The sequence below is a fragment of the Triticum aestivum genome, chromosome 4D, assembly GCF_018294505.1.
Source record: "Triticum aestivum cultivar Chinese Spring chromosome 4D, IWGSC CS RefSeq v2.1, whole genome shotgun sequence".
In the NCBI taxonomy this organism is placed as follows: domain Eukaryota; kingdom Viridiplantae; phylum Streptophyta; class Magnoliopsida; order Poales; family Poaceae; genus Triticum; species Triticum aestivum.
Window position 1 is genome coordinate 315,247,417 of NC_057805.1, and position 72,089 is coordinate 315,319,505.

General features: G+C 47.0%; 1 protein-coding gene across 5 annotated transcripts; it reads right to left on the reverse strand.

The window, feature by feature from the left end:
• Window positions 1–18,512: 18,512 nt before the first annotated feature.
• LOC123097641 (light-mediated development protein DET1) lies at window positions 18,513–31,199 on the reverse strand. 5 transcript variants are annotated; one of them, XR_006447397.1, is made up of 12 exons: window positions 30,965–31,199; window positions 28,687–29,111; window positions 28,343–28,571; window positions 26,054–26,149; window positions 25,643–25,711; window positions 25,182–25,238; window positions 25,014–25,094; window positions 24,766–24,930; window positions 23,864–23,959; window positions 22,793–22,983; window positions 22,201–22,300; window positions 18,823–18,972 (listed from the first exon to the last, which is right to left on the reverse strand). XR_006447397.1 is itself a non-coding variant. In XM_044519434.1 (11 exons), exons 1-11 carry the CDS (start codon window positions 31,043–31,045, stop codon window positions 18,839–18,841), a joined length of 1,533 nt encoding a protein of 510 aa, XP_044375369.1. In that variant the 5' UTR covers window positions 31,046–31,198; the 3' UTR covers window positions 18,513–18,838. The 5 variants fall into 5 exon arrangements, 4 of the variants coding, with proteins under 4 accessions (XP_044375369.1, XP_044375370.1, XP_044375371.1 ...); XM_044519434.1 differs by lacking the exon at window positions 22,793–22,983 and having other exon boundaries at window positions 18,513–18,972; window positions 30,965–31,198; XM_044519436.1 differs by lacking the exons at window positions 18,823–18,972; window positions 22,793–22,983 and adding an exon at window positions 19,017–21,966.
• Between the last annotated feature and the right edge of the window lie 40,890 nt (window positions 31,200–72,089).

Genomic DNA, 72,089 nt, shown 5'->3' on the forward strand with positions numbered 1-72,089 from the left:
CTCGTATTTCTCGTATCGTATGTCATAACTTAATAAAATGTATGGGAGAGCACATTTTTGAGTAATCATAATGTCAAATATGACAAAATATAGGCTTAAATAGTAGTGGTGATAATTTGCAAAGCAGTAGATCTACACATTACCTTGTGATCCCAATACATCTATTCGAAGATATCACTTTGAATTATGCGTCCATATTTGCAAAAAATTGAAATTTTCAATTGCAAATAGACATAATTAATCTCGACATGTGGCAAACATGGAAATATATTACATCATAGATAGATTCTGGAATACTTATGGTACTCAACAGAAAAATATTACTAATGTAATGAATAATAATGATGTTGCAAACTTGATCCTCAAGTGAAAAACTTGAATTGTATAGATCTCAAATTAAATTAGATCTTGTATCAAATTGCAAGATAATTCAGTGAAGTGAATTAATATTTTGTGAGATAAAATTGATGTGTGAGAAAACTTAATTTCAATCGCAATGCGAAACATGTTATAGGAATTGCTAGAGAGCAAATATGTTGAACATGTCCCATTTTCACAGAGTATATCTGAAATCATCATTTACATATTGTAAATGTGATATGGAGAGATCAAACTCCAATGTAAATTTCTAGTACAGCGGGTGGCCTGATGTGGTAGTCAACGGAAATACATAGGCACTTGTGCGGGATTAGTGCATAACCGGAGGACTACAATGAAAAACCTTCAAAAGAGATAAGAAGAGATCACTGTGCTCTGGAGTAAAATGCATCGGAAGTCACTGTTTTTGCGCCGTGTGCTCACTTCGGCCACCGTACTCAGGGATACATGCAATACGGTCACTATATACGACAAGACGTGATTATACGGTCACTGTAGCGCGTATTGAGCTCGTACACCGCCCCGCTTGACCAGTCCACATGTTCCACATCATATGGCGTACTTTGCATGGGGGGTGTGCAAAAACGCCAGGTCTTTTATCCCCACCCCGCTCTCTGTTCCCCTCCCCTTCTCCACCCCACTCTCCAAATCCCTAGTTCCCTTGCTCTCTTTCCCCCTCCCCTTCTCCAGCCTCCACTGCCGCGTTAGTTACCCCACCGCCGCCGCCATCACCATGTCCGTGAGCTCAGCGAGGTCATCTCTCGGCGGCCTGGTTGTGGCGGTCCCTCTCATCCGATGCCCTCATTGCTGCACGTGTGTGAAGTTCTACCTGTCGAACACAGACAAGCATGAGGGTTGGGTGTTCTACAAGTGCATCAATGTAAGATCTTCATCTTCATCTTTTCTTCATCAAGTGTTTTTGTTGGATCTGTTGGTGTGCTTAAGTTTTTCCTCTTTTGTGGTGTATTTTGTGTACATAGGGTCCTTGTGGGTTCTGGCACTGAGAGTTGGAGTACATTGTGTATCTTGTTAACAATCATTCCCTCAATGGGAATGAAGCAGTGGATGCAATTGGCGCTGCAGGGGATAGGAGGGAACATCTCATTCGAGAAAGGGAAGAAAGGGCTAGGCTTGCAGGCATTGGAGCTGGGATAGATGACAGGAGGCCTTCATGCAGTCCCCTGACCAAGTTGCAGGCAGATGCTCTTTTAGGTTTAGGTAGAGAGATGCTTCTGGTTTTGAAGGCAATGATGGGATCAGTCATAGTGTTGTGTGTTATGTTTGGTATCTCCCTTCTAAAGAAATGATATCAACTCAGCTTGGTCAGGATGTAATGTTTGTTTGTTTAGGTTAAGACTAATATAGTTGTTATGCAGGTTGCAAAACTCTTCTGGTCAGGATGTAATGGTTGGTCAGTATGTAATGCTTGGTCAGGATGTAAACCTCTTTTGGGGATGATGTAATGGCTTTGAAAGGAAGCTGGTAATGATATGTGACTTGTTAAGCTAAATGTTAACCATTCTCTTAACTGATGGTTGTTCATTTACTAGTTAACTAATGGTTGTTCATATGCTAGTTAAGATTCAGTTTTGTTGGCTAAAATTGTTGTTGCATCCAGCATTGATGTTGTTGATTTCATGTTGTGCTTCATGACCATGCACTGGTGACCAAGAAAGATGTAAAAGTGTGGCTGAAACAAGCTCAGTGAATAATAGGTTGATAGAAGTGGTGGTGACCAACAAATAAGAATTCTTTTAGTAGCAAACAAACTCATTGCAAAATATTTTGATACTAGTTGAAAGAAGCTCAGTGCATAATGGTTCTAGTCATTGAAGGGTAATTCATGATCAACAATTGATCCAAACTCAAAAACTAGCATCGGTATGGATCAATTGTTACATAACCCAACATTGCAAGTTTGAGAGTCTTACATAAAGATAGAACTACATCCTGAGTGAACAAAAGACACCATATCATTCTAACACAGCCAAGCATTGGTATGTTCACCTAAATACATCAAACATAGATTTTATCTTGGCTTTGTTAGGCAGCACTTGGTCTTCCTGAACCTTTCTCTTACCAGCAGCAACAATTTTCCTTCTCACATCCTCCTTCTTTGCAGCTTCTCTTTCTGCAGTAGCAGCTTGTCTATCTGCCTCTCTCTATGCAGCAGCAGCAGCAGCTTGTCCATCAGCCTCTCTCTGTGCAGTAGTAGCCTGCCTCTCTACAAGTTTCTTTGCAGCTGTTGCTTCTCTCTCAGCCTTCTTTTTAGCTTCCTGTTTTGCTTTGTTCTCAGCTGATAAGGCCTTTATTGTCTCTGCAATTATCTTCTTTGTCTCTTGTGTTGCCTTCTTATTTAGTTCAGCTTCTTCTCTCCTCCTCTCCCTGTCTTGAGTTGCTGCCTGCCTCTTCCTTCCTGCAATTGCTGCCTTCTTCTCAGCTTGCTCATGCCTTTTCCTGGCAATATCTTCTACTTTCTTCTATTTTTCTTCTCTCCTTGCTGCAAGTAGAGCTTGGTTTTTCTCCTCCACTTCTTTGTCTCTCTGCTTCTTCAATGCTAGCAACTTCTTAGCTAATTCTCCTTGTTGAATGGTGGTTGTGCTAGAGCTTGGCTGTGATTGGTTCATCAAAACTTGTACATCTGAGATGAATGTGGACTCTAGAACAGGCCTTGCTTGAGTCACTCTTTGAACTGTCCTCTGCATGAAGTTAAAAAAACAACATTGGAGACTAGTGAATGAATGAATGCAATATCAATGAATGCCACTGGGCACTAGTGAGCCTTACCTGCTGCATGAAGAGATCCACCATAAGATCTTCAATAACTGCATTGCTTTCTGTAGAGTTCCCATCCTGTTAATACAAAAGTAAGATATCCAAGTTAGCTTGTTTTGACAACTGACATTCTCACAAGAAATACATAAGAGTAACCAGGAAATAAAAGTAAGACGTGGTTATTTGGTTGTTGAGTTGGATTTGCTTGTTGACTTGGAATTCCTTCTTGAGTGGGATTTGCTTCTTGAGTTGCATTTGCTTCTTGAGTTGGATTTGCTTGTTGACTACTCTCCCCATGATTTGCTTGCACACTTCCAGCAACTTGCATGTGTGGAGGAGGCAGTCTTGCCTTCAAGTGTGGGCAACCCTTCTTGTTGTGACCTGCCTCACCACAATACTTGCAATGGATGATCACACCATGCCTAGACAACTTCTTTTCACCAGTGCTGCAAACCACTTCTCCTGGAGCTTTCCTTCTACTTGTGCATGGTATGCCTACTTGTTTTTCATAAAGTGGGAGCTCAAGTGGGGGGCCATTCCTCTTCTCCCACTCTGTCCTGTCTTTGCAACGGTATATGATGTTGTTGTAGGCTTTCTTGAACATCTCCATAGTGTAACAGCCATTTACTAGTTGTAAAGGATCAACTCTTTCATGTCTTGCACAAGCTATGGCATGTACACAGGGGACCCCACTCTTCTCCCATCTCTTGCAGTTGCGTTCACTGTTATGCCAGTCCACAATGTTGTATGTTCCTCTGTCTCCAACCTGAAACACTCCATCTCCTACCCCATGCACATAGCATGTACTTGCCCACTCTATCATCTTCTCCACCTGTTTCTTGATCTTGGGGCAGATGTGCCCTGTCATCTTCTCAACCTCTTGCAGTTTGGTATAGTGCCTTGTCATCAATTGACCTTTGATCCTTTCTAACATGGATAACATAGGAAGCTCCCTTGCCTCTATGATATATCTATGGAGAAGTAAGAAGTTCACATTAGTTAAATATTCACATGAGTAAGAAATTCACTTAAGTATGATATTCACATGAGTAAGAAGTTCCCATACTTGTAGAAGACCTCACAGATGTTATTCAGTAGGATATCACACTTTGGTAAATCACTTTGAAAAGTTCTGACCCATGTGTCTGGCTCCAGTTCATGCAACCATTTGTATGCATCCATACTCAACTCCTTCATCTCATTCATATATTGCTCATATTTAGTTGATGTGTTGCTTCTAGCAATCTTCCACAACTGATTCTTTAGTGCATCACCTTTGTGTAGCTGCTGAAAGTTCTACCACATGTGTCTCACACAGAATCTATGTTCTGATTTTGGGAACACCTCATCCACAAAATTGATTAGTCCCTGTAATGGTTAAACAGAAGCAATCAGAGAAAAAGTGCCACAAAGAGGACATCAGACAAAAAGTCACAGAGAAACAAATATTGTACCTTCTGTTTGTCACTCATAATTGACCATGTGAAGGAAATAAGCCCTAGAGGAAATAATAAAGTTGTTATTTATATTTCCTTATATCATGATAAATGTTTATTACTCATGCTAGAATTGTATTAAACGGAAACTTAGTACATGTGTGAATACATAGACAAATAGAGTGTCCCTAGTATGCCTCTACTTGACTAGCTCGTTAATCAAAGATGGTTAAGTTTCCTAACCATAGACATATGTTGTCATTTGATGAACGGGATCACATCATTAGAGAATGATGTGATGGACAAGACCCATCTGTTAGCTTAGCATTATGATCGTTTAGTTTTATTGCTATTGCTTTCTTCATGACTTATACATATTCCTCTGACTATAAGATTGTGCAACTCCCGAATACCGGAGGAACACCTTGTGCGCTATCAAATGTCACAATGTAACTGGGTGATTATAAAGATGCTCTACATGTGTCTCCGAAGGTGTTTGTTCAGTTGGCATAGATCAAGATTAGGATTTGTCACTCCATGTATCGGAGAGGTATCTATGGGCCCTCTCGGTAATGCACATCACTATAAGCCTTGCAAGCAATGTGACTAATGAGTTAGTTGCAGGATGATGCATTACGGAACGAGTAAAGATACTTGCTGGTAACAAGATTGAACCACGTATGATGATACCGATGATCGAATCTCGGGCAAGTAACATACCGATGACAAAGGGAATAACGTATGTTGTTATGTGGTTTGACCGATAAAGATCTTTGTAGAATATGTAGGAACCAATATGAGCATCCAAGTTCCGCTATTGGTTATTGACCGGAGATGTGTCTCAGTCATGTCTACATAGTTCTCGAACCCGTAGGGTCCGCACGCTTAACGTTCAATGACGATTTGTATTATGAGTTATGTGTTTTGGTGACCGAAGTTTGTTTGGAGTCCCGGATGAGATCACAGACAAGACAAGGAGTCTCGAAATGGTCGAGAGGTAAAGATTGATATATTGGGAGGTTATATACGGACACCAGAATGGTTCCGATAAGGTTCGGGGATTTATCGGAGTAACGGGAGGATGCCACAACCCCCCGGGAAAGGTAATGGGCATATTGGGCCATAGTGGAGAGAGGGAGGCTGCCACAGGAGGTGGCGCCTCCCCCACAAGCCCAAACCGAATTGGACAAGGGGTGGGGGTGCGGCCCCCCTTTCCTTCTCCCTCTCCCCCCCTTTCCCCTTTCCTCTCTCCATTGGAAGGAAGGGGCCGAATCCTACTTGGACTGGGAGTCCAAGTAGGACTCCCCCCTTGGCGCGCCGCCCCTTGGGCCGGCCTCCTCCTCCCCCCTCCTTTATATACGTGGGCAGGGGGGCACCCCAAAGACACAACAGTTGTTTCTCAGCCGTGTGCGGTGCCCCCCTCCATGGTTTACTCCTCCGTTCATAGCGTCGTAGTGCTTAGGCGAAGCCCTGCGAGGATCACATCACCAACACCGTCGCCACACCGTCGTGCTGACAGAACTCTCCCTCGACCCTCTACTGGATCAAGAGTTCAAGGGACGTCATCGAGCTAAACGTGTGCTGAACACGGAGGTGTCGTACGTTCGGTACTTGGATCGGTTGGATCGTGAAGATGCTCAACTACACCAACCGCATTAACATAACGCTTCCGCTTTCAGTCTACGAGGGTACGTGGATACACTCTCCCCATCTCATTGCTATGCATCTCCTAGATAGATCTTGCGTGATCGTAGGAAAATTTTTGAAATTGCATGCTACGTTCCCCAACAGTCGCATCCGAGCCAGGTCTATGCGTAGATGATATGCACGAGTAGAACACAAAGAGTTGTGGGCGATAATAGTCATACTGCTTACCACCAACATCTTACTTTGATTCGGCGGTATTGTTGGATGAAGCGGCCCGGACCGACATTACATGGCCGCGTTCATGAGACTGGTTTTACCGACGTGCTTCGCGCACAGGTGACTAGCGGGTGTCTGTTTCTTCAACTTTAGTTGAATCGAGTTTGACTATGGCCGGTCCTTGTTGAAGGTTAAAACAACACACTTGACGAAAAATCGTTGTGGTTTTGATGCGTAGGTAAGAACGGTTCTTGCTAGAAGCCCGTAGCAGCCACGTAACACTTGCAACAACAAAGTAGAGGACGTCTAACTTGTTTTTGCAGGGCATGTTCTGATGTGATATGGTTAAGACGTGATGAGATATAAATTGTTGTATGAGATGATCATGTTTTGTAAAAGTTATCGGCAACTGGCAGGAGCCTTATGGTTGTCGCTTTATTGTATGAAATGCAATCGCCATGTAATTGCTTTACTTTATCACTAAGCGGTAGCGATAGTCGTAGAAGCAATAGTTGGCGAGACGACAACGACGCTACGATGGAGATCAAGGTGTCAAGCCGGTGACGATGGAGATCATGACGGTGCTTTGGAGATGGAGATCAAAGGCACAAGATGATGATGGCCATATCATGTCACATATTTTGATTGCATGTGATGTTTATCCTTTATGCATCTTATTTTGCTTAGTACGGCGGTAGCATTATAAGATGATCCCTCACTAAATTTCAAGGTATAAGTGTTCTCCCTGAGTATGCACCGTTGCTACAGTTCGTCGTGCCGAGACACCACGTGATGATCGGGTGTGATAAGCTCTACGTTCACATACAACGGGTGCAAGCCAGTTTTGCACGTGCAGAATACTCGGGTTAAACTTGACAAGCCTAGCATATGCAGATATGGCCTCGGAACACTGAGACCGAAAGGTCGAACGTAAATCATATAGTAGATATGATCAACATACTGATGTTCACCATTGAAAACTACTCCATCTCACGTGATGATCGGACATGGTTTAGTTGATATGGATCATGTGATCATTTAGATGACTACAGGGATGTCTATCTAAGTGGGAGTTCTTAAGTAATATGATTAATTGAACTTTAATTTATCATGAACTTAGTACATGATAGTTTTTTGCATATCTATGTTGTTGTAGATCAATGGCCCGTGCTACCGTTCCCTTGAATTTTAATGCGTTCCTAGAGAAAGCTAAGTTCAAAGACGATGGTAGCAACTACACGGACTGGGTCCGTAACTTGAGGATTATCCTCATTGCTGCACAGAAGAATTATGTCCTGGAAGCACCGCTAGGTGCAAGACCCGCTGCAGGAGCAACTCCGGACGTTATGAATGTCTGGCAGAGCAAAGATGATGACTACTCGATAGTTCAATGTGCCATGCTTTACGGCTTAGAATCGGGACTTCAAAGAGGTTTTGAACGTCATGGAGCATATGAGATGTTCCAGGAGTTGAAGTTAATATTTCAAGCAAATGCCCGAGTTGAGAGACATGAAGTCTCCAACAAGTTCTATAGCTGCAAGATGGCGGAGAATAGTTCTGTCAGTGAACATATACTCAAAATGTCTGGGTATCATAACCACTTGACTCAGCTAGGAGTTAATCTTCCTGATGATAGTGTCATTGACAGAGTTCTTCAATCACTGCCACCAAGCTATAAAGGCTTCATGATGAACTATAATATGCAACGGATGGAAAAGACAATTCCTGAGCTCTTCGCGATGCTAAAAGTTGCGGAGGTAGAAATCAAGAAGGAGCATCAAGTGTTGATGGTTAACAAGACAACTAGTTTCAAGAAAAAGGTCAAAGGAAAGAAGGGGAACTTCAAGAAGAACAACAAGCAAGTTGCTGCTCAAGGGAAGAAGCCCAAGTCTGGACCTAAGCCTGAGACAGAGTGCTTCTACTGCAAAGGGACTGGTCACTGGAAGCGGAACTGCCCTGAAGTATTTGGCAGATAAGAAGGATGGCAAAGTGAAAGGTATATTTGATATACATGTTATTGATGTGTACCTTACTAGTGCTCATAGTAGCGCATGGGTATTTGATACTGGTTCTGTTGCTCACATTTGCAACTTGAAACAGGGGCTATGGATTAAACGAAGATTGGCTAAGGACGAGGTGACGATGCGCGTGGGAAATGGTTCCAAAGTCGATGTGATCATCGTCGGCACGCTACCTCTACATCTACCGTCGGGATTAGTTTTAGACCTAAATAATTGTTATTTGGTGCCAGCGTTGAGCATGAACATTATATCTGGATCTTGTTTAGTACCGGACGGTTATACATTTAAATCAGAGAATAATGGTTGTTCTATTTATATGAGTAATATCTTTTATGGGCATGCACTGATGAGTGGTCTATTTTTGTTGAATCTCGATTGTAGTGATACACATATTCATAATATAGAAGCCAAAAGATGCAAAGTTAATAATGATAGTGCAACTTATTTGTGGCACTGTCGTTTAGGTCATATTGGTGTAAAGCGCATGAAGAAACTCCATGCTGATGGGCTTTTGGAATCACTTGATTATGAATCACCTGATGCTTGCGAACCATGCCTCATGGGCAAGATGACTAAGACTTCGTTCTCTGAAACTATGGAGCGAGCAACTGACTTATTAGAAATAATACATACTGATGTATGCGGTCCGATGAGTGTTGAGGCTCGCGGCGGGTACCATTATTTTCTGACCTTCATAGATGATTTGAGCAGATATGGGTATATCTACTTAATGAAACATAAGGCTGAAACATTTGAAGAGTTCAAAGAATTTCATAGTGAAGTGGAAAATCATCGTAACAAGAAAATAAAGTTTCTACGATCTGATCGTGGAGGTGAATATTTGAGTTATGAGTTTGGTCTTCATTTGAAACAATGTGGAATAGTTTCACAACTTACGCCAAGAACACCACAGCGTAATGGTGTGTCCGAACGTCGTAACCGTACTTTATTAGATATGGTGCGATCTATGATGTCTCTTACCGATTTACCGCTATCATTTTGGGGTTATGCTTTAGAGACGGTTGCATTCACATTAAATAGGGCACCGTCTAAATCCATTGAGACGACACCATATGAACTGTGGTTTGGCAAGAACCTAAGCTGTCATTTCTTAAAGTTTGGGGCTGCGATGCTTATGTGAAAAAGCTTCAACCTGATAAGCTCGAACCCAAATCGGAGAAATGTGTCTTCATAGGATACCCAAAGGAGATTGTTGGTTACACCTTCTATCACAGATCCGAAGGCAAGATATTCGTTGCTAAGAATGGATCCTTTCTAGAGAAGGAGTTTCTCTCGAAGGAAGTGAGTGGGAGGAAAGTAGAACTTGATGAGGTAATTGTATCTTCTCCGGAATTGGAAAGTAGTACATCATAGAAATCAGTTCCAGTGATTCCTACACCAATTAGTGAGGAAGCTAATGATGATGACCATGAAACTTCAGATCAAGTTACTACCGAACCTCGTAGGTCAACCAGAGTATGGTCCGCACCAGACTAGTACGGTAATCCTGTTCTGGAAGTCATGTTACTAGACCATGACGAACATACGAACTATGAGGAAGCGATGATGAGTCCAGATTCCGTGAAATGGCTTGAGTCCATGAAATCTGAGATGGGATCCATGTATGAGAACAAAGTGTGGACTTTGGTTGACTTGCCCGATGATCGGCAAGCCATAGAGAATAAATGGATCTTCAAGAAGAAGACTGACGCTGACGGTAATTTTACTGTCTACAAAGCTCGACTTGTTGCAAAAGGTTTTCGACAAGTTCAAGGAGTTGACTACGATGAGACCTTCTCACCCGTAGTGATGCTTAAGTCTGTCCAAATCATGTTAGAAATTGCCGCATTTTATGATTATGAAATTTGGCAAATGGATGTCAAAACTGCATTCATTAATGGATATCTTAAAGAAGAGTTGTATATGATGCAACCAGAAGGTTTTGTCGATCCTAAAGGTGCTAACAAAGTGTGCAAGCTCCAGCGATCCATTTATGGACTCGTGCAAGCCTCTCGGAGTTGGAATATACGCTTTGATAGTGTGATCAAAGCATATGGTTTTATACAGACTTTTGGAGAAGCCTGTATTTACAAGAAAGTGAGTGGGGGCTCTGTAGCATTTCTAATATTATATGTGGATGACATATTGTTGATTGGAAATAATACAGAATTTCTGGATAGCATAAAAGGATACTTGAATAAGAATTTTTCAATGAAAGACCTCGGTGAAGTTGCTTATATATTGGGCATCAAGATCTATAGAGACAGATCAAGACGCTTAATTGGACTTTCACAAAGCACATACCTTGATAAAGTTTTGAAGAAGTTCAAAATTGATTAGTCAAAGAAAGGGTTCTTGCCTGTGTTACAAGGTGTGAAGTTGAGTCAAACTCAATGCCCGACCACTGCAGAAGATAGAGAGAAAATGAAGGTCATTCCCTATGCCTCAGCCATAGGTTCTATCATGTATGCAATGCTGTGTACCAGACCTGATGTGTGCCTTGCTATAAGTTTAGCAGGGAGGTACCGAAGTAATCCAGGAGTGGATCAATGGAGAGCGGTCAAGAACATCCTGAAATACCTAAAAAGGACTAAGGATATGTTTCTCGTTTATGGAGGTGACAAAGAGCTTGTCGTAAATGGTTACGTCGATGCAAACTTTGACACTGATCCGGATGACTCAAAGTCCCAAACCGGATACGTATTTATATTGAATGGTGGAGCTGTAAGTTGGTGCAGTTCCAAGCAGAGGGTCGTGGCAGGATCTACGTGTGAAGCGGAGTACATAGCTGCTTCGGAAGCAGCAAATGAAGGAGTTCATATCCGATCTAGGTGTAATACCTAGTGCATCGGGTCCAATGAAAATCTTTTGTGACAATACTGGAGCAATTGCCTTGGCGAAGGAATCCAGATTACATAAGAGAACCAAACACGTCAAGAGACGCTTCAATTCCATCCGCGATCAAGTCAAGGAGGGAGACATAGATATTTGCAAGATACATACGGATCTGAATGTTGCGGACCCGTTGACTAAGCCTCTTCCATGAGCAAAACATGATCAGCACCAAGACTCCATGGGTGTTAGAATCATTACAATGTAATCTGGATTATTGACTCTAGTGCAAGTGGGAGACTGAAGGAAATATGCCCTAGAGGCAATAATAAAGTTGTTATTTATATTTCCTTATATCTTGATAAATGTTTATTATTCATGCTAGAATTGTATTAAACGGAAACTTAGTACATGTGTGAATACATAGACAAACAGAATGTCCCTAGTATGCCTCTACTTAACTAGCTCGTTAATCAAAGATGGTTAAGTTTCCTAACCATAGACATATGTCGTCATTTGATGAACGGGATCACATCATTCCCATCTGTTGGCTTAGCATTATGATCGTTTAGTTTTATTGCTATTGCTTTCTTCAAGACTTATACATATTCCTCTGACTATAAGATTGTGCAACTCCCGAATACCGAGGAACACCTTGTGTGCTATCAAATGTCACAACGTAACTGGGTGATTATAAAGATGCTCTACAGGTGTCTCCGAAGGTGTTTGTTGAGTTGGCATAGATCAAGATTAGGATTTGTCACTCCGTGTATCAGAGAGGTATCTCTGGGCCCTCTCGCCAATGCACATCACTATAAGCCTTGCAAGCAATGTGACTAATGAGTTAGTTGCGGGATGATGCATTACAGAACGAGTAAAGAGACTTGCCGGTAACGAGATTGAACTAGGTATGATGATACCGACGACTGAATCTCAGGCAAGTAACATACCGATGACAAAGGGAATGACGTATGTTGTTATGTGGTTTGACCGATAAAGATCTTCGTAGAATATGTAGGAGCCAATATGAGAATCCAGGTTCCGCTATTGGTTATTGACCGGAGATGTGTCTCGGTCATGTCTACATAGTTCTCGAACCTGTAGGGTCCGCACGCTTAACGTTCAATGACGATTTGTATTATGAGTTATGTGTTTTGGTGACCGAAGTTTGCTCGGAGTCCCGGATGAGATCACGGACATGACGAGGAGTCTCGAAATGGTCGAGAGGTAAAGATTGATATATTGGAAGGTTATATACGGACACCGGAATGGTTCCGATAAGGTTCGGGGATTTATCGGAGTACCGGGAGGCTACCAGAACCCCCGGGGAAAGTTAATGGGCCTATTGGGCCATAGTGGAGAGAGGGAGGCTGCCACAGGAGGTGCCCCCCCAAGCCCAAACCGAATTGGACAAGGGGTGGGGGTGGGGCCCCCCTTTCCTTCTCCCTCTCCCCCTTTCCCCTTTCCCCTCTCCGTTGGAAGGAAGGGGGCGAATCCTACTTGGACTGGGAGTCCAAGTAGGACTCCCCCCCTTGGCGCCCCCCCCCCTTGGGCTGGCCTCCTCCTCCCCCCTCCTTTATATACGTGGGTAGGGGGCACCCCAAAGACACAACAGTTGTTTCTTAGCCGTGTGCGGTGCCCCCCTCCACAGTTGACTCCTCCGGTCATAGCGTCGTAGTGCTTAGGCGAAGCCCTGCGCGGATCACATCACCAACACCGTCGCCACGCCGTCGTGCTGACGGAACTCTCCCTCGACCGTCTGCTGGGTCAAGAGTTCGAGGGACGTCATCGAGCTGAACGTGAGCTGAACACGGAGGTGTCGTACGTTCGGTACTTGGATCGGTTGGATCGTGAAGACGTTCGACTACGTCAACCGCGTTAACATAACGCTTCCGCTTTCGGTCTACGAGGGTACGTGTACACACTCTCCCCGTCTCGTTGCTATGCATGTCCTAGACAGATCTTGCGTGATCCTAAGAAATTTTTTGAAATTGCATGCTACGTTCCCCAACACCATGGGGCAGTGTTGATGATTGCCAGATCATTTTTCAATCTCTCCAAGAACCAAAACTAGTTGGGTTTGTCCTCCACTTCAACAACAGCTATTGCAATTGGAAAAATACCATTATTTGGATTTATTCCAACAGCACTGAGCAACTTTCCTCTATACCTTGTCTTAATATGGCACCCATCTAGAAAGATGACAAGCCTACACCCCTAAAGGAACCATCTCTTGCAAGCATCCAGACACAAATATGCCTTGTTGAACCTTGCTTGTTCATCAAGTTCCACAAAGAAAGAGTTGCCTAGGTTACTCCTTCTAATCTCATTGTCATAGTCCCCTAGCAATTTGTATTGCCCTTTCTCATCACCATGTATGATCTTCATAGCCAGCCTCCTAGCCCTCTGCAATTTGGTCCTTGTTGGGGTCATGTGCCACTCCTTCTACACAACCCTAGAGAAGTTTCTCAAGTTCATATCCTGGTCAGCTCTGAAGCTCTCCAAATACTTTTGGGCAATGAATGGAGTAGTGAAAGCCTTGATCTTCCACTTCTTTGTGCAGGTGTGTTCACTTACATACTTCTTGACCATAATGCACTTGGTTCTACTGTCGTTAGAGGCCCACATGTACCAAGTACAGTCATCGTCACATTTGGCCTTCAATCTTTTTCTATCATTCACAGGCAACTTAACATCAACTCTATTCTTGCAGCAATACTCTTTGATGACATCATCTGAATCATTGTCATCATCTGTACCTTCTTCTTTTGCCATTGCATATGAAGAGTTGCACTGCCTTCTTGTTCTGGTGGTCACAACTTCCTGTTGTACTTCTTCTGCCTCAGGTTGTGCTGGTTGAATCACAACAGTCTCTGCATGTTCCATATTTGCATCTTCATCATTGACAACAGAGCAGTTCCTCTTTGCAAACACATAGTTGCTAACATCATCTGCTAGACTGTCTGGGTAAATCACCTGTATAGGAATAGGATGCTCTGCTTCAACATGTGTTTCTTCATTCTCTGGCTCATTCTTACATGCTTTTCTAGGACTGAATACTGGAGGCAGCCGAGTTATTGGGAAATTCACCACAGCATCCTCAGTAAGGTCTGCATCCAAGCTGTTATCATGGTCCAAATACAGACTGAAAGAGTTGTGACCAAAAGAAAAAATGTCAGCATTTGATCAGTGTCTGCATCTCCTCTGATTTCTCTCAAACCATTTTGCTTGATTGACAGGATAGGAATCAAGTAGTACACCTTCAATCTGCCTGCCATTTCCCGCCCAATCTCCTCCACTATGTTCTCAACCATAAGTGGAGACCATGTCACTTCATCAAGTTAATCATACCACACAACATGAGCATTCACATAAGAACGGTTGCTACCACGTCCAAGAAAATATCCACCATGGTTGATCTGAACTGAATTTTTTTTTTGCTCCGTGCGCCTTGCAAGAATAAAACATGTACACAAGTATCAGAAACATCGACAAGGCACCACCTTTATGCCCTTAAACCCATTCTCCGAAACCCCCAAATCAGAACCCTAAACCCTAGCGGAATCAGAACTCCAGTGCGGTCGGTCCTATGTAACTAATTCAAAATTGACGATGTCCAAACCCTACCCTGATTCAAGTAGGTACAAATTCGTCACAATCAAGAACACACCTAAAACCGTACTTTAAACCCCCAAATCACGCGCAAAACCCTAGCCTACCGAAATATCGACTCCAATGCGAAGAACCCTCAAACTAACTGAAGATTTTTTATGCCCAAACGAGATATTGGAGATTAACAACCCAAAAATCCAAGGCAAGAGGGGAAAATTTGGGGCTTACTGTAGTTTGGGGGCGGCGGGCCGTCAGGGCGACGAACAGGTGCCATCGCCGCCACGCCTATGTGCCCACCCCCCCCCCGACGAACAGGGGTTGACGAATCGCGCGTCTCCACCCTCCCCGGCGCGTCCGACGCTGATGAGCCGGTGCGCCGCGACGATCGCCTCCCTCTCCCCTGCACTGCACCCTCTTCTTCGGTGGTAACGAAGACGAGCAGGCAAGGGGATTTGATCCATTTCCAAGGACACGGGGGTTTTCTGCAAAACGGACCCACGGACGGCCGCTCCCTGCCACCTGGCGCGGTCGACTAGTCAACACGTGGTCAACAGGCGGTATACGAGCTCAATACGCGCTACAGTGACCGTATAATCACGTCTTGTCGTATATAATGACCGTATTGCATGTATCCCTAAGTACGGTGACCGAAGTGAGCACACCGTGCAAAAACAGTGACTTCCGATGCATTTTACTCTTATGCTCTGTGTGGCCAAAAGAATCAATCAATTCGGAGTTAGCTTTACACATAAACCACCACCGCTACAGGGAGATTGAGGCCTTCGCCACGCGCGGGCACTGTTATGCCTCGTGCTGGAGTTCGCGGGTGTCCGTTGGATGCCGCAACAGTCATCGCGCCATGCTGCATCCTCCGGCCATGGGCCTCGCGCGCCGGTGGGTGCTGCCGCCGTCCATGGGGCATGGGCACATGTCCAGCCGCTGGCTTCCGGGCCGTGCCGGACGACTGCCGGAATCCGTGGATGCGCGACGAAGAGCAGGGGCCTGAGCAGGCATCGCTTTCTTTTGGGACGGGGATGTTCTTCTGGAAAGCCCAGAGGACATCTCCACCCATATTTACTCCTTCTATAAGGAGCTGTTCTCGGCTGAGCCACACGGAAGCGTCTCTCTCTCTTTGCACTGACTTCTGGCCGCTTGCTGACCAGGTCTCCGATGCAGAGAATGCGGATCTTACTCTCCCATTCTCTCCTGAGGAGGTGGGTCGAGCGATTGCCTCTATGAAGGCTTGCTCGGCCCCGGGACCGGATGGTCTCCCGGTAGTCTTTTTCCAGAAATTCTGGGAGATCTTACGCCCGGTCATTATGCGCATGTTTCATGAGTTCTATATAGGAACCTTGGACATGGCTAGGATTAACTATGGTGTCATATCCCTGATCCCCAAAGTAGTTGGGGCGACGGATATTCGGCACTTCCGCCCCATCACGGTGATCAACGTGTTGGAGCGAATCTTTGCAAAGGTTTGCGCAACTCGCTTATCCCCGGTGGCGGAAAGGATTGCCCACCCCCTCTAGTCCACGTTCCTGAAGGGCCGACGGATCCATGACGGTATCCTCGCCCTTCACGAGATCGTCCATGAGGTGGCGTCGAAGGGGCTTAAGGGGGTCTTCCTCAAATTGGACTTTCAGAAGGCGTATGACCGGCTGGATTGGTCCTTTTTGAGGATGGTGATGGAACGGCGCGGCTTTGACGAGAGGTGGTGTTCCTGGATCATGCAATTGGTTAGATTTGGGAACACGGCAATCAACATCAATGGCGAAGTGGGACCTTTTTCCAGGCTTCCAGAGGGGTAAAGCAAGGGGACCTTGTCTCCCCCTTGCTTTTCAACCTTGTAGTTGGTGCCCTTGCGGGCATCTTAGATAAGGCCAAGTTGGCCGGCCACCTTATGGGTGTAGTTAGTCACCTCATCCCGGATGGGGGGGGGGGTTACTCACTTGCAGTATGCGGATGATACCATGATTATGGTGGAAGGCTCGGACTCGGACATTGTTAATCTTAAGTTCCTGCTGCTCTGCTTTGAGGAAATGGCTGGACTTAAGATTAACTTTGATAAAAGCGAGGTGGTGGTCCTTGGCTATTCTGAAGCTGACCAGCTTCGGATTGCTGATAACCTCAACTGTAGGCTGGCGACATTCCCCATATCTTACTTGGGGATGCCCCTGGCTGAGTCCAGGATCTTGGTGAGTGGGTATGATCCGCTTGTGGGACGAGTAGCGTCCCGTGCGGAGCCCTGGTGTGGTAGGTTCACCTCTAAGGATAGCAAAACTGTCCTCATTAGCTCTAACCTTGCCAGCCTCCCCATGTATATGATGGGGATGTACATCCTTCCCGAAGGTGTGCATAACTCCTTTGACAAGGAGCTGGCTAGGTTTTTGTGGCAAACAGGAGATGGTCGGCCCGAGTACCATATGGTGAAGTGGGCTGACATTTGCTTGCCGAAGGACCGAGGTGGGTTGGGCATCCCTGCATCTCGCCGGATGAATGTTGTGCTTATACACGCGTTCCCGTTTCTAGGACATGGCCCTAACCTGCAGGTTATAGCCACTCAGGTTGGTCGTAAGCGCCGACTATTCTGGCTCATCTTCGCAGCTATGATGTGGACTCTCTGGACTACTCGCAACAAGATGGTGATTAAGCGGGAGTTCCCGCGACGTGCTTCTGACTCGTTCTTCAAATTTCTTGCCTTCCTGCAACACTGGCATCCGCTCGCTAGGCCGAGGGATCGTGATCGTCTTCAGCTTTTCCTGGATGCCCTGGTGTCTACCACGCGTCGGTTCTCCGAACGCTCTCCGGCTTCGTAGCTTGCCCCTGGTGGCTTTGTGTTTCTTCTTCGTTCATTTGGGCATCCTTGTGCTGTGGCTCCAGCATTTTTCGTTTATAACTGTGCTTGAGATGTGGTTATATGGGCATATGCTTTATAAATAAAGCGGGGCGAAATCCTGTTTCGAGTGCAGGCATGGCTGCACCATGGGCCGCCCGCAATTTGGGAAGCAGAGGTCGAGCGTGACGCATCCAAACTGTAGGGCGGCCGCGCTGAGCGCCGACGGGCTGGGAGCCGACGTGGCCATGTTGCCGCCGCGCTCGCGCGATATGCCGGCAAGCGCAGAGCCGCCGTGCAGGACGAAGCCACCGCTCCAAGCGCTGGCCGTTGTCCGCGCCTGAGGACGCGCTGCCGGGAGCCACGGTCACGCGTGTACTTCACAGGTCGCGCGCCGCGCGTGGCCACCGCCCTCCGCCGGGAACACCGCGTTGCCGTGGAGAAGCCTGGGCCTAGGCGAATGCGGGCGCGGCTCGGCGGCTGGACCGGCGCCATTCCTCGGCTGTGCGTTGGAGGCGGCACTGCGTTTCGAGGAGCCGGGCGTTGAACGCGCCGCATCGCGGGTAGCCCACAGGGAGGCGTTGGTCGTCTTCCGGCTGTAGAACTGCGCCGCCACGCCGTTCTGAGGGCTGAGGCGCCCTCGCACCACACGCCGGAAGGCGTTGCCTGCCGCTGGTTCCGCGTTGTCACGGACGAGCCTCCACGCAATTGCTCCGCCAGCGAGCGTGCTGACAACATGTTCGAAGGTTATAGCGAATGAAGTGAATCGCAAATTAACTCTTGTATTGACCGATGGAAAAGTTACAATATATACATCCGTAAAGGACGCGATGGTACAAAGAGACGTCGGTTCCTAGCGAACAAACACTACGTCTCTGTGGGGATGAACCGCAAGTCGGTTAGGATAAGGGTAGATTCCCTATTAATTAAACATGCTTAATTAATTCCAACAATTTCGGTATTAACACGTGAACAAGCAAAAACCACTTCTTTTTCTCCTATAGTAAGATCAGCAGATAAAACATGTACTGCAGATGACCAAAATTTCTATTGAGCCAAACACAATTGAGGCAACGACTATAATATTTCTATCTCCTGAAATGTACATTGACAACAGTTGGCTGCATATTTGTCTGCTGAATCGACAGTGCAAGCGGGAAAAATGGGTGAAACAAGGAAGAGATTCTTTTTCCTCGGCTGTCGGAAGCACCAGAATCTGACCCTGCAGAAAAGGGAGATATATGCACGTGAAGTTACTCAAGAAATGCTACTAAAACAAAATAAGACTTAGAAAAGCAAATGTACAAATAATTTCCCTCCAGTGTCCCGAAAGTGATATCAAGTCAGGTCAAGATGCAAGCGGGGCGGGTGCGGTGGATTACGTAACGAGAGAAGTCTGAAATAAACCTTGAATTTGTACCCGAAGTAATGAGATAAGTCTGAAATAAACCTTGAATTTATACCCGAAGTCTGAGGTGGTGTTTGGTTCTCTAGTCCTAGGACTTTTTCTAGTCCCTACGACTTTTTGAAAAAGACTCTTAAGGAGGTGCTTCTAAAGACTTTTAGCAAAAAGTCCCAAAAAAGTCCCACCCTGTTTGGTTTACTAGGGACTTTTTCTAGTCCCAACACAAAAAAATCTCTGGAACCAAACACCCCCTGAATCGAACCCTTACCTCGAAATCCTTGAAATCAACACCCTATTTTTATCAATCCCAGCCGATGTTCACCCCAGACCTGTTTGTTGCACCGGGTTACGGGCGATCCCGGTTCCCAACCGGGATTACTCACTCCTCTCCCTGATCATTTGGGCCCACATGCCATCTCTGTTTTATTCCTCGCTCTCTCTTTCACTTTTTCCCGCACTCACCCTGCCGCCGGCTTCATTGGCAGCAGCCGAAGCCTGACAGACAGTACAATGTCCATCAGCTGCTGAAGCTCGACACCAACCAGCTCATCAAGCCATTCGAATCCACGCGTCCATTGCCCTCGAAGATGACAACACCCGCTTCGTCAATGCGTCTCGGAACCGCACGTCCATCGCCCGGGAGCGTACTGCTCTGCTCTACACAACAGCGTCCTGTTGCCGTCGTTCTTGGAGACCTCACTCCGTGGTCAGATCCGGCGCCCAGACATGGACGAACTCGCACGCAGCCGCGTCTGCTGGGGTGCCGCGGGATTCCCACCCGGTCGCATCCCATGGGAGAATTAGCCGGACTTATTTGTGGGGCGGGCTAACGGCCTAGCAGAAAGGCCCGCCCCAGTTGCACCCTTAAAGTCAGGTGAGATTTCTTACGTTTTGGCTTGCTCTGATGTGGTCATGTTGCCTTCATGATTACATCACTACGCTGTGGGAGCTCAAAACCGTTCATTGGTCAGGTTAGACCCTGTACAATGCAAGGTGCTTAGAGGAGGTGCTTAGAGTAAAATAAACAGTCTAAGCAGCATGAGGCGGGTCTAAGAAAAAAAAGCAAGGAGGGTCCAAGGAAACCAAATTTGTTCCAACATTTAGCACCCATTGGGGACCCACCGCTCAGATTTTTTTCTGTACAGGAACCCACCGCTCAGATTTTTTTTTCCTACCCTGTACGTTTCCCCATTGAACTTCCCTCCACCAATTCAAAAACTGGCAGCAGCAGATGGGAGGTGGGGGTGCTACCGCTAGCCTCCCTGACAGCGAGGGACAAGTGCTGCTTGAATTAAAGAGATACGGACATCTCGAACACCGTGCATCAAAACGCCCGTAAACGTCCAGCGCAGACTGGACACTTTGTGCCATCCAACGCCGTGCATCAAATGTCCGCGGACCGGTCTGTACGTCCAAATTCTCACAAAACGGAAGCAAGCTGGGGAGGTTTGCGAACACCCGGACAGCCACCGGGTAGGCGTCTGACACCCATGGCCCACACAAAAAACCACCCGAAGCCCCGCTTTTCTCACTCTGTCCCTCCCCTTTGTTTGTATCCGTGTAGTCCGAGACCCACGCCGCCACTGAACCACCCACTCCGCCGTTCAGGCCTTGCCGGACCTCTGCCGCTCTACCCGAGCGCCAGCTCCAACTTTGCCTATGCCTCCCTTCCATCCCCGGTACGGCTACCGCCGAGGTACCCTATGCCCTGCACATTGCCGTTCATGGCGGACATGGTACCCGGCAAGTGTTCGGCCAAATGCCATAGCCAAATTTATTGACGTTTTTATTGTTTACTTTGAAGCAAAACACTATGCATTCGGCCGCAGAGTACTTCTACGCCGAGTTCATAGATACGTCCTCGTTAGATGAGAATGAATATAAGGATGAAACGACGATGATGCATGCGGTTATTGAAGATGCCCAACATGCGGAGATCGATCAAGGGACATCAAGTGATGAAGCGGAATAGGGCACGGGGGGCATATGATGCTGGTGGACTACTTTGTCCCCGACGCGCTATTTGAGTCCTATTTTCGTCGTCAATTCCAGATGAGCTGAACTGTGTTCGATCACCTCTACAACGGTGTCCGGGCCTATGATGACTACCTTCATCTTGAAGAAGGATGCCGTTTGAAAGATTGGATTATCTGGTTACCAAAAGTGCATGGCTGCATTGAGGATGCTTGCCTATGGCATGGCCGCGGATTCGTGGGACAAGTACCTCCGGATGTCCGAAAGCACATGTCTCGAGTCATGGTCAGATTTGCTACTATGGTGGTCAAGATGTTTGGACCGAAGTACATGGGAGAATGAACTGCCGAAGACACCGCACGACTCATGGCACTATCAGAAGCAAGAGGGTGACCAGGTATGCTTGGATTTCCGGATTGCATGCACTGGCTATGGACGAATTGCCCATATGCTCTACAGAGGCAATGTCAAGGCCATTGTAAGAAGCCCACCATCATTCTTGAAGCACGTGCATCACAAGACCTCTAGATTTGGCACTCTTTATTTGGGATGCATGGGTCTCACAATGACATCAACTTGTTGCAGCGGCCTCCATTGCTTGCAAGGTTGTGTGAGTGACAAGCTCCTCCGTGCAACTATACCATCAATTGTCATGACTACAACACGGGCTATATTATCTTTGTGATGATAGATATCCTTCATGGGCGACCTTCGTCAAGACCATCTCTGATCCAAGGGGTGAGAAAGATCTCACTTTGCCCAAAAGACAAGGAGCTAGAAAGGATGTGGAGAGGACATTTGGAGTGCTCCAAGCCTGTTTTGCGGTTCTTCAAGGACCTGCAAAAGTATGGGATCCAAAGATGTTGTGGGAGGTGATCATAGTGTGTGTGATCATGCACAACATGATTGCGGAGGATGAGTGCGACGAAGTTTGCCACAGTCTAGAATTTGAGCAAATAAGTCTTGACCAATGTTGACTTCTCATGCGGATACAAGTTCAAATTGATATAGTTCCACACACCCTAGTTCTAGAATCTAGATGCTTGGTCACAGCAATGGATCAAGAGTTACCTGGTTTTATCTTAAATTTGACGACATTTGGTTGCCTCACTGATATAAATTTTATCGGATGCTCTGTGCAATGCCTATGCCGATCAATTGCTGAAAACAGCTGCAAACAAGGAAACGAAAGTACACGATATATCAAATGAAGGGAAAATTACTATCATGCACTTGAGTATGACAAAATCGAGAAGATAAACAAAGTAATGGAATGTCATAAAAATGATTTAGAAAGTTCAAGTTGGACACATCTAAACCATTGCTGTCATTACTCATCACGATGGAAACCCTCATATTGCATAGGTAAGCGTTGAGCTAAATTACTACTTTACTACAGCAATGAAAAAGCCATTGGTCGAAAACAAATGTAGTGTTATATTATATCAATAAACAACTCGCACATTGTATAGGAGCAGGGATACTAAATTTCCAAGAAATATCTAGCCTACCCAGGCCTTCTGCGAAGTAGGAGGGGTTAAACTTACACCTCAACCCAACCTCATGCAGGGGCTAAGCTTGCATTTTAGCAACAGTGCTTAGCACCCACTACTCTCTCCTTAGCTGGAACCCACAAAAGAAATATTGCAGCCTGCTGACCCACCTTCCCGATTTGAATCGCCTGCCACTGCTTCTCTCAGCGCCGATCTCATCAAAATAAATTGAACTAAAAATTTAATACCGCACCACTCTTTTCCTTCATGCCAACCGCACCTACTCTCTCATTTCTCTTTCCTCAGATCGCCAGCAACCACCCCTCTCAATGGCAATGTAGCTGCATCTTCACTCTCCCAACTAATATGCAAAATCATCACCAAGTTACCAACATGCAAACAGCCAATCATCTCCCAGGCCAACAGGACCTCTGACCATCAGTGCAGTGCATAGTATCTATTTGCAGTAATAATGTCATAACAAGTGGATACATGAGAAAAAACATAGCGGCTCCATTTTCAAGTATAACCAATATGTAGAAGTCAGATGTTAATACTAACATTCTAAGTAGAAAAAATTTATAAGATGCTGCTCTGCAGTACTCCCTCCATTTTTGTATACAAGGCCACTTCGTTTTTCGTGTCAAATGTTGACTTATAATTTTGGTCAACAAAATATGAACTAAATGTCATCAAAAATATATCATCGGAAAGTTCTTTGAAATGTGCATCCAATGAAATACTTTTTATGGCATATAACTCACTTTTTGTTGGTAAAATTAGAGGTCAAAGTTAAGACATAAAAATATGAAATGGCCTTGTATAAGGGAATGAGGGGAGTATTATTTTTTTGCAATAACTCTGCACATCTAATCTCTGTTTTGTTGTTATTTATTCAAAGATGATAGAAGCTATACACATTACATGCCACAAATAGCAGGATATACAATGTCCTGCTCAGAGTTTTGAAGAATCATAGGTTCAATGACAGACTTAAAGTAAGCCCAACGCAACAATATCAAATGTTTAGACATTCCAGTTAATAATGTATTAACATGTGCTTTATGTTCAATTTTCTACCGAGGCCATATTGATTGCTTGACAAAAGCGAAAAAGAGGTTGGTGACTCGAGTAAAAGCACGTGAACACTTGCAAGATATTATAGTATGACACTCAAGCCAGAAAACTAGCCAAACTGGAACTACTGTATAACATATATTCAAACAAGCTGTAGAACAAACCTTCTCATCATAACGAAAAATTGACAGATCAAAGTATGGTGAAGGACTTTGTGATTGGCAAGTGTAAGGCAATGACGCCATCATCTTTTTCACAAACTGCTAGACAGAAAACAAGTAGCAAACTAGCAATCATCAAAAGGTTCATCATTACATCCTCTAACAAAAGAGGTAAATTGTTCACAAATCAGATGCCTTAAGCGTACAGAAATGAGAAATATGTAGTAAGTATAGTTATTATCAAGAAATAAGCCATCAGCAACAAGTGACCGTTTCACACCTTTAGTTTTTTTCATCTGAAAGGTATGGGTTTCTAACATTTTCACAAGCATACCACCTCATCTGGAACTTCATGTAAGTTGGTATATAAAACTGAAAAGGCATGACAACCAGCAGAAAATAAGCTTAAAGCTAAAAAAAAAAGGTTTGCTTTTTCTTAGTTGATTCGCTGAAACCTGAAACAAATTGGACTTCTAGTACTACTAGAACTGACGCATGCTCAGGAAGCTAACCTGCAAGGATACAACTCATTCTAGCCCTACATTATTTGTAATTCTCCACATTATATCCAAGAAAATCTCTTTGTATTATGCAATTTATTCTGAACATAAATATCCAAGAAAACTGTTTTTTATATTGTATGTTATGTATGTTATATCCAAGAAAACCACTTTTCTTAAAACAATTGTGGGAATTGTGCATGGTATTACAGTATTACTAGAATACGTTGAAACATTTCAGTACAGTCAACAATCAGTGCATCATCCTTGGAAATAAGGAGACCATTAGCGCCGCGACATGCACAAATCCTCACATCTTGTCGAGGCATTTAAATGGAACAGATCAATAGAATGGTTTACAAAAAATGCATCATATATTCATACGACTTGTGTTATCAACATTACCTGTGAGGGGCTGCTTGCTTTACTTTTAATGGTGCGGAGTTGATCAAGAGCATGAACACTATTGGGATTGGACGAGATAAATTTCTCATGCAAAGAATTTTGAGGATTTGCATGGAAATGATCATAATAATGTTCAAACAATGAATACAGCTCCTCCGAAGAATTCTGCTGACAAATTATGTATTATGTTCAAACACAAGGGAAAATATATCAAATCACTTGAACAGCATTCTGATGATCATGGATACCTGATAGAGTGACACAATCTCTGTCGTCTCCATGTTGTACACAGCAAAGAATGCTAGGTTTTGATCAGTGCTTCGAGTAACCTAAAGAAATATATTAGAGCATCTGCAATTAGATGGTGACAAGATGCGAATAAAATACTGGTAAGATGCAGGAGAAAATAGATTTACCCTTCCATTGACACTACCAAACTTGATAAATAGGTGATGGCGATCCAAAAACTGTACCTGTTCCACTATCATGTTATAAACACCTCTTGAAAAATTCTTTAGCAGAAAACAATGTGTTCAGTGAACAACATAGTCCCTGTAAATACTTGGGTTACTGATAGCTAGCTAAAATGAACAACAAAAACTGTAAGTGAAGAATTTAAAATTTTAATCTAACAGAAAAATGAAGGGATGACAGTAGGAGAAAAAAATCTCACATAGAAGACTGCAGAGAAGGCATAAGACTTACAAAGTAAACCAGCCAAAACCAGGAACAAAAAGGAGACAAAACCTAGGCTAGCCAATACTTAAGAATAACGAGAAGAGAGAAGAAAGAAAGAACCAAGGCAAAACAAAAACAGAGCAAAATCCTACTGCTATTGTGATTCATTTAAGCTAGTCTTGAAAGTATATATAGGTACCTTCCATATGATAAGATCCACATAGTCTTGAAAGTGAAAATAAAATTTCTTCTTCAGGTGCTGGACCCTCTGCAAATAAAAATTACCATTTCAAACAAGTAGAGATAAAACATTTTTCCTTCACAACAAAGACCACACGACCAAGAAAGAAGGGGGCATAAGCAATTAAGAATAAGTTTGTTTTAAGAATTCAAAAGATGCAAGATTCACTGTAGACGATAATGACAGGGAGTGCAAATATTTTAGCAGTGAATGCAAAAAATTAGAGATGATTTTAAGCATCATAATTGACTTGAGGATTCAAAATATTGAGATCAACCTGGGAATAACCAAGCGAGTAAGAATGCAAAGCACGGACCAAGATCACATAGCAAATGAATGAATGGCGTGTAAGATAGCTAAGTATCTAACCAAAGCCTGATCAGGTTCCTCATTCCATGTCTTGTGGAAAATAAATGATAGCAACCGTTGCTTGATGCCAGGAAGAAAAGAACTCCCTTGTGCAGCCTGCAAGCATAAACTCCATTATCAGTTTCGTAGTTCACAAGTTCAATATCAGACGATTTCCAATTAGTCTTGTTCAAGGATGATAGATTGCAGACATGAAGGTTTGCTCAAGCCTCCAAAGGCTATTTGCTGTATAGAAATGATGTGGGTAAAACAAAGACTATTTTTTTCAGACAACAATTAGAAGAGATGAACGAAAGAATATCAAACAACGAACGCACAAAGCTAGTTTTTTGGGAAAGGTTGCTCTTCTTCTTCCCCCCGCTTCGCCCACCGTGTCGTCCCCGCGGGCGACCAGGGGCAAACCCTAGAGCGCCGCCAGCGTCCTCTCTCCTCCTCGCCTCCCTCCCCCGGCGTAGGTGGCGGCGGGGAACTGGCTCCTCTTCGTTCGGTGTGCGGCTGGCGCGGGACAGCTTCTTGTGTGGGGGTGGTGGGCTGGCGCGGGGCCCTCTGGCGCGACGGCAGGCGCGCGGGTCGACGACGCGTGCGGCGTACGCTGGCGCGGTGGCGGGCTGCTGCTGGCCATGGTGTGGCCGCCGCGAGTCTGCTCGAGCGGGCGTGTGCGACCCGTTCCCTGGCCAGGACCGGCCGGATCTGGCTCGGGGCAGCTGGGGCGCGGCGTGGGCGGTGGCCAGAGACCCAGACCCGGCTGGGTCTCTGGGGGCGGTGTGCTGCGTCCGTCTTAGGTGGGTGGGCGCGGGCAGGCCTCCGGCCAGATCTGGCCTCCTGGCTCAAGGTGGTGGCGCGGGCCACGAGCGGCCCGCGCCGGCTGCCGCGGTAGCTCCGGTGGCAGTGGTGGCTGGTGGAGGTAGGCCGGCGTCCTTGGGTGGCACAGGTTGGTGGTGGTGGTGCGTGCTGGCCAGATCTGGCGTTTTCCGGCGGGCGGCGCAGATTGGGGCACCGGCTTGGCGTGGCTGTTGCTCCAGCTGTGGGCGGCGGCGGCGAGGCGGCTCGGCCCTCTTGTGGCGGCTTCCATTCGCCGCGCCGGCATCACGGCAGCTCGACGGGTCGGCTGCGGCGGCGGCTGGATTTTCGGCGTCGGCTCGTTTGTAGGCGGCCCGGTTGGACCTTCGATCCATCTCCTCAGCATCCGGCCGCTATCTTCGTCATTGGTTGGCCATCCCCAGCTGCGGTCCATCACTCGTCTCGCACCCGGCAGCAGGACCGAGCTCGTCTCGCGCCCGGCAGCAGGACTGACCTCATCTCACGCCCGGCAGCAGGACCATGCTCGTCTCGCGCCCGGTGGCAAGGCCGAGCTCGTCTCGCGCCCGGTGCCGCAGGACAGGTCGATGGACGCCAGTTTTGGCCGGCCCATTGGGTCTTGGCACTGGGGGCAGCCCAGGGGTGCGAAAGGCGGGTCCTTTCCGCTCGTATCTTTGGTTGGGGTAGCGGCGGGTCTTGGGAGAGGTGGTGTCAAGGTCTTGGATGCCGGGGCGGCGGCCCTGGTGGTGGGTCCGCAGTGCTCATGGGCAGAGCCCGCGGCTTGGTGTTGCCCGGTTGCCACGGCGTGTGGGCGGCGTGGTAGCCAGGGTGTGGCGTTCGATGGCGGTGAGTGGTGGCCGGGGTGAAAACCTGTTCCAACTTCGGACGGACCGGCGGCGGCAAAGCTTGCTCCCTTCTTGAAGGCGTCGTTGCGGCTCTCATTGCCCATCATGTTGCTCCAGAGGAAACTCTGATCCTCGGATCGGGCGGTGGCGGCGCTCCAGTGTCATCCCCTTCTTGAAGGCGCCGCCTTGGAGCCCACGGTTCGTCATATGCGGCTTCACTTCTTCGCGGTGGCGTGTTCACGGCTGTAGCCCCCGGCTGCTCTTGTAGTGCTAGGGATGGTGTTGCTGGGCTCAGCGCCTATGTATCCTGCCTTGGGTGTGTGTGCGTGTGTTGTGCGGGCATGCGTTTGTACCGGGTGCTGTTGATCGTTGCTTTATATATAAAGCGGGGCGAAAGTCTTTTTTTGTAAAGAATATCAAATAAAAAATTGAGAGTTCGCTAGTAAACCAGAGATTTATATTGCCGGATAAACTACAATTGTATGTCTCACTAAACCATGTGGTATGTTGCACACATGTTCCAAAAGTGATCATATAACTGATAGGTAGATCGCAAACCGGAAGAAACAAATATGAGAAAATGAATGCAACCCATGTACACACTGCAGACTCAGCAATCTTAAAAAATACAAACATTTGCATGTACCTGGCCATGTGAATAAAGAAATAGTTCGTCATCTTCCCGGCAAAATGCACCAATTCTCCGTACCTCAACAAGGCTGCCTGAATCTCGGATTTGTAGGACATGTATTGTTTGATATCGAAGAGAGACAATGCAAACCAGATCCTCATACAAGTATGCACCAATACTATGAGCCAAATTGATAAAATCATTGCAGAAAGCTTTCTCGTCTAGTATTGCACCATCTTCTAGCCTAATAACACAAATACAGATGTGCTAATCCACCAAATGTAGGAAAGCATGGTTACAGAATATATTTTAGTTTAAAGCCGCATTCTTCCTAAATCAGGACAAATAGATAACTGTACCTTACAAGATAGAAAGTTATTTTCTCAATTGATGGTACCCCGTGAATTGCACCCTCAGTGACACTTGATTCATTACTTCGTGCAGTTGACGTTGCAAATAAGCCATATTGATGGCACTCCATGTAAAGGAAAAAGTCCTCACAAATGTACTCATTGCTGGATGCAAGTGAGATTGAGTAGAGCTGCTTAAAGAAACTCTCAAATCTCTCTGCATTGGCCGGAAGATCATGAGAATCACATTCTTCGTGGCATGAAAACGTTAACCAGATGGGACGGTACACAATCAAATCTTGGTGGTTTCGACTAAAGGCCACAAGATACTTGCCATCATCGGTGAACTTGCGAAATGAATAGTCTGGACAATCTATGTCGTATATAGTGTAACTTGGAACCAAATTCTCATAGAATTGTCTGACAGTATTAACCTGTCAACAATGGAAAAGAGAAGGAGAAGAAAGACCAGTTAGATCTTCTTAAGTTGCAAAATAAAAAGGTTGCAGAAATTTGCTCCCATCACAAGTTCACAACCAAGACTCAATATGAAGAGCAAGCTAGAACACCAAAGCATGTGAGTTCCAATAATTACAGGAAGACAACACACATTGGTCATCAACAATATACAGCAACAAGTGTGAATTATGTCTACCTAATAGAAAGATATGAGCCTACATTCTTGAACTTTAACTTTTGACAGTTACACTCCCCATCTTGGGTAACGAATATCTTTATCTAAAAGTTAGTATTGTCACAACATCAAGTCTGTAGATTTTGTGCATGTTTGATCTATCCTAGATTATGGACACATGCAATAACAAATTCATCCATATTACATGTATTTTTATTTTCAGTTCACACATTAGGCAATTGTTCACTTATCTGTTCATGCTTGATAGGTGTACTGCACTACATAACAACTCTCCCAAAAAAATACTCTCAATTCAGCAGTCCAAGGATTTTGTTGCATTATTCCTCAAACCCAGTTTCAAGCTTGACATCCTACACCATTGTTTTGCTTTCCGAACCATAAACTAGTTAACTAAATTACTTGACATAGATAATTGTCTAAGACTCTAAGTCATAGGGATAAGATAATCATGCACCGCCCCTGTTGTACAGATTACCCTAAACTTGTTAAGGTGATAGGTGGAAAGTTGTCAGTTCACTTGGAGCATTGCCTACTACATTTGACCTCTTATTTTTTTCGTGACATTTCACTGCTTATGAGCTAATACTTATTCACAAGCGTGACATTGTCGCATTAATATTTTTCTATGTATCCCACTGTGTAGCATAAAAATGGCTTAATACCAGGGGTGTCATTAGCTCTAGACTCTAGATATCTCTGGCAAATATCTTAGCCACAGTTTCCATACTACAACACAGACAGGAGTACCATAGTCAACAGTAGAACCCCAAAAATGGGGCCTCGCCCCACCCACAAACCCCCCAGAGGCCAAAGGCTAAGCACGTGTAGCAACGGCAACCACAGCGGCTTTGGCTAGGGTTTCTCATGCCTCCCGCCGGTGCCGCCGTCGATCTACCTCGTCTCCTGTGGTCTTAGGGCAATGGAGGTGCGGTGGATCTCGGCCCTTGCTGGCGGGGGGTCCGTTTTTCATGTTTTTTTTTAGTTTTGTTTGGGTTTGTGTCCTGCTCAGAGAGGCGAGGCGGCGGTGGCTCTTTGAAGATGGAATAAGGTTCTCCCCGCCTAGTCTCCGTCCCTATGGTGTTTCTAGCATACTTGGAGGGCGTGTGAAGGTTTGTCTCGGGCGGATCTCGCGGGATTCGGTCGGCGTTTGTCCTTGGTGGATTCAGGTGAATCATCTCTTTGTGTGTCTACATGTTATCTTTCCGATCTACGTTTCTCTTCGTCGGTGGTGGTTGCTGTTCTGGTGTGGTGGTCTTATGGGACCTTAGCACGACAACTTCCTGACTGTCTACTACAACAAGGTTTGCCCGGCTTTAATAAAAGAGGGGCGATGACGGCGGCGCCTCTTCGGCTCGCTCCAGTGCTTGTAGCCATCGCTAGGTGGTCTACGGACCTGGATATACTTTCTACTTCTAGTGTTCTTTGTACTACCTTGACGGTTGATGAATAGATCGAAAGTTTTTCTTGTAAAAGAAGAAATCGGCAACCACAGCGACACCACCCTCTGCCCGCCCTAACGCAAGGAAAGCAGCCGCATTCGGCCGCCCTCCGCGTACCCACAGTCGCAAGGGCACTACCCCTATCACCAATTCTGAGGGTTAGCGGGGCGGGAGGAAGGAGGAAGAAGCGTACGGTTGCGCCGGGGCGCGGAGAGAGAAACTGCCGGTCGAACACCCTTGAGGCAAGGTTGCCGCTGCGGAAGAAGCCCACCATCACTGCACCACCCGTGGCCGACGCCGGCGCGGAAGCATCGCAAGCGCACGCGCCGGGGAGGGTGGGGGTTGGGCGGCGGGGATTACTACTATTTTCCGCTGGTGTGGATGTGAGAGGGTGGGAACTGGGAAGGGGATTTTTGCTTGTGGTGATCAGTATTTATTTATACTCCTTTAAAAGGAGGATTGAAGGGACCTGGTGGATATTTGCCATTTAGCTTGCGTGCCTTGGCAAATTTATCGCTCTCAAGATTGGTTTGGCTTAAATTGTTTATTTAACACGATGATGCTTATACTATTAACATCTTTGATTATTATTATCTTCGTCCGGGTTTACTAGTTCTCACTGTATTTTAACCATAATTTTAACAAAAAGTAAAATGTAAATTATACTCCCCTTTCCTAAATATAAATTTTTAGATATTTTAATATGAAGTGCATTCGGCAAAATGAATAAATTACGCTCTAAACTACGTCTATATACATTCATATGTAGTCTATATTAAAATCTCTAGAAAGACTTATATTTAGAAACGTAAGGAGTATGTAGTAAAAATAATATCATCAGAAACTACCCATAAATATGAATACAACAATATAAGTAGTAAAAGTAACATCATTAGAAACTACTCCCTCCATCCCATAATGTAAGACGTAGTGTCAAAAAATGTCTTACATTATGGAACGGAGGGAACGGAGGGAGTACATATAAATACGAATACAACAATATAAATTTTAGTGACACATATTAACATTTTGCTTGTTAAATATATGATCAAAATTTGACCCAAAATACGTAATGACGGATCTAATCCTCTCGGGCGCAACCGCCACCTTCTCTTCTCCAAAGCTGGCGGTCGGGCCCACCAGGCCAGCCCACAAGCACACCGGCACGGCCCGCCATGGGCCACGCACTGCACTGGCTAAAAAGGTCGTGCCCGGCATGCGGCACGCCTTGGGCCGTGCCTGGGCTTGGAGGCTGGGCATGCAGGCCGGCACGGCACGACCTATTTTATTTTTTTATGTTTTCGGAATTTGTGTGTGTGTGTTCTAAAATACGGCCCGATAAGCCTAAAAAAATAGCCCAATAGGCTGGAAAATATGTAGCCCAGCATGCTAAACGTGCCACGGGCCGGCCAGTTTATTAGCTGGGTCGTGCCTGGGTTGGAGGACGCAGCACACGGGCCGGCACGGCATGGCCCAGCTAGCAATCACGGCATGGCGGGTCGTGCCATGCAGGCCCGATTAGGGTGGCCCGGGGCGGGTCCGCATGTTTGGCCAGCGTTGCTCTTCTCCAAGAAAAAAGATTAGGGTTTCTCTACCTCCTGTCGGCGGTCGCCTCACTCCGGTAGCTCCTAGGGCCATGGAGGCGTGGTGGACCCCTTACAGGCGGGAGAGGTCTTGCTCTGTCTATAGGTGTTTTATGAATCCGTTTTAAGGTTTGTGTCCTGCTCATGAAGACAAGGCGGTGGAGACTTCTTGAAAATGGAATAAGGTTCTCCCTGTCTAGTCTCTGTTTCGGTGATGTATCTAGCATCATCGAAGGGCATGTGGAGGTGTGTCTCTCGAGGATCTTGTAGGATTCGCTTTAGTGCTAGTCTTTGGTGGATTGTTCGGATCTAGTCTTTTTTAGCAACCGATAGGAGCTCTGCCTTTTCATATAGAAGAAGAGAATTGACCAATTAATAAGGAAAAACTGGCGAAAACCAATACAACCGAGCAACGCACACCATCCCTGAGGCTGCGTACCAATCGAGCCGATGACTCCGCCTCCCAAGAGACCGGAGTTGACACCCTACACCACGACCCAGAGCTGCCGCTCCGGCTTACAAACAACACATACACACGGGCCCCGAGGCCGCGCACCAGCCGAGCCGACAACTCTGCCGCCCAAGAGACCAAAGTCGACACCCTACAAACAACCACCTCTGGAGCCGCCGCTCCGACTTCCACTCCAGCCCCGAGGCTGCGCACATTCGATCTGACGATTTTGTCACCCAAGCGACCAAAGTCGGCACCCTACATAAACTGAAGGAAATATCCCTAGAGGCAATAATAATGTTGTTATTTTATGTTTCCTTATTCATGATAAAGGTTTATTATTCATGGTAGAATTGTATTGTTCGGAAACTTAAATACATGTGTGAATACATAAACAAATACCATGTCCCTAGTAAGCCTCTACTAGACTAGCTCGTTGATCAAAGATGGTTAAGGTTTCCTAACCATAGACATGTGTTGTCATTTGATAACGGGATCACATCATTAGGAGAATGATGTGATGGACAAGATCCATCCGTTAGCTTAGCATATTGATCGTTCAGTTTATTGCTATTGCTTTCTTAATGTCCAATGCATATTCCTTTGACTATGAGATTACGCAACTCCCGGATACCGGAGGAATACCTTGTGTGCTATCAAACGTCACAACATAACTGGGTGATCATAAAGATGCTCTACAGGTATCTCTGAAGGTGTTTGTTGAGTTGGCATAGATCGAGATTAGGATTTGTCGTTCCGAGTATCGAAGAGGTGTCTTTGGGCCCTCTCGGTAGTACACATCATAAGAAGCCTTGCAAGCAAAGTGGCTAATGAGTTAGTTCCAAGATGATGTATTATAGAACGAGTAAAGAGACTTGCCGGTAATGAGATTGAACTAGGTATGAAGATACCGATGATCGAATCTCGGGCAAGTAACATACCGATGGACAAAGGGAATTACGTATGTTGTCATAAGGTTCGAATGATAAAGATCTTCGTAGAATATGTAGGAGCCAATATGGGCATCCAGGTTCTGCTATTAGTTATTGACCGGAGAGGTGTCTCGGTCATGTCTACATAGTTCTCGAACCCGTAGGGTCCACACGCTTAACGTTCGTTGACGATATAGTGTTATATGAGTTATATGATTTGGTGACCGAATGTTATTCAGAGTCCCGGATGAGATCACGAACATGACGAGGAGTCTCAAAATGGTCGAGAGGTAAAGATTGATATATAGGACGATGGTATTCGGACACCAGAATAGTTTCGGAGTGCACCGGGTGGTCATCGGGTCACCGGAAGGGGTTCCGGACAACCCCGGAGGTCTATGGGCCTAATGGGCCAAGGGGAGAGACACACCGGCCCACAATAGGGCTGGCGCGCCCCTCTCCCTGGCCGCTGGCCCTAGGAAGGAAAAGGGGGAGGGCTAGCCCCTCCTGCCTTCCCCACCACATGGGAGAAAGGAAAGGGGGGGTGCCACCCTCCCCTGCCTTTCCCCTCTCTCCTAGAAAAGAAAGGGGGAGCTGCTTGGGGGAGGACCCCAAGTAGGATTCGGCCTACTTGGGGGCGCCTCCTAGCTGGTCCCTCCTTCCCCCACCTATATATATGTGGGAGGGAGGCGCCACACAAGGATACAACATTGTCTTAGCCGTGTGCGGCGCCCCCCTCCACCGTTTACACCCTCGGTCATATTTTCGTAGTGCTTAGGCAAAGCCCTGCGGAGATAACTTCACCATCACCGTCACCACGCCGTTGTGCTACCGACTCATCCACTACTTCGTCGTCTTGCTAGATCAAGAAGGCTAGGATGTCACCGAGCTGAACGTGTGCTGAACACGGAGGTGCCGTACGTTCGGTACTCGATCGGTTGGAGCGCGAAGAAATTCGACTACATCAACCGCGCTGACAAACACTTCTGCTTATGGTCTACGAGGGTACGTAGACACACTCTCCCCTCTCGTTGCTATGCATCTTCATGGATAGATCTTGCGTGTGCGTAGAATTTTTTTGTTTTCCATGCAACGTTTCCCTACAGTGGCATCCGAGCCAGGTCTATGCGTAGATGATATGCACGAGTAGAACACAAAGAGTTGTAGGCGGTGATAGTCATATTGCTTACCACCAACGTCTTATTTTGATTCAGCGATATTGTGGGATGAAGCGGCCCAGAGCAACCTTACATGTCCACACACATGAGACCGGTTCCACCGACAGACATGCAACTAGTTTTGCATAAAGGTGGCTGGCGGGTGTCTGTTTCTCCTACTTTAGTTGAATCGAATTTGACTATGGGCGGTCCTTGAAGAAGGTTAAAACAGCAAACTTAACGAATCACCGTTGTGGCTTTTGCATAGGTAAGAACGGTTCTTGCTAGAAGCCCGTAGCAGCCACGTAAAACTTGCAACAACAAAGTAGAGGACGTCTAACTTGTTTTTGCAGGGCATGTTGTGATATGATATGGTCAAGACGTGATGTGATATATGTTGATGTATGAGATTATCATTTTTGTAATATCAACAACCGGCAGGAGCCTTAGGGTTGTCTCTTTATTGTATGAAATGCGAGCGCCAAGTAATTGCTTTACTTTATCGCTATGCGTTTGCAATAGTTGTAGAAGCAATAGTTGGCGAGACGACCCCAATGCAATGATGGAGATCAAGGTGTCGAGCCGGTGACGATGGAGATCATGACGATGCTTTGGAGATGGAGATCAAAAGCACAAGATGATGATGGCCATATTATGTCACATATTTTGATTGCATGTGATGTTTATCTTTTATGCATCTTATTTTGCTTAGAACGGCGGTAGCATTATAAGATGATCCCTTCACTAAATCTCAAGATAAAAGTGTTCTCCCCGAGTATGCCCTGTTGCCAAAGTTCGTCGTTTCGAAGCACCACATGATGATCGGGTGTGATAGACTCTACTTCACATAAAACGGGTGTAAGACAGTTTTGCACATGTAGAAGACTTGGCTTACACTACAAAAAAAGACACATCCGTGACATTTTGGGCCGAACAATTTTTTTTCTGTCATACTTATGACACTTCTATGACAATAATTGTGACAAAACACGGTATCATCATAGATGTGGTGGGGTCCTACTTCTATGACAAAAAATGGGTTTTTCATCCTGGGCGGGCCGGAGACGCAGCTGCATGACATTCTTTGGGCCGTCCATGATGGAAAAAACCGTGGTAGAAGCGAGGGCGAGAAAAATATCGGGGTGTTCCCGGTTACGGTGGGTGGTCGGGGCCGAGCGATGCGCGTTTCTCTCGTACACGCACGCGCGTGGGTGCGAGGCGTTGGGCTCTAACTGAACTCGAGCGATTGCACTGCAGGCTACGCGTTACTGAACCCGAACGATCGATCGATGGCTGTTAACTGAACCCGATCGAGTGATTCCTTCGCTACTGCTGCTAACTGAAGCCGATCGATGCTGCCTCTGGATGAACAGTGAGCATTGCTGGGGGTTTGGATGAACAGTTGCCGGTGGGGGTGGATGAACAGGACCCCGTGGTGTTGCCTCTGGATGAACAGGACCCCGATCGATCGAGCCGGTTGGGGCTGGATGAACAGGACCCCGTGGAGGGCAGGATGAACAGGACCACCCCGTGGAGGGCAGGATGAACAGTAGACGGTGGAGGGCTGGATGAACAGTAGCCCGTGGAGGGGTGGTTGAACAGGAGCCCGTGGAGAGGGCTGGTTGAACAGTAGCCGGTGGAGTAGCGCGCTATGGAGGCTGGATGAACAGGAGCCCGTGGATGAACAGTCGCATGTGGAGGCTGGAGGAGGTCGACGGTGGATGAACAATAGCCCGTGGAGGCTAGAGGGGGTCGACGGTGGAGATGAACAGTATCCCGTGGAGTCCCGTTTTGCGGTACGCCACACCCAACCGATGAACAGGACACCCGTTTCGACCGTAGCGCTCCAACACAAGTCCGTTTCCACCGTTTTGCGGTACGCCACACCCCTCCCGGTCAACAGGACCCCCGTTTCGACCGTAGGAGGTCCGTTTCCTCCGTTTTGCGGTACGTCAGACCCCTCCCGATGAACAGGATCCCGTTTCGAACGTGGCCGGTTGAACACAAGGCCGTTTCCTCCGTTCTGCGGTACGCCAGGCCTCGTTTCCATCGGCTATTCCATCCAAGCCCTCCCGATGAACACGACGACACATTCCGTTCCGACCCAGTCGGTTGGCTCCCCATGAACACGACGACGACGCTGTTTCTCCGTTCCGACCCAGCCATGTACACGAGCCTTGGCCATACGTACACGCGAGTAGGTGTTCGAGACCCCGCCCGTATGTACGTACGTGGCCGTATTTACTTTCTTGCACCCTGGCCGCTATACGTCGTGTACATGCTACGTGCGCGCCTCTACATCGACACGTGCGCGCCTCTACATCGACCAGTATGTACGTACACGTCCGCGACCAGAATGACAACGCTACGTACGCTTCGACCAGGTGGGTCCCAACTGTCAGACACTTCCTTGCGTGCGAAGATGTAGCTGGTGGGTCCCAGCAGTCAGGGGACGAATCGTTTTTTTTGCCCGGACGCACTTCCTTGCGTGCGAAGATGTAGCTGGCGGGTCCCAGCAGTCAGGGCAAACGTTTTTTTCGCAAAATACGGTGGCCCGTCCGGTGGGTCCCCGCTATCAGGTGGAGGAATGATTATTTTGCGTGTAATAAGGAGGCATTTCCTTGCTGCGGCCGTGGACCCAGCTGTCAGCCTCTCCACGTACAGTACTCTTCCGATGGAAGTCGTTCCTTGACCACGTTGACCACGCCACGCCGAGAGCACCAGGGCGGTGGACGACGGCGAGGCCTAGGAAGGGGATGACGCGGAGCCGGGGAAGACGCGACAGTGGAAACCCGCGCCGAGAGGAGTACGAGGGTTCACTGGTTCGGCTGCGGTGTGAGGCTGCCGTCGCCGTAGGGCCTGGCCAGCGGTGGGAATAGTAGGGGGCGGTGAGGTCTCCGCGGCAACACAGCCGGCCACGAGAGGCAGGAGCATGTGGCACGACCGGCGCTGCTTTGGGCGGCTGGAGCAAGAAGACCAGAGGTTGAAGAAGCACTACGGCCGTTGGATAGACATCGTACGGTCACTGGAGCTAGAATCGTTCATATTGACTAAGTTGACAAAGCACTCCGTCCCCGTCAACTTAGTAGGCCCACAAGTCAGCCACCCACCAAGGTGGGTCCCAACTAGCAGGGGGAGTATTCATTTTTTTGTGCGTAATAAGGAGGCACTTCCGGTGGGTCCGAGCTGACAGCGGGGGAAACGTTTTTTCGTGAAATACGGTGACCCGTCCGGTGGGTCCCAGCAGTCAGGGGGAAATGTTTTTTTTTCACAAAATACGGTGGCCCATCCGGTGGGTCCCTGCTGTTAGGTGGAGGAATCATTATTTTCCGCGTAATAAGGAGGCACTTTTTTTGCTGCGGCTGTGGACCCAGCTGTCAGCCTCTCCACGTATAGTACACTTCTGATGGAAGTCGTCCCTTGACCACGTTGACCACGCCGCGTTTCGTTGCATGCATGCGTCCATGGGCGTGGTGCGTCCCCACTGTCAGCCTCTCACGTACAGTCATGTTCCGATGAATCTCGGTTGTTGACCACGTTGACCACACCGTGCTGAGTGCACCAAAGGCCGGTGGACGACGGCAAGGCCCCAGACTGGAACGACCCGGGGATGGGGAAGACGGGGCAGTGGAGTCGCAGATGGAGAGGAGTGGGAAACTTGACTGGTTCGGGTGCACGGCAGCATAGCCGCGATGCCGCCCACGGGAGACAGGAGCAAGAACAGAGGTTGAAGAAGGAGCACAGCTGTTGGATTAACATCCAACGGTCCAGCTGCTAGAATCATTTGTTGATTAAGTTGACAAAGCCCTGCGTACACGTCCGCTTAGTAGGCCCACAAGTCAGCCACCAAATCTGACGGGTCCTAGCTGTCAACGGGAGGAATAATTTTTTTCGCATAAAAAGGAGGCACTTCCTTCCGTGCGAAGATACAGCCGGTGGGTCCCAGCTGTCAGGTGGAGGAAACATTTTTTTCAGGTTAATAAGGAGGAACTTTCCTTGCGTGCGACCATGGACCTCGTGGGTCCCAGCCGTCAGGCTCTCCACGTACAGTCCTCTTCCGATGACTCTCGTTTGTTGACCACGCCGCACCGAGCGCAGCGAGGCGGTGGACGACGGGGAGGCCCCGGACGGGAACGACTCGGAGATGGGAAGACGCGGCAGTGGAGTCGCAGGTTGAGTGGAGGAGAAGGGTTATAACTGGTTCTGGTGCGGCGTGGGGCTGCTGTCGGTGGAGAATAACAGGAGGTGTGGAGGGGTGGAGGGATAGCCTGGCCAGCGGTGGGGTAGCGCTTCCCAGCGATGCGTGCTAAGCAGAGCCGCTAGCCGCCGGAGGCTAGACCAGGCAGTCCCGGCGACGCTGGAGGAAGAAGACGAGAGATTGAAGGTGCATGCCGACCAAGTTGACAACGCCCTGCGTAGGCTTCGACCTATTGGCCCACATGTCAGCCTGCAAAAATTTGGCATATATTTAACCCATGTTTTCTAGAATGTACAGTCCATTTGCTGGGCTGGGTGAACAAATAATTTCGCGTTAATGCGGCCCATTTATATTATCTAAGAAATCCCAGCCCATTTACACTTCTTTCAAATACACGAATTAGCTGGGCTCGTTATATATATAATGTTATGTTAGAAGGAGCAATTAATATCAAAAATAAACCGGAGAGGCACATTTTTTATATACATAATTAACAAATTAGCAAGTTATTGCTCAAAATAAAATGAGCGCGTTATTATTACATTGGTCCTTAAAATCTTCGCAAGCTTTTGTACGCAATCACAAGGATTTTCCTTGCCTGTGAGTCAAAAACAACCAGGATTTTCCTTGCCAACTTCTGTTAAACATTTACTTTTATAAGTTAATAACACGTGAGATGTTTTCATAATGTATATATAAGTCTCTATAAAATATACGATAATAGTAATAATATAAATATATATAATGTGGTTAAAAAAATACATTGGGTTGTCGATCTTTAAGAAAAAGCCCATAGGCCAGTATGGACCTCAAAAAATAAGTTGAAACCACTGTCACCTGTATGTCGTGGGCTATGCATGTTAAAATACAAAACCTAGGCCTAGCTGATACTTGTTCGCCCTCTGGAAAAAAATGATACCAGATCCCCGAGCGAACTGGATTATAGAGGGGGCCGGCGGCATGACTAAAGAAGCACATCAGGACAGATTTTTTTTCTTCAGTGGATGGCTCTCGATGGCTTTTTTTACTTGCCTCTGCACTATACAACTTGTATTTTTAGCCTCCCAGTCCGTGGTGGACCAGCAGCCCATTTGCTGGGCGGGCCAACCTACAGAAACCAGCACTCGATTTTTCATCAAGCCCCAAAAACAACGCAGTACTATGTTTCTTTTGAGGCCGAAAACATTACGACAGGGGTTGAGCGGGGGAGAGGGCAAGACAGAGCAAAAAGATTAAAAAGAGCTGATGCGCCGTTGCTACCCTAACAAAGCAGGTGCAATTCTTCTCGGGAAGAAGGTGTGCCGTTGCACCCACACGTCACATACCCCAATAGTAGGCATACTAACAAGTTCACACACAAGCACAACAGAAAAGGTAAACATTCGTATCAAACTCAGGTTCACAGGACACGTTCATATTCATAGCCAACATTCACTATCAACAACTCAAAAGATTCATATATACACAAGTTCAGCATGTCTATGGATCCAAATGATTGATAGATCACACAACAATATTCATAGATAATTCACAAAAAGATTCAGATATACACATGTTCAGTATGTTTATGCATCCAAATGATTGAGATCACAGCCAATATGATCCATGGACGAACTTTAATTACCAAGGGTACAGACTGGTAAATGGTGTTCAGTCGGAGGTACTTCTTGCTAAAATTAATGCTTGTACGAGTAAACTTTCGAGTACATAAGAGGCAGCACAGACAATCTGAACTTTGCTTGTAGGTTTATCCTCAAATAGTGGCCTCGTGCCGAGGGAGGTTTGAGCAACTTGACCACTACTTTCATCCAACTAGTTTACTGGCTCATCTTGGTCCTGTAGCTCGCCAAAAATTCTAAATTGGAGACTGGTAAATGGTGTTCAGCCGGAGGTACTTCTTGCTAAAATTAATGCTTCTACGAGTAAACTTTCGAGTACATAAGAGGCAGCACAGACAATCTGAACTTTGCTTGTAGGTTTATCCTCAAATAGTGGCTTCGTGCCGAGGGAGGTTTGAGGAACTTGGCCACTACTTTCATCCAACTAGTTTACTGGCTCATCTTGGTCCTGCATCTCGCCAAAATTCTACATTGCAGACGAGAAAGGAGGCGGTTGAGAAAATGAACCACCCAAATTTTTTGTGCAGTTCAACTGAAATGGAGCATCCCTGGCGTGCAGACTGATTAAGTGCCAGATGAATATACGCGTCAACCAACTTGTCTGGAATCTTTAGACTCCATGCCATACACTTCGCTACCATATGTGCAGATAACCAAAAGGCACAAGTTGGGACCAAAGACTGGACTGCGTTTTTCTGGGCTATGCGCCAAGCAATATTTTTGGCGTTCACTCTCCTAATACTTGGAGTTTAACAATTGGTTGACGTCGGTTGATACTCAAATGAATATAGGCACTTCTTCTTGTCAACATCGATGCTTGTCTGAGTGAACTTTGGAGTACATAGCAGCAGCATAAGTACCTGTCCATTTGATCTTTTTGTGCAGTTCTACTGAATTACCCGATGTAATGATTTGCCTGCGAATTCAGGCTCCAAGTTACTCCTTTATGAAATCGGCAAACAGTAGCACAATACCAAATTACCAATACATATGACAAGCACAATAATCAAGATAAAGACCAGTACCAACCTGTGTGAGGTAGCATATCAATTACTATTTCATTTGACTGGAAGCCGAGATAAGCCAAGCGACTGACAGCAAAGAAGAATGCAAGCCGAGATTAGCGACTAACAGGAAAGGAAGGAAGCTGTCGAGGCAATGAAGCACCCAAAGTTTTTGTGCAGTTCCACCAAAATCAAGCATCCCTATTGGCACATATGTTGAGAGAGTGAGATTACTGTAATAGTGGGACTAGTTGATGAAACATACACTGACAAATAGAAGCACCCTCATTATCTTAATGGGTAAAGTTAGCATTCCCTCCCTGCTCCACCACATGATTCACCTCATAGACAAACATACACACGTACACGATTCAGCATAGGGTGCTACTAAAGATTTGTTTAACTCCGACAGGAAAATTAGGCAGCAATAAATTAGTGGTACTTAAGTACTCCTAATTAATTAAGTGAGACAGCAGAAGTGGAAGGGCTCCTTGGAGGATCGTCTCACATGTAAGGTAGTCGTTGCCGGAGCCCTTGAATGGCCTCGACTGAGGCCTCTGGCTTCAGCAAGATCGCTTTGGCACTGTTTACTCTTCTTCTTCTTCCTCTTCATGCTCTGTTTCTCAGTCTCCTCACCAGTTGGTGAAACCAAGTACATGATTGGCCTTCTATTTCAGAATTGGTTTTGTCACTGAGGGAGTACAAGTGTACTAGTAAAAAATAGCATTATTTTCTCATGGCAGTCGCAAAATAGAGATGAACACATGCATTAAATACCATTCTTACCTAAAGGAAGGTTATGGTGCCAATATGGATGATGAGGATTGGAACACAGATCTCCCTTTGTGCAGTTCCACCGAAATGAACCAACTGTTCCATTCAGACATTCCAGTTAAACAGCACAAAAGTCACTTCTTTTAAGAAGAGTTTTGTGCAGTGCACCAAAAGGTCACAACAGCAACCAGGTGAAATGGATATCCTTGTTTGCACAAAAGCTACAGAGGAAACAGTCAAAGTCTCAAACAATTACAGGCAAAAACATTTGGCTAAACTCGTCATGGCTTATAACAGTGGCATGACTTCGTTTTTACCAGGGGCATTAGATTAAGAACAGCTAAATATTTGGTATAAGGGCATGGGACAGTGGGTGCACCAGCAGTCCAGCACCATGCACCTAAATAGGGGCATAAAGTGGTGATTCATAGTTTGTTGCCCCGAGAAACAAACATCCAAGAAACATATCTGGGTTGGTCCCATTTTTGTTCACTCTAGCCACCTACTCCTATGTGTGGATAGCAAATCTAGTCCTGGTCATACCACTGTGTATAGCGTTACCCCTATATTTGCCTTTTCGACCAAGAGACCGGTTGGATGACCAGTCTGTACTACTTTCACCCCCTTTCCTTCCTATTTGTACCAAGTCCGATGTACTACATACTAAATTCCCCCACCCCCACTTTATTTCTTGTTTGAACCAAGTACAAGATTTGACTCCATGAAGTAGCTTTACCTCTAACAATAGAAGAAGAAAATAGGTGACGTTGGACCATCCGATCGAGAGGGGCTGAGAGGTAGAAAATGATGCACATGCAGCGACGTAGCGAGCTGAGGAAGTAGAGCTAAGGCGGTTTCGAAGGAAGATATACCTGAAGGTCGTCGGGATGTGGATAGGTGGGCGGCGGGAGGCCGGATCCGCCCACTCTAGGGCAACGACGAAGGGATCGGAGGACCTCTTGCGCTGGCGCTCGGCCAGAGATAACGGTGCGGTCGGTAGTGGGTCTCCTCCCTCGCTGTCGACGATGGCCTAAACGCTGCCCCTCCTCCCCTTCACTGGCGGAGGGGGATACGTCCGGATCTGTAACCAGTGGTGAGGATAGAAAGACAGTGTTTTTTGAAGGGAGAAAGACAGTGTTACCACCCCTATCTTGTTTAGATCTGGAGAGGATGAGAGTGTGTGAATAGAGCAACCCTAGCAAGCAAGCGCGGAGGCTACGGCCTATATATACGTAGTGGGTAGTTTTCCTTTTCACTCCATCAAAACAATCGTTTAAAATTGTGTACTACGTGCCAGGTCGCCTTTTTTTAGTTGTTGATTGTTTTTTAAGATAGCTACCCGCTTGTTCCAAGTGGTGTTACGGTGTGCCAGGTCGCACTTTTTTTGAGGGTGCCAGGTCGCACTTTGTATCGTTCAAGTCTGGTACAAGTCCCTCCATTAAATGAACAACCACCCCCTCGTAAAAATTGTGAACAAGCCCACGGCTAAAATTATCGGAAACGTGGGTTGCCCCAACATGCATTATTATTTATATTTTCTACTCCCTCCGTTCCTAAATATAAGTCTTTTTTATTAGCCACACCTAAGACAACATTTTTTTTATTAGCAGTGAACCCCACATGTCATAGACACAAAAAGTGTGGCAAGATTCCCTTAGGCAAGCCAAAGTGTGTCTAACAATTTGAGCAACTCAAGTTAGGCAAGTGTGGGAAAAATAATGTGGCAACATAAGACAAACATAGTCACAATCCAAACAGCCCCGTAATTTTTTGTGACATGCATGAAAATTTGGTTAGTTAAATTTATAGTCAAAATTTGGCAAGGTGCATCAAATCAACACATGCAAGTATCAAAAGGGAGGTCACGGCATGCATGCATGCGTTGTACTCCCTCCATTTCCAAATAAAAGTCTTTTTAGAGATTGCAACAAGTGACTACATACGAAGCAAAATATGTCTACATACATCCGTATGTAGTAGTCCATTTGAAATGTGTAAAAAGACTTATATCGGGTGCAGTGCTTTGATGTGTCGCGTCAACTCGTACAAGACCGAGCTCGCGCATGAGCGTGCTGGCTGGCAGGATAGTAGGAGCTTTCGCTACACGCTTCTTGACGGCGGCGAACTTGCGGATGGAGTTGACCATCATGTCGTCCATGCGAGAGGCGAAGCCGGCGTCGGCGAGGGCTACGACGCCGACGGTCGCCAGCACCATCTGGAAACGCTGTGCGGTGCGGGGCCGCAGGCCGGCGCCTTGGATGATTTGGCACAGCCGACTGCCGCTCGCGACCATCGCCTCCATAGGTGCTTCTGGCTTCTGGTCACTTGGTCTTGGATTGGAGTGAGCAGTGTTGCGCAGTGATTGAGAAAGAATATTTATTGTCAATCTAACCCTACCATCCATACACCTCTTTGGTTTAGAGTTAGTTCACGGCTAGAATCTAACTCTAACCTCTAACTGAGTTAGTAGAGTTCTCCTCGTCTCGGTTCATCGCCATCATACTTTCCCCATTTCTGTGTTTTCAGTATCCTGCGAATCAAAGAGGCCCTTAGACTGGTTTAGGTCCGGTAGTTTTTTATAAATGTGTTATGTCCAAAATTTAATGAACGTGCTCCGGTTTCGATGAAAATAATCTGGTTTCATGTAGTAATTCATTTATTTATTTATTCTTCTGCGGGGGGTTTGCATGTAATTCGTGAGGTCTGAAATGTAAACTACCCTGGCATATGCTCCGAGTCGTGCATGCACTACGACCCAGATGCTCTATGTCCCACATGTCGGCGAAAGGGTGCATGTGGAAATATCCTAGGAGTACATATAGGAGGATAAATGCGTGAACAAATATGTAGCGGTGAAGCATAGCTGCGGTTCGAAAAGGAGACCTAAAGTGATGCTATGTATGGGTCGCACGCACCCAACTAGTGGTAGTACTAGACATACGACTGCTTTTTCCCTAAAAAAAGAGGTACGAGTGCTCAGTACTCCTATTCTATCAACGCGAGTCCCATCTGACAACAACGTGTGTGCTACAGCTAGCTCTTCTCCCTCGTTTCTCTCTTCTAATTCTAACTCAGCCGACGCCCGGTGGGCGGGGTGGGGATTTGTCGATGGTCGGTTTGTTCAACTGCGGCCCCACCTCACAGTGAAAACGTTACTACTGGAATAAAAATCCCATATACTCCTATACTAATAAAACATTAAGGCCACGAGGCGATGCAGTGCTGGTTACAGGAGGCAAGAAGAAGAGATGCATCCATCGACGACGTCCACCTCCTCGACTCAGGGCGCCGGCCCACCGAACGGCGGCTAAGTAGCAGCGGCTTTCGTGGCCAGGCCGACGTGCTTCATAACAATGGCGTTCAAATGTTCCAGCCGCTGGAAGAAGGCCAACGTCTTTATGTCCTTGCTGGCCTTGTAGTGGCCTATGTAGACGATTTCCTCGTAGACGTGGATGTGCAGGTCGACATTTTCTTGCATGGCGAGGCGCTGCGCGACGAGCGCGACCTCCGGCAACTGCAGGGCCACCAGGGCTTGAAAGAGTTCGTCACCATGGAGGCCGATGAGGGTGGCAGGCAATGAGCCTGGGTGCGCGGGCTGGAGCAGTACGGCAAGGTCGTCCGCGCGCTTCTTGACGGCGGCGAACTTGCGGATGAAGTTGACCATCATGTCGTCCATGCGAGAGGCGAAGCCGGCATCGGCGAGGGCTATGACGCCGGCGGTCGCCAGCACTGTCTGGAAACGCTGCGCGGTGCGGGGCCGCAGGCCGGTGCCTTGGATGATTTGGCACAGTCGACTGCCTCTCGCGTCCATCGCCTCCATAGGTGCTTCTGGCTTCTAGTCACTTGGTCTTGGATTGGAGTGAGCAGTGTTACGCAGAGAATGAGGAGTAGAAGGATTGGAGTGGCGGGGCGCCTTTATATGAGAATCCAAACTCTGTTGCATTCACATCGTGCTGGCTCTATTCTGCTTCTCCAATTAATTCCCTCTGCATGTAGAGTAATTTGAGGATGCATCATTGATCGTTCAACGTCTCGGGAACCGCTACCCTCTCCCTCCTTGGCATTCAAACACCTATGGAGGCGACTGCCGCTCGCGTCTATCGCGTGTTAGGAGACATTCCCGTCGACGACGAGGTGGCTATGGTGACTTCATAAATTTCAAGATGATAGTAGTAGTATACTCAATATTGTGCACCGCGACCAAGGCCGAGAGGAAAACGAGAGAACTACGTATTTATTTACGGTGTAGATTCACTCATTTTGCTCCATATGTACTCCGTCTCGGTGTAGTCTAGTCACTTGTTGAAATCTCTAGAAAGACAAATACTCCTTTCTGGTTTACAGGGCTATACTAGCAAGTACTTACTACAATAGTGGGCTCACATAGCAATTTTGTCTCATGCAAGAGCCTGGCTATATGCGTGCTCCAAGGTTCGCAACTGCCACGTTCGGGTTGCACTTGGCTCTTCGCCTCTTCGAGAAGACGAACAATGATGTTACTACTACTGCTTCTACAGTATCGAATCCACTGCTGCATGTCCGTCCACCGCGAGCGGGAGGGATAGCTTGTTGTAGTACTATATAAGCAAAAGCATGTCCTCGTCTGCGAGCCACCGCGCGCATGGGCGAGGGAGAAGGCGTGTAGTAGTAAAATCAAGCTTCTCCTCGTTGTACGAGTTGACGCGACACATCATAGCACTGGCCCCACATGGTTGCCTCTAAACTTGGCTGAAAGACCCGCAATGTACAATACTCCATTTGTTGCAACCTCTAACATTTACCCCACCACAAATTAAAATATATATTCCTGTCTTGACCAGATGAGCGTGCAAACTAGAATCACCAGGATGACAGGTAGGGCCAGAAGATAATTTTAATCAAATAAATATAGCATAGAGCCGACCCCAACGATTTTAAGCTTACAGGCACGGTACACGCTATCCTAGACTACTCTACACATGAAACTGCCACACGAGCGTCCGGGCTGCGCTTGGCTCTTCGCCTCTTCGGGAAGTCGAACAAAATGATGGAGTACTACTGCAGTGGAGGAGTACTACAGTATGCTTCTGGCCATCTGACACCGATTGAACTACTGCATGTCCACCGCGTACGGGAGGGAGAGCGTGTAGCGAACGAAAGCTTCTCCTAGTCCTGCCAGCCACCACGCTCATGGGCGAGGGAGGGACGCAGCTTCATTGAGTTACTGCTCCTGCCTTTGCGTCCATGACAGGTGGGCCCAATAGGTCGGTGGCCCACCTGTCATGCAGCCAAAGGCAGGTGCGGTTAAGGCGAGAGGGCGTTGTAGTAATCAAACTTCTCGGTCTTGTACGAGTTGACGCGACACATCAAAGCACTGCACTCGATATATTTCATTAATTTGCGTTTACTGATGCATTAATTACAACGCATGCATGCATGCCGTGACTCTCCTTTTGATACTTGCATGTGTTGATTTAATGCACCTTGAAGTAGTATGAATATGTGACGGTAAAGCTTTGTAATGCCCCGGCCCTAATAAAGCGAGATATGGTTGTGCACGAGGAGGGCGAGATCATGCAGACGGAACAGGACCCGACGATGGAGCTCTCTATGGTCTCGATGGACCTCACCCTGCTCCACTGCCCCTTGTGCCTCCGCCCCTTGAAGCCTCCAGTGTATGAGGTTCGAATACACCTCGTCCGTTCGGCTGATCGAGCAAGGTGCAGGTTTCTTGATTGATGTGTTGTTCGATTGATTTGTGCAGTGCAAGGGAGGGCACCTGGCTTGCGCGGAATGCTGGGTCGAGTGCCCCGGGAACCAGTGGCAGTGCCAGAAGTGCGAGCGCGGCGGTGGCTTCGACGTGCGGAACACGGCGGTGGACGCCGTCCTCTCCTCGGTGAGGGAGGAGTGCCCGCACGAAGGCTGTGGGCTCTACGTCACTTACCACAAGCTTGCCGATCACGAGAGCGTGTGTCCGCTCGCGCCCTGCAAATGCCCTGTGCCCGTCTGCGGCTACGAAGGCCCGCCACCGTGGCTCTCCCACCACATCAGCACCGTGCATCCCATGCCCGTGCACAGGATCCAGTACGGCAAGGCGCTCCAGTTGCAAGTGCCACTTTCGGAGCCACGGCTCTTGCTGTTCGCGGAGGAGGACGGCCGCACGTTTTTCTTGGTCGGCGGCGTGCTCGACATCGGCGCACCTATCACCGTGTCGGTCATCTGCATCAGAGCGGGGGCGTCCCCACTACCGCACTACGTGGCCAAGCTATGGGCGAACGGCCTGTCGGGGGAGCCCAAAGGCAGGACCGACGCCGTCAAGGTGGAAATGAAGGTGACAAGCACCAGGGATCCCGACGACGTCGCCGTGCAGGAGCTGACCTTCTTCACAGTTCCGCCCAAGCTGCTGGCCGGGGCTAAGCTGGTGTCCCTCCACATTCAGATTGACAAGCTCACATCCTAAATGATTCTACAGTGCCTTCTATTTATCTTAGTAATATGCTAATATAGGGGTTAGCTCAGTCTACTTTAGCTTAAGAGATGGTGGGTTTTGGTGGCGATGCAGCAATTACCTCGACATCAGATCAGCAGTGAAAGTAATTTTGAATAGTCGAATGGATATTTTGTGTCTGTTGGATATAAAGATCCTCTGGGTAAGAAGTAATAGCTTATATGCTTTTTTCGAAACGGAACAGCGATACTAGTATAATTTTTGTTGACATGCACTAATATTTTCGAAACGGACGTCGGGCTGTAGCTAGAAGGGTGGTTGGGACGCGACATCGACCCATACCGCGGTGACCCCCGATTGGGACGCACCGACTATGGATTTTCTCCCTCGCCGATGTCGACCGCGTCTACGCAGAACATTGTTCCCTTCCCCCAGCTGCGGGATCAGGCCGGATATGTGACCAGCGGTGTGGCCACCGTCGTTCTATGCTTGTGAAGAGAGCAACCCAAGCAAGCAGGCTTGTAGCTTAGGCTCCTGCTAGTGTATATATATAGTGGTTTTCTTTTTCTCTCCATATCAACCATTTTATATTGCGTACGTGTCATTGAAGAGTGAAATGATGGTTGCTTCTTCCGACTAACTTACTGTGTGATTTGACTACTCCTTTAGTGGCCCCTACACGTACTCCCCCTATGTGTATGCAACAGTCACACATACACATGGACGCAAAAACGCGCGCGACGCCCTAATGCATGCATGTCCGAGCACACGACGAAACACACACGGTCACGCTCAAGTGCTCAACCTACACGTGCATGCACACACATACTCAGCCAGGGTGAGCTAGTGACCGTATAAACACCGAAAAATGTATATATTGAGCGCAATGAGCATATTATGAAGTCCACTGACAGTATTTTTATAAATATACAGTGACAGACAGTGTATTTATCTCGTTTGAAATTAAGCCATATTAACCGGAGAGGAGGCAGTATGGACTAGCATTACTTTGGTGTGTCCCGTCAACTTGCCGAACAAGGAGAAGCTTGCAGGACGGGAGAAGATTGCGCACGGTGGCTCGCAGGACAAGGAGAAACTTTGACTAATGCAAGCTATCCTTCGCTCAGGCGGTGGACGTGCAGCAGTTAATTCGGTGTCAGATTGCCAGAAGCATACACTATACTAGTACTATTATTGTTGCACTTCGCGAAGAGGCGAACAGCCAAGCGCAAAGTTTACTAGTACTACTACTATAGTCTATAGAGGTACTATACTAGTACTAGGAACTGGATGGAGGAGCGTCTGCACTCTTATTATATTTTTAAAATGTGATAAAGCGATCTTCAACACATTTGGTTCTCTTCGAGGGTTCTCGCATGTGATAATGGAAGTTGATTGCATGGAACACTCGCCACAATTCTCGCTTAATTCTGGCTCATATCCTGTTACAAATAGGAGCGTTCGGTAATATTTCCTCTCTTTTTTGTTATTCAGCATGTAAACAGGTCAGCAAACCTTGCGGCACATCTTTGTGCGAACCGTGCTTGCTGCACTTTGAATGTGGCCGAGAGCTGGCTTGATGAAACACCTCGCTTCCTACTTCTTTTTTTGCGGGGTACCTCGCTTCCTAGTGACCAGTGTCTTGGCTGATCGTCCTAAGAATGCTTATATATGAATAAAGCTCTCTCATTTACCCGCAAAAAAGATTAAGCCATATTAACCGGAAAGGAGGGAGTATGGACTAGCACTACTTGTTGGTGTGTCCCGTCAACTCGCAGAATGAGGAGAAGCTTGCAGGACAAGGTGAAGCTCGCTTACGCCTTTTGACTAATGCAACGTACCCTCGCCCAGGCGGTGGACATGCATCAGTTCATTCGGTGTCAGATTGCTAGAGGCATACACTGTAGTACCGAACATGCGGAGTACCATCATTGTTCGACTTCACGAAGAGGCGAAGAGCCAAGCGCAAGGTTTAGTAGTACGAGTAGTACTACTACTAGAACCACATGGTGGAGCCTCTGTACTCTTATTTTTCTTAATCTTTGACTAGCAATGTCCCCGCCCGTTGCAACGGATCCAAAATAGAATAATGCATGTTCATGAACTTCAAAGAAAAACATTATAGTTTTGATGTATATATATCACTCAAAGTATATTAGGTTTCACGCAAAATATATTCCTCGTGGCTGTTTCGATGAGGTGAGGGGGATGTGATTGGTTTCTGGATACTACAGGGTTTTCTGCAAATTATAGCAGAGAAGAGGGGTCTTGTTGCAAAAACATCACAACTTACCTCACAGACGTTAGATGCGGATCTGATGGTCAGAAGTGACAGATGGCAGACACACCATCATCACCAACTGAGTCTTTTATAGAAGTATCTTTGATAAAGTACACATTTATTCCGGAGAAGGGCAGAAAACGGCAGCCCAACATGTAATGATGATATCGATCAACCATGCTCGAATATATCTTGGCCTCCGTGCGAGCCCGTCTGTGTGTTCTCGCTCCTCATCTCTCTCAAGGAACGGCGGGTTGGCCATTTTGCCGTCAATTGAGATCGGTTTGCTCACACTCCGGTCCCACATGTCAGTGATATGCCAAGAGGAGGTGCGTTGACCGACTGGCCATACGCGTACTTGGTTTTGCACCTTCATACTACTCCTCCCTCCGTCACAGTTTACAGGGCGCGCTTCATTATGATGCATTTCTCTCGATGCATTTCCACCATAGAGAGACTTTAGACGCGTTTGGTTTAATGCTCAATTAATTAGGGCATGGTAACCGCAATTTTCTCTGGATGTAGTACTATGGAGTGGAGTAAGTGCATGCATGTGTCTATCCGGGGTGGAAGCACTGCATGCATGTGTGTACGCATTATTTCCTCTAGTAATAGATGCCGTGCTATAACTACCAATGCTATTTTCAGGCCGATCGCTAGTCGCCTTGGTCCCAGAGATTTTCTCTTTTTCTGAAGCGCGCTCTATAAACAGTGACGGATGGAGTAGTATGAGCGGATTCAAAGAAGAGCATATTGATGGTTGCTTCTTCCGAGCAACTTACAGTGGGAAAGGTGGGGCTTATGATTTGACTGCTCATTACTCACTATTAATGCGGCGCAACGACCGGTCTGAGTCTCCCATGCGGCTGTGCACTACCCCCTCGGTTCTTAAATATACTCCGGAGTATTTGTCTTTATAGAAATTTCAACGAGTGACTACTCAAATATTTGTCTTTTTAGAGACTCAAATGGACTACTACATACAGATGTATACAGACATATTTTAGAGTGTAGATTCACTCATTTTGCTCCGTATGTAGTCACTTGTTGAAATCTCTAGAAAGACAAATATTTAGGAACGGAGGGAGTACACATACGAAGCAAAATGAGTGAATCTACACTCTAAAATATGCCCATTTGAAATTTGTAAAAAGACAAATATTGTTGATGACAGTTGCGACGACAAAAAAGAAGCATATTCCTTGTCCTAAGGGAAGATAACAACACGGTTGTGTTTGTCTAAAACGGTGTGAGGACGAGATTGCAATATGGAAAGTACGCCGGACGAGCTACGGTTTGTGCAAAGAACTATGGAAGATCCACATGCAGCGACGTGGGAAGACGGGCAGTGGAGCAAGGCCGGAGGGGATACCTGGAGGTCGTCGGGATGTAACTAGGTGAGCGGCGGCGGGCGGGATCTGCCCATACGGCGGCAGTGAGCAGGTGGCGTAGGCCCTACCGCGCTGGAGCTTGGTCAGAGAGAACGGCGTGTACCGCAGATCGGGACGTGCTGCCTCTGCGCCGTTGAACGGAAAAACGAGGATGCGGCCGGATCAGTGACCAACGGTGAGAGAGAGAGAGAGAGAGAGAGAGAGAGGCCACCACAGCCTTGTGTGAGATACTTTGAAGAGAGACAAACCAGGAAGGGAGGCTCCATTGTATATAGTGGAGCGGACTACCTTTTTTCTCCATAAAAATCGGTTTATATTCTGTGTACGTGCCATTGAGCGATATAACTTTATTTAAAAATAACGCGCCAACGCATCAAGTCAAACTTTGTTTCGTGCACGCGTGGTACACGACCTCCGTAGGTAAACAACCGCTACACGCGTTCAAATTAGCACGTGGGCTGCCATTTCGTACAGAAATGAGCTCCACCGTGTACCCGCGCGGGTGTGGCTGGGCACGAAGCGTGAGTACGTGCACGGTGCACCTATTCTCTTCTTGTATACATACACCACCTACGTGGGGTTGTGTGAGAGAGATACAAACGTAGAGAGATATAGTGTGTGGGTTCGTGAGAGTTTTTTTGGGGGGGGGGGGTCAATCAAAAAATGTAACATATGCAATGTGTGTGAAATAGAGTCCTGGATATATCATATATATAGAGGGGGCGATCCACGAGAAGAGAGTGGAGGTATCATTGGCTTGAGGTGTCCATAATATCGAAGAGAGGGATGATGTGTGTGTGTGTGTGCACGCGCGATCGATAAAGAGTGCCATCGAATTTGTGTGTGCCCACGTCAAAGATATAGAGTGGCCGGCCTACTGGAACGTGAGAGGGGACAGGTGCAGTTTGTCTCTGTTGCATGGATACCTACCTACAGCGCTCGACTATCGGTGTGTGGTGGGGGGGGGAGGGAGGCCTAATTAACTATAGAGGTACAATGGCTGGTATATGTGTGGAGGAGGAGAGAGGCCTACCTCATGTATTAAGGGAGATCGATCTACCTCATGTATTAAGGGAGATCGATCGGCATCCATGCATATGTGTAGGAGAGGAATAAGGTTGGGAGAGAGATAGAGCTAGAGTGTTGGAGGGGGTGGTAGTGGAGTTGCTTCTAACAAGTGGTGGGATAGGCTTGCTAGACAACCGGAGGGCACGCCTGCAATATCAATAAGAGAGGGGATGGCTGCCTGTTTATGCATGTGCGTGTGAGAGACGGGTCAGGAGGCATGCACGAATGATGGGGGGGCGATATGGCTGTGGTAAGCAGACATAACTACATAGGAAGATCAATCGTCCTTTGTCAGAGAAAGGAGAGACATAACTTGTGAGGTACGTCGATCAATGGGGGGGAATAGTTAAAGTCGACCTAGGTATATGTTGGGAGATCGATCGGTATACATGCATGTGTGTGTTAGAAGCAAATGAGGCACGGGGAGAAGGATAGAGAGAGAGAGGGACGCATCTAGGAGGTGGTGCGAGAGTCATACTATATCGAGGGGGAAGGAGTGTGCGAGTATGAGATCGATGAAAAGAGTGGTGGGAGTGAGGCATGGACGGAGATAAGAGAAGAGGGGAAGCTTGTGTTTGTGCTAGGCACACCTGGCTAGAGAGGCATATCGGTCGATGTGTGCCGTAAAGAAGGAGTTGGGGGGGCCTACACACACCATGGGTGAACTACCTAAAGTGAAAAGACGAATTTGCGCGATGGAGCTAGAGAATGCTGAGGGAGGGTTAGAGGGATGCGGGCGTCTGCATGCACGAGAGAAAGTTAGCGCTAGCTAGCTACAAAGATAAGAGGATTGTGTGGGTGTAAAAGATGAATAGAGATCATACTTCATTATAAAAAGCGAATTCGGATATTTGAAGAATTTATCATAGTGTTTTAAACCGATGCATGTGTGGATATATATAATGCTGATACACATGGTGTGGTTATGAACATGTTATACTACATATAATATATTTTATCTCTACTCTTATAAAAAAACGGAGTTGTTGATGATGGTGCCATCCTGCAATATAGGCCGTCCGATTTATATCTGACGGATAGGAAGGAAACTATGGCAATTTTGAAAAAACATACCCACACCCCTCTCCATATTTGCAAATTAGGCCTCCCCTTGATCATGTTGATGTTCTGTGGAACGCATGGACATCTTGCTAGTACTACGGATAACATATAGAACATTGATCATAATTTGGGCTAAGGTGTGGCTTTTGCAGCTCAGGTCTAAATACTTGTCATAATGTAGGGGGCGGGGCACTATACTATGTGTGATAAACATGGTGTACACGTATGGAACATGGTTTAGATTATGAATATATAGTTAGTACATCAAATGTACTATTATTTGGAATCAACATGAAGTGTATTAAAAAAAAGAATTCGAGTTCATGTAGTACAGATAGTTCATATCTATCTCTATAGTAATCATGTGGTGTGTTATTAAGGTAATACACGAATGATGGTTGAAGTTGGCAACAATCATGATTGTAGATTGTTATTGAAGTAGAGAAACGAATTCAAATTCAGTTCGAATTGCAACGGTAGTATAGACATTTGGAATGCACTAAAATGTTGGTATGAGTAGGTTACATGCATTATACAGCAAGCGAAAAAATTTAATTGGACATAACATGGATTCATACTACCGAATAGCATTTAATTGCACTAAATTATTGGTATGAGTAGCTTTAAATAGCATTTTTATAGTAAAACGGGGCAAGACTCTCTCTTTGTGTGGTGTGAATAGTTTTATTTTTTTCGTTTTCTTTTTGGTTGAGGGAAGTGCGAATTGATTTGGTACGTACAAGTACAATATTACACGTTAGGCTTGTCCCTAAAATTCAACCCGCGCCTTGTTATATCCCAAAAATTCAGATATTGTGCTCCCGAAACTGGCGCCTTCACAACCCGCGCCTTGCTATCCCGAAATTACAACGCGCGCGAAAACTCCCTCCAGCTGCCAAATCCCGACACGCGAAATCCCCCTTCTAACCCTGAGCCGAAAGGGCCGCTAGTTCAAATCGGTGCAGGGTACTTTTGTAACACACCCTACATTTTGGACAAGCGCGTCCCTAAGTCATGGTTCAACCCCTCCCATCGCCTCCTTTTTGCCATTCAAAATCCCAGGCTGCCATAACCTCTCCGCTCTAGCCGCGAAACCCCACCCTCCTCTGTCTGCCACCTCACCGCTGCCCAGCCGGAGCCTCTTCCCCGACGACATCGTCAACCGCAACAGCTCGACGTCCCTCGTCCACCTCCCCAGATGAGGATCCGTCGTCCATCTCGTCGTCCCGCCGGTTCAGCCGCTCCGTCCTCCACCTCCAAGGAGCTACTCCAATGATCGCCTCGCCTATCGCAGCTGCTCCATCCCCACAGCGTCGCCTTAACCTGCTCCACCGGAACCGCAGCATCCTCACCGACTCCTCGGACGAAGCCGAGGCCTACTCGGCGCCACCAAAGAGGTTGAACACTCATCGCATCGCACCTTCTCCTTAGCTCGACCTCCCAGCACCGACGGTGCTCCATCCCGCACCCCCATGGAGCGGCTACCTTGAAGCCGGCGCCGCAGGTGACATCTCCACGGCGGCTCTCCCCCAGTGCGAGGCCCCTTCAGCGGCGGCGTCCATACCAGCCGGATCTGCTGCTACTGCTCCGTCTCTCGCTCGCTCGCTCGCGCTGCTGCTGCTGCTCCGGCTCTCGCTCGATCGCTCGCTCGCCCAGCTGCTGCTGCTCCGGCTCTCGCTCGCTCGCTCGCACTGCTGCTGCTGCTCTCCCCCTCGCTCGTGCTGCTGCTCTGCTCCGATTTAGCTACACTTCAGTCGACTGAATCGACTTTTGGGTCAGTCGATTTTCAGGGGGTGGGGGGGCTCGCCGGAGTTAAGGAAGAACCACCCGCAGCGGGGACGGTGGCTCGCCGGAGAGGTACCCCACTATCTATCTTAGGGTTCAGGGTGGGGGCGGGGGGCCTATAGGGATGGCCGGGGCGGCGGCGGACCGACGGTGGGGAGTTGTTTCGGGACGGCGAGGCGGCGCTGGGCCGGCGGTTCGGCCGGTGGTGGCTGGCGGCTCAGGGGGTGCAGGTTGAAGATGAACTGCAGGCCCTCCCTAAACTACATGTCAAGTGCCTCTCTGCTATCATTGCGTTCAGTTTCGACAGTAACATTCAGATTCCACAGTAAATTTCAGTTTCGACAGTTAAGTTCAGAGTCAATAGTTTTTACCTCATCTATTGTAGTCAGATGGTTTTTCGTGATGTAAATTTTACATCTATTTTACATCATCTATTAGAGATGCTATTAGAATCCCACTTGAGATCGACGATGTCTGTCTTGTGCTGCTTCAGCCTTGACGTCTTACGGCTCACCGGGGCTGCTCCAACGAAAGAACGATCCATCACAACAGAGCAGTGCCCTGGACGCCGTCTACAGATTCCTCAGATCTTCCTCCACACCTCCGACAGCCACCTCTGCCTCAACTGCTTCAGCGACCAACCCGATGATGCTGAGGTCGACACGGCTACGGCAAAGAGGTTGTACACTTGTTGCATCACTTATTACTATACATTCATGTCGATCCATTAGGGCTATTTTGGTTCGACGGAAAAACATAGCAATAGGGAATTTTCCAATGGCACTCTACTATTCAATTATTCATGCATTTTGTTGAAAGGAATGAAGCAAAACATTCACCTGGACCTACTTTTAAAAATCCTATGCATGAAAACAAGACCAAGTGCATTAGTGGCAGAATAATATTTTAACTGTACACGCTTTCATATGGTTTCACTTTATTTTAGCCATGTTTCTTTGCATTCCTCTGCTCTTCCAATTCCTGTAAACTAAACACCCAAGTTGACAGAAATCCTGTGTTTACAAATGCTCTGTTTACCATGTGCATTCCTATCCTATTCCGGTGTTTTCCCTATCCTTGCGTTTTTAGAATCATGCAAGCCAAATGAGCCCTTACAGAATTACTTCAGTTACAGGTAGGTGTCGAAGGGAACTTTGTGTGGTTTGTCCTGCTCCCGCCGCGATGTCGTCCACCTCACCTGAGGTGCTCCATCGACAGAAACATCCACCAAACCAGACATCACGACTCCTGACCGTCTTTCGCCGCCTCAGATCTCCTTCCCTGCTGCCGGCACCCACCGCAACGGCATCAGCATCATCAACTCAGCAGATGAACCTGAGGAGTACACGGGTCCACAAGGGAGGTCGCACTCTTTTGATTCTGCTTATATTATGCATTGCTTAAAATTACCTGCTACTTTATCGTCCTGTTCACCTCTTAGACTCCAAGTCAGGTCCAAATTAATGTTCAAACTTGAGTTCTAAATTAGTTATGGGGCACATATCAAGGAAGCAATGAATAGTATCTCTGTCTAATATCTGGTTCACCTAGGGTATGCCTATGTTGTTCATCTTGGGTGGGAAACAAATAGTAAAGCAATCATCATCTATCTTTTTATTAAATTAAAGCAATCATCAACCTGCTATCATTATTTTTGGATCCATCCACTGGTTGTTACCATCACTCTAAATTTTTGCATGCTCTCCTTACATAATCTCACCATATTTTTTTCGTATACATGTCAGATATTGTACACAGTCATGTTGAACATGTAGAGAAAAAGAGAAGAGTTTTGCGCGGCAATACAATGTCATGCAGACATCGCTCCATGGTGGGTTCAATGGCAAACCCTCCCCACCCCTCTCCAGATTGTAATCCAGAGGAAGATATCTGTTCTGAGGCGGATTCAGACGCCGCTGACCACTCCTATTTACCCCCCAAGGTGTTTGCTCTACCTTGGCATGATGATGTTAGTCATATCATGCATATGTTTCCTTGCAGTGCCTACTTTTGAAATCATATATGTCATCTGCTTAGTTTAGACATGTTCTGTAATGCCACCTATTTAGTTTCTATATCATATATGGGAATTGTGCAGTCTCATGTCTTTTAGCCAGCCATAATATACGTGAAATGTGCAATGCCATCCTGTTTAACCAGGCATCATATATTTGAATGATATCTTGCTCATCCTTTTCTTCATTACATTTCCATTTGTCGACAATGTTTGTACATTAAACTACTCTTCCTGTGAATCAGCCATTTGGGTGGGAGATTGAAAAATCTGGAGTGAAAACAAGGCCTTCAGAGCAGACAGTCCTACCCGTCGAAGTAGATCTCTTGTTGGGTCCCGATAGCTCCTCAGAGATGGATTCAAAGACAGATGACCAGTCCTATTCCCCCACCGAGGTGTATGCTCTTAACTTGGCACGGTTATACTGCTCATATCATGCATATGGTGTCTTGCATTGCATAGATTAGATATCATATACACAATGTTCAACACCATGTTCTTAGTTCAGACATCATATCTAATGCCCTCTGTTTAGCATATAAATCACATATGTGAATTAAATGATGCGATCCTGATTACTTAGATAACATGTAGGTGAATTATGTCATGCGATCCTATTTAGTTATTCATCATATCTTTGAATTATGTTATGCTATGCTATCCAGTTTAGATAGACATCATATATGTGAAATTATGTCATGCTATCCGTTTTAGTTAAACAATATACATGTCAACTATTTCATGCCCTCTTTTTTCCACACTATCTATTGCATCTGTCTCTCATGCAATGTCTGTACATTCAACTATGTTTCCTGTTTATCAGCCATTTGAATTGGAGCGGGTGATGCCAGCATCTAGCGGACTAAAAACACGGTCTTCAAATAAAACAATGCTACCTCTTGGTGGAGATAGCACCCCGGTTGTACATGCACGAGAACCAGCCCTACCACACATAACCCAAACTCTCGCAGATTGTACCCCTACTACGATGGACAGAGAACCAGCTTCGCCCAATCTAACCCCAACCGCAGCTGATAGTAACCCAGTTCCTGTTGACACAACACCATCTCCACCACAGAGCTCCCAAACAAGAGCAGTTAGTAAGGCATCTCCAGTGCCCAAAGGGCCAGTACTACCATGGCGAACCCCAACTCCACCAGTTAGTACGCCTATTCCTGTGGAGGAAGCACAACCAGCTAGTCGTAGTTTAGCATCTATCGCATTTGATGTTGTTAAATCGTATGTGCGTATCTTCCCATCTTGGAAATATTATACTGAAGATGAAGGAAAATGTCAGTTGCAGGTGTTTGTCCAGGAGTTATGTGTAAGTAATGTTATTCATGGCAATTACTTTGCTTTGTCCCATACATCCTACCTCCATGATGGTTATAATACAACAAATTTTCCCATTTTTCTCTATAGAGAAGGACCAATTTGGAAACTCAGGATGAGGTAACCTGTGCTAATACCTCTGCTATCTTCAAGAATGCTTGGTGGCAGTATCAGAATTACCTGAAGAAAACATACTTCATCGGCAAAGAAACTCATCAAATTCCCTTACGTTCTCCTGAGACACATTTACTGGACGATGACTGGGAACGCCTTGTTCTGTACTGGTCCTGAACCAAGAATGTGGTAAGGTCTATGAGCTCATTTTCTATTTTAAGTACTATATTCTTGCGTCTTACTGTACTCTGTTCATGTAGAAGAAGTGCCTAAACCTGAAGAACAATTGTTCTAATTTAAGATTCCATTGCTTTCATAGTTCAAAAAAGCGCTAGGCGTTAATTGTGCGTTTTGCCACCGCCTTGCGCTTTACCGACCAAAGCGCATGCTTATGCGCAGCTATGCACAGATTAAGCGTAGTTATGCGCAATGCGTTTCGCCAACGCCTAGAGCCTAGGCGCGCTTACGCGCTCGCTTAGGCGCGCCTTTTTTAACTATGATTGCTATTGTGCATACTGCTTTGCTCTTGTATCACTCTATTTACTCATACAAACTTATTTTTAAAGTGAAGGATCCAATCGAAACTGCAATGGCACAGCAGGTATGTTCACGCATGTTTCTTTAACAGGCTTGCTCTTATCAATAGCTCTGTTGATTTCAATTTCAATTGTGTATACAGTTGACTTCTCATATCATGCACATTACTAGCATCACAACAGAGCAAATAGTGTTGTTGTACATGTAGACCCGTGGTACCCATCTGAAATCTTGTTGTGTCGTGTAGTTTCCCACGATTTGTCTTCTTTCAGTGTTGCTTTGTCCTGAACCGGTATGATTTGAACCGTGTCTCTATTTTGATTTGGTAAGACAATGCAGTGACCATAGGACATAGATATATGTTTGTTCGATGCTTTTATTATGTACTAGTACTTGGCAATAGAAGACTTGGTAGTTTAATCCTGTCCACCTTACTAATGAACTGGTTCACCGAAATGAGTTTCATATACTAGTACATGCTAAACTGTTATGTGTCTGCTTGTTTCTTCTTTTAGAATGCTGACGGAATATTGGGGAAGAGTGCCTTATTAAGCAATGGTAAAGGAAGTAATGCAGATAAGGTTCAGGATAGTGACACATCCTTGTTGATCTCCAACAAAGCTGATAAAACAGCTAAGGAAGACTATCTCGAAGACAGTGAGACAACCCCAAAGTCCTGTCTTGGTTTAGTGTTGGAGTTACTGGCCACTACCGCTTGCACAAGCTATTCAAACTCACTGTCTGAATCAGTTCGGTTTCTTGAGTCTCAACTACAAGCTGAAAGACATCGATCAGTTGTGCTGCGACAAGAAGCGGAAGGACCGCGGAAGTCCCTGGAGCATTCAGATGCATACTTTCTGGTGCAACAGCAAGTGTTGGAGGATTTTAGCGCCAAACAGGACAAAGCTAATAAGCTTGCTAAGCTTATTGCCAGCATGGTGGATACCACGTTTCTTGAGTTCTTATGAAGTTGTTTCAGTTATGCTCTTGTTTTGCTGTCGCGTTTATTTGCACTGGTGGCCAATTTTGACGGCCAGTGTATGTAATATGCTGCTTTGTTCCCTATATTTGCACTGGTGGCGAATTTTGATGCCCAGTGGATGTAATATGTGTAATAGTGGTAATAGGCTAGCGTTAATTGCTTGCTTATTTATTTCCTTATTGTCTTGTTTAGTTGTTTGCTTGTAGTCACTGCAGTTCTTTTTCTGTGTTTTTCTAGTGGCCACAATAACCTATTTTTGGAAACTAGGCCAAAATAATCATGGCAACACACGGACTGTTGTAACCATGGGCCTCCTGTGGGCCGTATGATCCATGGGCCTTCTACGGGCCGTAGGATCCATTGGCCTTCTATACGGGCCGTAGGATCCATGGGCCTTCTACGGGCCGTACGATCCATGGGCCTTTTACGGGCCATAGGATCCATGGGCCTTCTACGGGGCGTATCATCATTTCGCCAATCATGGGCCGTACTATTCGTGGACAATAACGGGCCGTTTATTGGCCGTATTTGATAACTCAATGAAAATAGCCCAACGGGTTTTTTTCGACATGAAAACGGCCCAACGTATTAATGGGCCGCAAACGGGCCGACTGTAACCACAGGCTGAATTTGGGCCACAAGCAGAAAATGACAGTAACGGGCCGTAAGTAACCGAATGCTGGAAATGAGCCCAAGATTAAATGGGCCCTGAGAAGGCCGAAAGATATCATGGGCTGGAAACGGCCCAACGGAATAATGGGCCGTTAATGGGATAAAGTGATACACTGTTCATTACGGGCCAGTTTTACCACGGGCCGTTAAGGGGCCGAGGGTTACTAAGGGCCTCATATGGGCTGAAAGACGTCATGGGCCATACATGGGCCGGAAGTTAAAACGGGCTGGAATTATATTGGACGGCCCAGATGACGCTACTGGGCGTAATTTGGATAGGCCGTAAACGGGCCCTGGGATAGCGGGCTGTAAATGGGCTATATGCGAACAGGCCGTTAACAGGCTTGCCGTGGGCCGGCCCGCCACCTTTTGACCAAGTCAAACGGGTCGGCCTTTTCACACGAATGGGCCTCTATTGGGCCGTGCCACGTGTCGACGTATCATAGGCGCTTTGGGTCCAATGAGTGGATGACATCTGTCCCAACGGTGAGCCGACACGTGTTTCCTCCAGCCAATGATGATTTTACACATGGAAAATCCCCATTGGTCGGGGCTGTTAATGGGTTATCGGATCCAAAACCGGACCCGATAGCTTAACGGCGTTCCGTTACGGTGGATGCCACGTGTCGGTCACCCTTGACGAAAGCATTTCTGTGACGCGCGATTTATCATCATGGAAGTGGACACTTCCATGATGATAATTTTGGTAATGTCATGGAACACTTCTACGACAGCACAGGTATGACTATCTTGATTATGTCATAAATTTGTCATGGATGTACATGCATGACAGAAAACCTGACCTAGTGTGACAAACACGTATCATCACAGAAGTGTATTTTTTTGTAGTGTTAAACTTGACGAGCCTAGCATGTACAGGCATGGTCTCGGAACACTGGAGACCGAAAGGTCGAACGTGAGTCATATAGTACATATGATCAACATAGAGATGTTCACCATTGATGACTACCCCATCTCACGTGATGATCGGACATGTGTTAGTTGATTTGGATCATGTATCACTTAGATAACTTGAGGGATGTTTATTTAAGTGGGAGTTCTTAAGTAATTTGATTAATTTAACTTAAATTTGTCATGAACTTAGTCTTATAGTTTTGCATGTCTATGTTGTAGATCAATGGCCCGAGCTACCGTTCCCCTGAATTTTAATGCATTCCTAGAGAAAGCTAAGTTGAAAGATGATGGTAGCAACTACACGGACTGTGTCCATAACTTGAGGATTATCCTCATTGCCGCACAGAGGAATTATGTCCTTGATGCACCGCTGGGTGACAGACCTGCTGCAGGTGCTGAAGTAGATGTTATGAACGTCTAGCAAGCTCGATCTGATGACTGCTCCATAGTTCAGTGTGCCATGCTTTATGGGTTAGAACTGGGACTTCAAAGATGTTTTGAACGTCATGGAGCATATGAGATGTTCCAAGAGTTGAAGTTAATATTTCAAGCAAATGCCCGGGTTGAGAGATATGAAGTCTCCAACAAGTTCTATAGCTGCAAGATGGAGGAGAACAGTTATATCAGTGAACACATACTCAAAATGTCTAGGTATCATAACCACTTGATTCAGCTGGGAGTTGAACTTCCAGTTGATAGTGTTATTGACAAAGTTCTTCAATCACTGCCACCAAGCTACAAAGGCTTCGTGATGAACTATATTATGCAAGGGATGAATAAAACGATTCATGAGCTCTTCGTAATGCTTAAAGCCGCGGAGGTAGAAATCAAGAAGGAGCATCAAGTGTTGATGGTTAACAAGACCACTAGTTTCAAGAAAAAGGGCAAGGGAAAGAAAGGGAACTTCAAGAAGAATGGCAAGCAAGTTGCCACTCCAGGGAAGAAACCCAAAGTTGGACCCAAGCCTGAAACTGAGTGCTTCACTGCCAAGGGACTGGTTACTGGAAGCGGAACTGCCCCAAATATTTGGCGGGTAAGAAGGATGGCAAAGTGAACAAAGGTATATTTGATATACATGTTATTGATATTGGTTTGGTTGCTCATATTTGTAACTCAAAACAGGAGCTACGGAATAAACGAAGATTGGCTAAGGACGGGGTGACGATGCGCGTCGGGAATGGTTCCAAGGCCGATGTGATCGCCGTCAGCATGCTACCTCTACATCTACCTTCGGGATTAGTTTTGGATCTGAATAATTGTTATTTGGCGCCAGCGTTGAGCATGAACATTATATCTGGATCTTGTTTAATGTGAGACGGTTATTCATTTAAATCAAAGAATAATGGTTGTTCTATTTATATGAGTAATATCTTTTATGGTCATGCACCCTTGATGAATGGTCTATTCTTGTCGAATCTCAATCATAGTGATACACATATTCATAATATTAATGCCAAAAGATGCAAAGTTGGTAATGATAATGCAACATATTTGTGGCACTGCCGTTTAGGTCATATTGGTGTAAAGCGCATGAAGAAACTCCATGTAGATGGACTTTTGGAATCACTTGATTATGAATCATTTGATACTTGCCAACCATGCCTCATGGGCAAGATGAGTAAAACTCCGTTCTTCGGAACAATGGAGCGAGCTAATGACTTATTGGAAATAATACATACCGATGTATGCGATCCGATGAGTGTTGAAGCACGCGGCGGGTATCGTTATTTTCTGACCTTCACAGATGATTTGAGTAGGTATGGGTATATCTACTTAATGAAACACAAGTCTGAAACATTTGAAAAGTTCAAAGAATTTCAAAGTGAAGTGGAGAATCATCGTAACAAGAAAATAAAGATTCTAAGATCCGAGCGCGAAGGCGAATATTTGAGTTACGAGTTTGGCCTTCATTTAAAACAATGTGGATTTGTTACACAACTCACGCCACCTGGAAAACCACAACGTAATGGTGTGGCCGAACGTCGTAACCGTACTTTATTGGATATGGTGCATTCTATGATGTCTTTTACCGATTTACCACTATCTTTTGGGGTTATGCATTAGAGACAGTTGCATTCACGTTAAATAGGGCACCGTCTAAATTCTTTGAGACGACACCGTATGAACTATGGTTTGGCATGAAACCTAAGTTGTCGTTTCTTAAAGTTTGGGGTTGCGACACTTATGTCAAAAGGCTTCAGCCTAATAAGCTCGAACCCAAATCGGAGAAGTGTGTCTGCATAGGATACCCTAAGGAAACAATTGGGTACACCTTCTACCACAGATCCGAAGGCAAGATCTTTGTTGCCAAGAATGGAACCTTTCTAGAGAAGGAGTTTCTCTCGAAAGAAGTAAGTGGGAGGAAAGTAGAACTTGATGAGGTAACTGTACCTTCTCTCGAATTGGAAAGTAGCACATCAGAGAAATCCGTTCCCGTGATGCCTGCACCAACTAGAGAGGAAGCTAATGATGATGATCATGAAACTTCAGATCAAGTTACTACTGGACCTCATAGGTCGAACAGAGCATGTTCCGCACCAGAATGGTATGGTAATCCTGTCCTGGAAGTCATGTTACTAGACCATGGCGAACCTACGAACTATGAAGAAGTTATGACGAGCCCAGATTCCGATAAATGTCTTGAGGCCATGCAATCTGAGATAGGATCCATTTATGAGAACAAAGTATGGACTTTGGTGGATTTGCCCGATGATCGGCAAGCCATTGAGAATAAATGGATCTTCAAGAAGAAGATGGTAATGTCACCATCTACAAAGCTCGACTTGTCACAGAAGGTTTTCGACAAGTTCAAGGGGTTGACTACGATGAGACCTTCTCACCTGTAGCGATGCTTAAGTCAGTCCGAATCATGTTAGCAATTGCCGCATTTTATAATTATGAAATCTGGCAAATGGACATCAAAACTGCATTCCTTAATAGATTTCTTAAAGAAGAGTTCTATATGATGCAACCAGAAGGTTTTGTCGATCCTAAAGGTGCTAACAAAGTGTGCAAACTCCAGCGATCCATCTATGGACTGGTGCAAGCATCTCGGAGTTGGAATATATGCTTTGATGGGGTGATCAAAGCATATGGTTTTATATAGACTTATGGTGAAGCCAGTATTTTGCAAGAAAGTGAGTGGGAGCTCTGTAACATTTCTGATATTATATGTGGATGGCATATTATTGATTGGAAATGATATAGAATTTCTGGATAGCATAAAAGAATACTTGAATAAGATTTTTTCAATGAAAGACCTCGGTGAAGCTGCTTATATATTGGGTATCAAGATCTATAGGTATAGATCGAGACACTTAATAGGACTTCCACAAAGCGCATAACTTGATAAAGTTTTGAAGAAGTTCAAAATGGACCAGTCAAAGAAAGGGTTCTTGCCTGTATTACAAGGTGTGAAATTGAGTCAGACTCAAAGTCCGACCATTGCAGAAGATAGAGAGAAAATGAAAGTCATTCCCTATCCCTTAGCCATAGGTTCTATCATGTATGTTATGCTGTGTACCAGACCTGATGTGTACCTTGTCATCAGTTTGGCAGGGAGGTACCAAAGTAATCCAGAAGTGGATCACTGGGCAGCTGTCAAGAACATCCCGAAGTACCTGAAAAGGACCAAGGATATGTTTCTCGTATATGGAGGTGACAAAGAGCTTGTCGTAAATGGTTACGTCGATGCTAGCTTCGATACTGATCCGGATGAATCTAAGTCACAAACCGGATACGTGTTTATATTGAATGGTGGAGCTTTCAGTTGGTGTAGTTCCAAGTAGAGCGTCGTCACGGGGTCTATGTGTGAAGCAGAGTACATAGCTGCTTCGGAAGCAGCTCATGAAGGAGTCTGGATGAAGGAGTTCATATCCGATCTGGGTGTAATACCCAGTGCATTGGGTCCAGTGAATTTTTTTTGTGACAACACTGGAGCAATTGCCTTGGCGAAGGAATCCAGGTTTCACAAGAGGACTAAACACATCAAGAGATGCTTCAACTCCATTCGTGAAAAGGTCAAGGATGGGGACATAGAAGTTTGCAAAATACATATGGATCTAAATGTAGCAGACCCGTTGACTAAGCCTCTTCCGTGAGCAAAACGTGATCAGCACCAAGACTCCATGGGTGTTAGATTCATTACGATGTAATCTAGCCTAATGACTCTAGTGCAAGTGGGATACTGAAGGAAATATTCCCTAAAGGCAATAATAATGTTGTTATTTTATATTTCATTATTCATTTATAAAGGTTTATTATCATGCTAGAATTGTATTGATCAGAAACTTAAACACATGTGTGAATACATAAACAAATACCGTGTCCCTGGTAAGCCTCTACTAGACTAGCTCGTTGATCAAAGATGGTTAAGGTTTCCTAACCATAGACATGTGTTGTCATTTGATAACGGGATCACATCATTAGGAGAATGATGTGATGGACAAGACCCATCCGTTAGCTTAGCATATTGATCATTCAGTTTATTGCTATTGCTTTCTTAATGTCAAATACATATTCCTTCGACTATGAGATTATGCAACTCCTGGATACCGGAGGAATACCTTGTCTGCTATCAAACATCACAACGTAACTGGGTGATCTTAAAGATCCTCTACAGGTATCTCCGAAGGTGTTTGTTGAGTTGGCATAGATCGAGATTAGGATTTGTCACTCCGAGTATCGGAGAGGTATCTCTGGGCCCTCTTGGTAATACACATCATAAGAAGCCTTGCAAGCAAAGTGACTAATGAGTTAGTTGCAAGATGATGTATTACGGAATGAGTAAAGAGACTTGTTGGTAACGAGATTGAACTAGGTATGAAGATACCGACGATCGAATGTCGGGCAAGTAACATACTGATGAACAAAGGGAATTACGTATGCTGTCATAAGGTTCGACCGATAAAGAGCTTCATAGAATATGTAGGAGCCAATATGGGCATCCAGGTTCCTATATTAGGTATTGACCGGACAGGTGTCTCGGTCATGTCTACATAGTCCTCAAACCCGTAGGGTCCGCACGCTTAATGTTCGTTGACGATATAGTGTTATATGTGTTATATGATTTGGTGACCGAATGTGGTTCAGAGTCCCGGATGAGATCATAGACAATATGAGGAGTCTCAAAATGATCGAGAGGTAAATATTGATATATAGGACGATGGTATTTGGACACCGGAATAGTTCTGGAGTGCACCGGGTAGTCATCGGGTCACCGGAAGGGGTTCCAGACAACCCCGGGAGGTCTATGGGCCTAATGGGCCAAGGGGAGAGACACACCAGCCCACAAGGGGGCTGGCGCACCCCTCTCCCTTCCCACCGGCCCTAGGAAGGAAAAGGGGGAGGGCTAGCCCCTCCTACCTTCCCCTCCACATGGGAGAAAGGAAAGGGGGGCACCCTCCCCTGCCTTTCCCCGCTCTCCTAGAAAGGAAAGGGGGCGCGGTGTCGGATTCGGGGTTCCGCAGACCCTTTAGAGGTTCGAACTCTGGGTTGCGTGCGAAGAACTCTCTCCTCCCTACCTGCCTGCCCAACGATTCCACAACCTAGCTTGACGAACCCAAGGGACAAGAGACACAGCAGTTTATCCTGGTTCGGGCCACCTTGCGGTGTAATACCCTACTCCAGCCTTGTGGTGGATTGCCTCGAGGGGCTGAGGATGAACTAGTACAGTGGATGAACAACCTCAGGAGGTGAGGTGTTCTTGAGCCCGATGAGCTGGTGATGTGGTTCGGGTGGAATTGATCCGTCCCCTCTATGGTGGTGGCTAAGTCCTATTTATTGTGGCCTTGGTCCTCTTCCCAAATGTAGGCGGGAAGGGATCCCACAACGACCCAATTTGAAGGGGAACATCTAGCACAAGCTATCCTGACAAAAGTAGTCTTCACCTGCAAAAAGGCTCTGGCGGTGACGCCGCGATTGGCTCCGTGGTGACCTCCGTCCTACCGTCCTGGCAGTCTTGTTCTTGTTGCACTGATATGGAAACCTTTGCTTGATTCCTCGGGACTCCGCGCCTGCGCTTGCCTCCTTAGCACTAAAGAGGAAACTGGTACGCTGCGCTCGCTGGTGCCCGCCTGGCCTTGGTCGTCATGGCTCACGTCACATGAACCTCGCGAGGTGCACCTTGCATTGATATCTCTGCTCCTCAGGAGCCAGCCTAGTGAGGCCACCTTCAGGGAGGTCTTGGTGTCGTCCGCCTCATGAGGCTTGGCCCCTCACGAGGGTCTTGAGTTGTTGCTGCTGAAGCTGGGCCATTGACGGAGCCACGCTGTGGGCCGCAGGCAGGCAAGTCTGGGTACCCCCATTCCCAGGACGCCGGCAGTAGCCCCCGGGCCCAAGGCGCGCTCGAACTTGGCTCAAGCCAAGGGGCAAGTGCGGAGCACCGCGACCCCTAACCGCCTGCGGCCTTGGAGGATGCGTGGCGATTGATGGGACGTGGGCGCCTCCGCTTCCCCACCCTGCCTCGGCAACTGTTCGACTTGACGAGACTCTGCTGCATGCAGGAAAAACCATCATTACACACGATCGTGGAGGCCGGCGGTTGGCCTCCTCTTGGCTATAAATGAGGAGAGGGGCGGAGCCCCTTTTGCTCATCTTCTTCTCGTCGCACGCTCTCTCTTCTTCTTCTTTGCCCCGCCGTCTTGCCGCAACTCCCATGGCGCCGATTAGGAGGTTTTCCGTAGCGGAGAAGGGGAAAACTCCCCCGAGGAGTAGGGGCCGCTCCCGCCGAAGAAGAGGTTGAGCCGCCCTCACGACGCCGACGACAGGCTAGTGGTGACGCGGCCTTCGTGCGAGCGACCTCCTCCCGGCTACCCGCTTCCTTTGTACGCTCAGGGGCAAGGCTCCGGAGGAGGTGGCAGCATCCCACGCTTCGCCAGCCATGGTAATGGTGGCCAAGTTGAGGCCGCGCGGGCTGCAGACCCGAGCACCCACGCCGAAGGCTCCTCGCGCGAGTTCGTGGTGTGGGCGGCGACACCCCCGCGCACATGGATTCAGCTCCCACGGTTCTTCGCCGAGGAGATGCCGCCGAGTGGGGCACTTGAGCTGTGGCTGCAGCACGCCAGGTGCTGCAGTCTAGCCACGGGGGCGGAGGTTGAGGTCATCCCCCAAGGCAAGATCTTCATGACTCGAGGGTGGGGCGAGGTCGCCCACGCTTGCCGCGTGGAAGGGGCCCTCGCCATCCACTTCGAGTACGATGGTGTCTCCCCGCTGTTCTTCAAGGTCTTCGATGAGGAAGGCCGCCGCCTGGAGTGTTGCCCTGGAGGTGGCCGCCAGGATGGCGTGGAAGCAGGCGTCGAGCCCGCCCCCGGTCCTGCTGATTGCTCCTCCAGCAGCAGGGACGACTCCTAGGAGTCCAGCGACTCTCCCGAGCCTAGCGAGTCCCTGTAATCAAGCGACGACAGCTACGTGCCTCCGAGCTCTCGCCGTGCTCGGAGCGCAGCAGCGGCATCCGCTCGGCATCACCGATGGCCTGGATGGGGTTGGCGTCAGCCTCTCGTGGCCCATTGTTGATGATGGCGTCGGTGGCGGCACCCGTAGTCTGGGCTCCTTGGGGTTTTCCTTCTTTTGTTCCCTGCGAGGAATCGAGACGAACCCCATGGGGATGTGTAAAGATCCTGTAATGCTTTTGCTTCAGTGTTTATTATTCCTACTATAAGGTCGTGGTTGTGTATCTTGCTTCGGCATTGCTCCCCCTTTTCATTCTCGCGGTAGCTTAGCGCTCTATGCTGGTAGGTCCCAGTCCCCAGGCAAGCTTCGGCCGTTGCTGGTATGCCAGGTCGCGATGCCGTGGTCAAGGCCAGGAGGTGAGCGGCCCAAGGTCCGGTAAGAGCTCCTGAGGCGCGATGCTCAATAGGTCCCCTTTGGCGTGCAAGCAGCTTCCTGAAGGCCGAAAAGGATGGCGGCATTGCCGGAGCAAGGCTGCGAGAGTCAAAAATTCCAAACAGCGGCGCTGCGCTAACACGAATATGTGACTTATCTTAACGAGCCTAAGGCAATTCCTTGTGCGGCGTCCGATTCGTGTTTCAACGTCGATGTTACTAGGTAGGGCTCCTGCCGGCCTCCTCTTTTCTCGCTCATCTGAATGCTCTGCGTCCTCGGGTCCCGACCCTCGAGCGAGGCTTAGCCGCTGCTGGTATGCCAGGTCGCGATGCCGTGGTCAAGGCCAGGGGTGAGGGCTAGAGAGTTAGTAGGATCTCCTGAGGCGCGATGCTTAGGAGCCCCCCTTTAACGCGCAAGCGAATCGCGTGAAAAAGGGGCAGCCAGCGGGGGCCACCTGTAGCTAAGCTCTGGAGATTCCTGCAGGTTAGCTCAAGGGAAGAATATAACTCATAATCGCATTTGCTGTCCTGCCGATGCTCTTTCCGCAAGAAGATGAAGGCACTGAGGATCTGGTGAGGTGACGTGTGCGGGGCGGGCCGCGAGCCAGAGCTTGATCTCTCAGGTTTGTCAGCGTTGCAGGGACGGACCCGAGCACAAGCGCCGTGCCAGCATGTGTAGCCCCGTTGCGGGATGAGCAGGAGGCCGGTCAGCATCGCGGGAGGCTGCAAAGGGCAACAGACAAGCAGGTGACAACATAAATCATCTTATGGGAGGAGGCAAGCTAGTTCGAATAGATGCAAGAACGATACATGTCGCAGGGACGGACCCATGCGACCTGGGGATGATGCAGCCCGAGGGGCACCTCCAACAGAGTAAATTAAAGATGCAAAGGATACATGTCACAGGGACAGGTCCATGTGACCTGGGGATAATGCAGCCCGAGGGGCGCTCCCAACAGAATGAACCGGAAAATGTCACCTGGCACCGTTGCTGGAGAGATGTTGGAGCAGCCGAAGACGCGTGTTGAGGAAGTTGCTCCTCATGAGCTACCTGGGTCCTGAACCTCGGGAGGCTCTGGAGGCTCGGGAGGCTCGTTAAGAACCGTCGCCATCCCCGCTAGGACCGCCTAGTGCCTAGCCTCCTGAGCCGCCTGAATGCTCTGCAGGCGATGCCGGAAGGTAACAGTCGCGCTCGGCAGG

Bases quoted from the DNA above. Each gene is read 5' to 3' on its own strand.
- LOC123097641 (XM_044519434.1), bottom strand. From the start codon at position 31,045: ATGGTGGGCTTCTTCCGCAGCGGCAACCTTGCCTCAAGGGTGTTCGAC. The intron at 22,301-23,863 runs GTTTGTTCTACA...CCTTGTTTGCAG, and splicing joins TTTTTCGTTATGATGAGAAG to CTGTTTTCAGCAATTGATCG. The intron at 18,973-22,200 runs GTAACTCTTGAT...CCTTTTCTGCAG, and splicing joins CAAATTTAAGATAAAACCAG to GGTCAGATTCTGGTGCTTCC.